The sequence below is a fragment of the Pongo pygmaeus genome, chromosome 18, assembly GCF_028885625.2.
Source record: "Pongo pygmaeus isolate AG05252 chromosome 18, NHGRI_mPonPyg2-v2.0_pri, whole genome shotgun sequence".
In the NCBI taxonomy this organism is placed as follows: domain Eukaryota; kingdom Metazoa; phylum Chordata; class Mammalia; order Primates; family Hominidae; genus Pongo; species Pongo pygmaeus.
The window spans coordinates 45,441,724-45,513,620 of NC_072391.2; the positions used below are offsets into that span (position 1 = coordinate 45,441,724).

A 71,897-nucleotide genomic window follows, 5' to 3' on the forward strand; every position below is an offset into this window, starting at 1 on the left:
GCCGGAGGCCTCTAGAAAACTGAAAAGGCAAGGAAACAGATTCTTTCCCTGGAGTATCCACATGGGGTCAGCCCGGCTGACACCTTGATGTTAGCCCCATAAGACTAATTTTAGACTTCTGACCTCTGGAACTGTAATATAATACATCTATGTTGTATTAACCCACTAAGTTTGTGGTAATTTGTTACAGCAGCGATAGGAAACTAGTACAGACACAAAACAAAGTGTAAATCCTCAGTCAATGTAGAGTGAAAGAGAGGTGAGGGGCAGCTGTGGACAGCACCCTTCCAAATGTCACCGAATATCTGCAAACAAAGCCAAAATATCCCTGGGTAAATCAACAAAGTGGAGGCAGAAATCTGTCTAGATTGTTTGGTAAGTTGTATTAAGACAGAAGAGGCCATGGAAACTCACTGAACTTGGTATTTACATGTATACAATCTCAGTCTTTTCATCCCTTGATCCTGTTGAAAGAAAACAAATACCTGTCTGCTAGTTTTAGTGAAACTGTCCCTACACAGTTAAGCAACTGATTCTTAATAACTGTCTCCACTGATTGTGGTAATCAATAAGAAACAGTTTCTCCCAGTTCATTCATTTCTTTTTTTTTTTTTTTTTTTTTGAGATGGAGTCTCACTCTGTTGCCCAGGCTGGAGTGCAGTGGCCCAATCTTGGCTCACTGCGACCTTGGCCTCCCAGGTTCTAGTGATTCTCCTGCCTCAGCTTCCTGAGTAGCTGGGACTACAGGCACCCATCGCCACACCCAGCTAATTTTTGTGTCTTTAGTAGAGACAGGGTTTCGCCATGGTGGCCAGGCCAGTCAGTCTCCAACTCCTGACCTCAGGTGATCCACCTGCCTTGGCCTCCCAAAGTGTTGGGATTACAGGCGTGAGCCACTGCCCCCAGCCTTTCTTTTTTTTATTTAGAGACAAAGTCTCACTCTGTTGCTCAGGCTGGACTCAAACTCAGTGGCTCAAGTGATACTCCTGCCTCAGCCTCCCTAAATGCTGGGATTATAGGCATGAGCCACCACACCCAGCCTCCAGTTCATTTCTTAATCAAGAGACATACTGATTAACCCAACTGACTTTCCAGCATGTATACTGTATATCTGTATTCATAGACACATTTCTCTTTTCTTCCTCTTAATAAAAATGTAGCTCTCAAAGATATCCTGAAAATAGTGCTCAGGCTTGCAACATTACAGCTTTAATGAGCCAAGAACTCTATTTTTTCCCTATTACACAGAACAATAATTCTCAACAGCTTAAATTTTCAAAGCACTTCACAGGCATTTAATTAATCCTCTCCATTGCCAGAGAGAAGGAAACTGATATTCATAGCATCTCATCCTGACATCCTTTAATTTGGCAAGACTTCTGCTGGCTTTGAAAAACAGCGTCTGAACCACTGAGGTTATTTGGGCCACCGTTGCTTAATCGGGCCTTCTTACCTAACGAAACCTGGTCATCAAAGCAGTTTAAATTGCCATCTCATCAGCGCTTTACACGGGGCAGGGGGAGCTGCTTTGAGCCTGGAAGAGAAATGACAGTGATTCCCTCAGAGAAATGACAAAGCTCGTCTGTGCGGAGCCTGTGAGATGAAGCTTGTGATTAAGGCCTATTGCCAATTGCATCAGAGCCTGATTCACTCGGTGTAACTGGGGCACGATGTGTATCGCAAGGCCCTTCTCAAAACCCTGCTCTCCTGAGGCCCGGAGAGAATCAGCAGTTGAATTTCACTGTGTTCTTTGCTGAGCCTCTCCTGTGTGTGGGAAGCTCTAAGAAGCCCTACTTTTCTCTCTTTTCAGACCTGCTTCCTGTGGAAGGCATAACTAAGACAGACTAGTCATGCCACCTCAATCACCAAACAGGATTCTCCTCCAGCTGTGCCCCAGAGGCACAGCCTTTCCCTTCACTGCCTCCCAACACCCCCATCCAGACCTACTCCATTTGTTTTTTATTTTGGTGGGGGGTGGGGGCAATACTTCATTCCGTTAACTAGAACGAGTAACGCGCCAGACCCATTCCATTTACTGCAATTTCAACTAGCCAATCTCTTCCCACTTCATTATGTCAGTTACACAGTGGCCGGAGTGACATCATACCCTGTGTTCAATTCCAAGAAACAACCTCGAGAGATGCTTCCTGAGTGCTTGCTATATGCCAGGCACTGAAGGATCCTGAGTGAAGGCCCCACACCTCAAGAAGCTTGGTTTTAAGTAAGATAAATAGCAAAAAATAACTAGAATATAAGTACAATGATGGAGGCACAAACAAGCTATTACTGAGAGAACAGGGCACAAGGAGAAGGGAGAGAGAAGGGAAAATACCATTTATGAGGGGTAGGGAAGAATCATTGAATATTTTTTTTCTTTTTTTTTTTTTTTTTTTTTTGAGACAAGCTCTTGCTCTGTTGCCCAGGCTGGAGTGCAATGGCATAATCTTGGCCCACTGCAACCTCCGCCTTCCGGGTTCAAGTGCTTCTCGTGACTCAGCTTCCCAAGTAGCTGGGATTACAGGCATGTGCCGTGACTCCTGGCCAATTTTTGTATTTTTTATAGAGATGGGGGTTTCGCTATGTTGGCTAGGCTGGTCTCGAACTCCTGACCTCAAGTGATCTGCCTGCATCGGTCTCCCAAAGTGCTGGGATTACAGGCATGAGCCACCGTGCCTGGCCTTAGAATTTTTAAGAGGTGGCATTTGATATGGCCCTTCGAGGATGTGGTTTGTTTCTTTTTATTATTTTTCAAATTTTAAATTCTTTTTTTGAGACAGGGTCTCGCTCTGACATCTAGGCTGGAGTGCAGTGGTACTGTCTCAGCCCATTGTAACCTCTGCCTCCCAGGCTTAAGAGACTCTCTCACCTCAGCCTCCGAGTAGCTGAGGTTACAGGCGCGCGCCACCACGCATGGCTAATTTTTTTGTTTTTGGTGGAGACAGGGTTTTGCCATGTTACCCAGGCTGGTCTAGAACTCCTGACCTCAAGCGATCCTCTTGCCTCAGCCTCCCAAAGTGCTGGATTACAGGAATGAGCCACTGTGCCCAGCCAGGATATGCTTTTAATGAGCACAACGGGAGGGTGTATTCTAGACAGAGGAACTAGGGAACGTGCAGGGTCTGTGTTTGGGGAAATGGAAGCCCGCTTTGACTGGGGCCTGGAGGAGACACAGCTGGACAGCTAGGTTGAACCAGACTGTAGGGTTTTATGCACAGTAAACGTTTGTGACTGCATTGCCCAACTTGGTTATTGTTGAGCCACTATTAGACTATTCTATTGGCCCACAAATCATTTGTACTCTCCTTTACTTCATATTATTCTTAACTGTTGTTCTGTTTAAATTAAAAGAACACTCTATAGAGCCCGGCCTTACATGTTTAAATGGTTGGAAAAAATCAAAAGAAGAATATTTCATGACACATGAAAATTACAGAGCTCGGCACCGCGGCTCATGCCTGTAATCCCAGCACTTTGGGAGGCTGAGGCGGGTGGATCACCTAAGGTCAGGAGTTCAAAACCAGCCTGGCCAACATGGTGAAACCCTGTCTCTACTAAAAATACAAAAATTAGCTGGGCATGATGGTGAGCGCCTGTAGTCCCAGCTACTTCAGAGGCTGAGGCAGGAGAATCGCTTGAACCTGGGAGGTGGAGGTTGCAGTGAGTCGAGATTCGGCCACTGCATTCCAGACTGGGTGACAGAGTGACATTCCATCTCAAAAAATAAATAAATAAATACAAAAGTAAAAAATTATCTGGCCGTAGTGGTGTGCTACTCGGGAGTCTGAGGCAGGAGGATTGCTTGAGCCCAGGAGGTCCAGGCTGCAGTGAGCCATGATTGTGCCACTGCACTCCAGCCTGAGCAACAGAGTGAGATACTATCTTGAAAGAAAAAGAAGAGGAAAGGGAAAGGGAAATGGAAGGGGACGGGGAAGAGAGAAAAAAATAAAAGAAAGAAAGAAAGGAGAGAACAAAAGAAAATTATATGAAATTCAAAGTTTAGCATTCATTAATAAAGTTTTTTTTTAACTCGCATTCCCTGAATTATCTAGTAACATTAATAAAGTTTTATTGAGACACAGCCATACCCCTTCAGTTACATTTTGTCTATGGTGGCTAACAGCAGAGTTGAAAAGTTACATCATAGTATGGCCTGCCTTAGTTGACATATTTATTATCTGGCCCTTTACAGAAAAAGTTTGCCAACCTGTGATATAGAGTAAATGTATTAGCATATGCATTTGGATGTCATGTCATCTTCCATAAATGAGAAGTAATGGCTGGGCGTGGTGGCTCAAGCCTGTAATCCCATCATTTTGGGAGGCCAAGGTGAATGGATCACTTGAGATCAGGAGTGCGAGACCAGCCTGGCCAACATGGAGAAACCCTGTCTCTACTGAAAATACAAAGTTAGCTGGGCGTGGTGGTGGGTTTCTGTAATCCCAGCTACTCAGGAGGCTGAGGCAGGAGGATCGCTTGAACCTGGGAGGTGTAGGTTGCAGTGAGCCAAGATCACGTCACTGCACTCCAGCCTGGGGCCTGGGAGACAGATCAAGACTCTGTCTCAAAAAATAAATAAAACGTAATGGGAAAAAACAGTTTTGAAATACAAGTAACACCAGAGATACAGACTCAAGTAACATCTTGGGAAAGCACTGATTGCTTGAGTACCTTAGTGGCAGGCACTTTTTGCTAAGCACCTTTATATGAGCTAATAATGATAGCAGCTACAATATAGTCATGGCTTAATGTGAACAAGGATAAATATTTTGTATGCATTATCTAATTCCATCCTCAAGACACTTGATTGGAGAATTCTCCCTGACAGAGGTTCACAGAGTTGGCACAACTTGCCCAGAGTTACACGAGACAGGAGGATCACTTGAGGCCCAGAGTTTGAAACCAACCTGGGCACATCCAGGATTTTGTCTCAGGTCTTGGGATTTCAAGCCTCTTGCGGGTTAAATATTAAACTACCGTAATCTCACATGCTGTGAGATCTGGAGTGCCAAGATGGAAAAGTTCATTCCTCTGTTCCCAGGAAGAGCCACTGAAAGTTTTTGAAGAGGAAGGGTAACATACTCAGAGCCCCGGCTGTACTGGATTAATCAGGTATGCAAAGCAGGAAGAACTGGACTGGGAACTCTGAGAGGCTCTTTTTTTTTTTGTTTGAGACAGAGTCTCGCGCCATCACCCAGGCTGGAGTACAGTGGTGTGATTATGGCTCACTGCACCCTCAACCTCTTGGGATCAAGTGATCCTCCCACCTCAGCCTCCCAAGCAGCTGAGACTACAGACATGTGCCACCATGCCCGGCTAATTTTTAAAATTTTTTGTAGACACAGGGAGGATCTCACTCTATTTTCTGGGCTGTTCTCAAACTTCTGAGCTCAAGTGATCCTCGTGCTTCAGCCTCCTAAAGTGCTGGAATTATAAGCATGAGCCACCGTGCCTGGCCTGTAGGACACACTTGGATTAGTGAAGCTGTGGTGGTAGTAAAATCCAGAGGGCTTGTTGGTGGAATGGTTGTCTGAGGTGAGGAAGAGGGAAGGGTCAGAGCGCCCATGGTTCTGAATCTCAGAAATGGTAGGAAATGGTGGGTGGATTGGGGAGGGGGTTAAGTTTAGACACGGAATGCTGAGTGGTCTCTGGGATATCTAGATGGAGAAGTGCAGCAGACAAGATAAAATTTGGAAATGAAATTTGAGAAAATACTGTGCTTTGGGGTATCATGTTCCTACAGGGGATGGTTAAAATCACAGGAGCCAACGAGATTCTCAAGGACAAGGCTGTGTAGTGAAAGGAAAGGGAAGGGCAGGGTTGGGCACAGTGGTTCACTCTTGTAATCCCAGCACTTTGGGAGGCTGAGATGGGAGGATTGCTTGAGGCCAGAAGTTCGAGACCAGCCTGAGCAACGTAGCAAGACCCCATCTCTATTAAAAAATATGAAAATTAGCTCAGTGTGATGGCTCACGCCTGTAGTCCCAGATACTTGGGAGGCTGAGGTGGGAGGATCACTTGAGCCTGAGAGGTCAAGGCTGCCATGAGCTGAGATCATGTCACTGCACTCCAACCTGGACAACAGAGCAAGATCCTGTCTCTAAAAAAAGAGAGAAAAATATATTCTATTCTCCTTCATATACCCTCACAAACACCTGGGAGATCTGGCTTGAATTTAAAATCCACAGACTGGCCAGGTGATCCCAACCTTTTGGGAGGCCAAGGCAGGAGGATCACGTGAGCCCAGGAGTTCTAGACCAACCTGGGCAACATAGTGAGACCCCATCTCTATTTTCAAAAATAAATTATAAATTAATTTTTTAAAAAATAAAATCCACAGCCTTCCCAGAGTTCCACCCGGCAGCCCAGAGAGGGTCAGAGGCCGACCCTGAGCCCCGCTCCTGAGCTACTTTTCTTGCCAGCACTCCTCTGCCTTGCTGTGTCTCATATATCAAAGGGACTCGCATGTGCCCTTGTGAACACTGAAGCCCAGTGTCCCCAGCTCAGGCCTCACCTGTTCCCGCACAGACACCCATTGATGTGTTTCCCCTCAGGCCTGGGAGTGCTCATCTGAGGCCTGTTCACCCACTGGAGGACAGAACGAGAGAGGAGGTACATGTGGGCCATGATCGCAGGGCCAGGGCCATGGAGCAGCTCACTGATGTTAGAAGGGGCCTCCATGGGGGCACCTCTCCTTGGGTCCTTAGACTCCTCACTCCTTAGGGGCCCCACCAGGGTGGGCCTAGAGCCAGTCTAGGGTGGAGTATTAGTTTCCCATTGCTGCCGAAAAAAATGACCACAAATTTTTATTTATTTAGAGATGGGGTCTCACTCTGCCACCCAGGCTGGAGTGCAGTGGCGTGATCTCAGCTCACTGCAGCCTCGACCTCCTAGGCTCAAATGATCCTCCCACCTCAGCCTCCCAAGTGTTTGGGACTATAAACGTGAGCCACCACACCTAGCTAAGTTTTGTATTTTTGTTTTGAGATGGAGTTTCACTCTTGTTGCCCAGGCTGCAGTTCAGTGGCGTGATCTCAGCTCGTTGCAACCTCTGCCTCCTGGGTTCAAGTGATTCTCCTGCCTCAGCCTCCCAAGTAGCTGGGATTATAGGCGCATGCCACCACACCTGGCTAATTTTTTTTTTTTTTTTTTTTTTTGAGACGGAGTTTCGCTCTTGTTGCCTAGGCTGGAGTTCAATGGCATGATATCGGCTCACTGCAAGCTCTGCCTCCCGGGTTTAAACAATTCTCCTGCCTCAGCCTCCTGAGTAGCTGGGATTACAGGCATGCGCCACCACGCCCAGCTAATTTTTTATTTTTAGTAGAGATGGGGTTTCTCCATGTTGGTCAGGCTAGTCTCGAACTCCTGATCTCAGGTGATCCGCCCACCTTGACCTCCCAAAGTGCTGGGATTACAGGCATGAGCCACCACACCTGGCCCTAATTTTTGTATTTGTTTGTAGAGATGGGGTCCTGCTGTGTTGCCCAGGCTGGTCTTGAACTCCTGGCCTCAAGCTATTCTCCCACCTCAGCCTCCCAAAGCGCTGGGATTACAGACGTGAGCCGCCACACCCGGCCCAAATGACCACAGATTTAGTGGCTTTAAACAACACAAATGTATTGTCTTACAGCTGTGTAGGTCAGAAGTCTGGTGTGGGTCTCATGGGACTAAGATCAAGGTGTTAGCAGACCATGCTCCTTTCTGGAGGTTCTCAAGGAGAATCTATTTCTGTGCTCATTCAAGTTTTTGGCAAAATTCAGTTTTTTGCAGTTGTAGGACTGAGGCCCAGTTTGCCTGCTGGCTGTCCATGGAGGGCCTGTTCTCACCTCCTAGAGGCCACTGCACTTGGTTGGCGGAGCCTGCCTGTCTCCATCTTCAAAGCCAACCATGGAGGGTGATTCCCCCTCACACTTCTTGGGTTTTTTTTGAGACAGAGTCCCACTCTGTCACCCAGGCTAGAGTACAGTGGTGCAATCTCTGCTCACTGCAACCTCCGCCTCCCGAGTTCAAGTGATCAAGTGATTCTCTCGCCTCAGCCTCCTGAGTATCTGGGACTACCGGCGCCCACCACCACGCCTGGCTTATTTTTGTATTTTTAGTAGAGACGGGGTTTTACCATGTTGGTCAAGCTGGTCTCGAACTCCTGACCTCAGGTGACCTGACCACCTAGGCCTCCCAAAGTGTTGGGATTAAAGGCGTGAGTTACTGCACCTGGCCCGCCTCACACTTCTAATCTTTCTCCTTTTTCATCTCTCTCATCTCTATAGCTCATCTACTTCTCTATCTACTTCTTTTTCCCTTTTAAGGACTCATAAGATTAGATGGGCTACTCCAGAAAATTCAGGAGAACTTTCCCATTTCAGGGTCAGCTCAGCAGCAATTTGATGTCATCTGCAACCTTAATACCCCTTTGGCAGGTAAGGTAACAGGTTCCAGGGATTCAGATGTGTATGTTTTTGGCAGGGGTTGGGGGGGCATTCTGCCTTCCACAGGTGGCAATCCTAAGGAACAGCCTCTCCGAGAAGATGATTGATAGCTGAACATTGCAAAGGAGCAAACCATGAGCCATGCCGCCCATTAGGTGCCACTAGCCCCCGTGACTATTTAAATAAATTAGACTTGGCCTGGCAAGGTGGCTCATGCCTGTAATCCCAGCACTTTGGGAGGCCAAGGCAGGCAGATCACCTGAGGTCGGGAGTTTGAGACCAGCCTGATCAACATGGAGAAACACCGTCTCTACTAAAAATACAAAATTAGCCGAGTGTGGTGGCGCATGCCTGTAATCCCAGGCAGGAGAATCACTTGAACCTGGGAGGCAGAGGTTGCGGTGAGCTGAGATCTCGCTATTGCACTCCAGCCTGGGCAACAAGAGTGAAACTCCATTTCAAAAATAAATAAATAAATAAATGAGACTTAAATACAGTGGGTTGCAGTGGCTTGTGCCTATAATCCCAGCACTTTGGGAGGTTGAGGCAGGAAGATCGCTTGAGCCCAGGAGTTCTAGACTAGCCTGGGCAACATAACAAGACCCTGTCTCAAAACAACAAGAACAACAGCAAAAAACTCAAAAGCAAAAATGAATAAATAAATACAATTAAAAATTCATTCCATTCCTCAGTCACACTAGCCGCATTTCAAAGGTTCAATCCCCACATTTAACTAGTGGTTACTGTACTGGACAATGCAGGTTAATAGAACATTTCTATCATCCCAGAAGGTTCTACTGAACAGAGTTTGATTCAGAGGAGATGAGTTCCAGGCAGAGGAAGGGGCACACGCAAAGGTTCGATCCCATTGACACTGTCCCACTAGGGTGCGGAAGGACATAACACACACAAGGAGCACAAGCCTGGCAGATCTGTATTCCAACCCCATCACAGAATCATAAGTTAACCATCGACTATAAGTATCAGAAAATGACCTCGCAGACCCTGGGCCACTCCATGCCCTAGATGCAGACCCCAATTCAAGATAGCTCAGATGCACCCCAAGCTCTCCTAACTCTCCATACATTATTCCTTCCTTTATACCCTGCTGCTTTCCCTACTAGGAAGGCCGTCCTTCCCCCAGTCTACCTCCTCATTGCTTTCTTCTTCTTCTTTTTTTTTTTAGACAGAGTTTCACTCTTGTTGCCCAGGCTGGAGTGCAATGGTGCGATCTTGGCTCACTGCAACCTCTGGCTCCGGGTTCAAGTGATTCTCACTGCCTCAGCCTCCCGAGTAGCTGGGATTGCAGGCGCATGCCACCAAACCTGGCTAATTTTGTGTTTTTATTAGAGACGTGGTTTTTTCCTGTTGGTCAGGCTGGTCTCGAACTCCTGACCTCAGGTGATCCGCCCGCCTTGGCCTCCCAAAGTGCTGGTATTACAGGCGTGAGCCACCGTGCCCAGCCACTTTCTTGTTTATTTATTTATTTTTGAGATGGAGTCTCACTCTGTCACCCAGGCTGAAGTGCAGTGGCACAATCTTGGCTCACTGCAATCTCTGCCCCCCAGGTTCAAGTGATTCTCCTGCCTCAGCCTTCTGAGTAGCAAGACTACTGCCACCAAGCTCAGCTACTTTTTTTGTATTTTTAGTAGAGACAGGGTTTCGTTGTGTTGGCCAGGCTAGTCTCGAACTCCTGACCTTAAGTGATCTGCCTATCTCAGCTTCCCAAAGTGTTGGGATTACAGGCGTGAGCCACCATGGCCAGCCCTCATTTCTTTCAAGAGCCAATCTAAAGAGTACACTTTCAGAAAATCTCAGGTTTTTTTTTTTTTTTTGCAAGAGACCTTATGCTAATTTCCCCTTTACTTTTATTTTCTTATTTTCTTTTTGTTTCAATCCACTCATCTACACACTGATCCCCTTTATTTTTAGATATGCACAAGGGATACAGTTGGGCCAGCATCCCCTCATTTTTATTCTTTGTTAGAGGTCTCCCTGTCTTGTCTCCATAACTAAATTGCACAGCAACTGTGACTTCTCTGTGTTTGGTTTCCCCACAGCAGATGGCAAAGGTTATTGAGAAGTTTTTACTGAAGAAAGGTAGAAAGTAGGTATGGTGGAGAATAGAAGGAGATAGGACAATTCCAAAGTCATAAAGGTCATTCCAGACTGATTGGTGATGTGCAAAATGTCTCTGTTTTGTTTGTGATGTGGCTGGGATGAAAGAGGTTTTTTTTTGTGACCAGGGCTGGGCAGGGACAACTTCCTCTATAGCACCTTCACACATACCTTCAGAGACCATTTCCTCCATCTTCCTTTTGTCTTGGGGAGCTCCCTTAGAATATGTGTCCACTTCTTGTCACTTTGAGTTGATGCTTTATAGACTCCTTGAAGGAAAGTTATAGGATGAAAATAGAAATAGAGCATCAGGGATCATTGTGTTGGGGATATCTTTAAGAGATTCTAGAGTTTTAAAAGGTTCCATTTTGTAGATACCTCTTTGATCCTTTTTTTTTTTTTTTTTTTTGCAACAGAGTCTCGCTGTGTCACCAGGCTGGGGTGCAATGGCACAATATTGGCTCATAACAACTTCCACCTCCCGGGTTCAAGCAATTCTCCTCCCTCGGCCTCCCGAGTAGCTGGGACTACAGGCACAGGCTATCATGCCTAGCTAATTTTTGTATTTTTAGTAGAGACGGGGTTTCACCATGTTGGCCAGGATGGTCTCGATCTCTTGACCTTGTGATCTGCCCTCCTCGGCCACCCAAAGTGCTGGGATTACGGGTGTGAGCCACTGCGCCTGATGATCCTCTCTTTCTTGCTGGCTGAATATGCCAACCAAGGTGATTTTCTAAATGCAAAGAGAAAAAATGCTGGGTTCCCCTGCCCAGGTTACCTGTTTCTTTCTCTAGTTATTAATGGTGCAAGCTTCTGTTCATCCTCACCTGATAGAATACAATGTAGTGGAAAAGCACAGGATATTTACATGAAAATAGATTTGTGGTGTTCAGTCCCCTGCAAGATGCTTGGTCCAAGAGAATGAGTTATTCACGTAGTAAACAACTAAGCCAGGCCAGGCACAGTGGCTCATACCTGTAATCTCAGCACTTTGGGAGGCTGAGGCAGGTGGATCACCTGAGTTCAGGAGTTTGAGACCAGCCTGGCCAACGTAGCGAAACCCCATCTCTACTAAAAATACAAAAATTAGCCAGGCGTGGTGGCACACGCCTGTAATCCCAGCTACTTGGGAGGCTGAGGCAGAGGATCACTCGAGCCTGGGAGGCGGAGGTTGCAGTGAGCCGAGATAGTGCCACTGCACTCTAGACTGGGCAACAGAGTGAGACTACGTCTCAAAAAAACAAAACCAAACAAAATGAAAACTAAGCCCTTGCCACTAATCCTGAACACTGGGTACTGAGGGGAGTCAGGGTGTGAGGAGGATCTGACAGATTTCTAGAATTCCTTTGGGAGCTTGAGCTTGACAAGTGTTGCAAGACCCAAAAGCCATGACTGAGAGTGCCCAGAGCTGAGACATGAAGCAAAACCCGGGGTAAGTAGGCATCTCATTAGGCAAATCTAATTTAGCATCTTTCACATAATTTTTTGTGTGATTTTTTTAAAAACTATGTTAGAGAATTACAGTGCTGCTGCTGCTGCTGTTGTTTTTCTTGGAAGGAGTATAAGATGTTGCCTTGGTTGAATTTGGAGGAAAAGGCAGAAAAAAATATGAGTGCAGGATCTGAGTGGTCACATTTTTTTTCCTCTGGGTATTAAGAAACAAGGCAGGGCAGGGTGTGGTGGCTCGTGCCTGTAATCCCAGCACTTTAGGAAGCCAAGATAGGCAGATACCTTGAGCCCAGGGATTTGAGACCAGCCTGAGCAACATGGTGAGACCCTACCTCTACAAAAAAATACAAAAATTAGGCAGGTGTGGAGGTACATGCCTGCAGTCCCAGCTCCTTAGGAGGCTGAGGTGGGAGGATCATTTGAACCCAGCAGCTGGAGACTGCAGTGAGTCATGATTGCACCCTTGCCCTTTAGCCTGGGTGACAGAGTGAGACTCTGCCTAAAAAAAAAAGAGATAGAGAAAGACACAAGGCAGGACATTATGCACCTGGCATCCTTCAAAACCTTGTTGCGGCAACAGCGGTGGGCAAGCGTAGATGTCCTGACACTGAGGGCCTCAAAGTCAACATAAGGGTGCGCATTTGGGAAGCCCAGGTAGTGAAAGGAAAAGGCAAATAAATCCTGTCCCCTCCTGCTCCCTTGGCCAGGTCCACACAAAAGAGTCCATTAAACTAATTGGTGACAAAACTCCCAGCAGGGTTAGGTTTCTCCAACTTTCCCTAGAGGAGGATCTCAGATGGCCTCCTTCTGGCTCAGGGGAGCCAGGTCACAGTGGCCCCTGGGGATGGGGGCCAGACCACGGCCTGGGAGCTGGAAAACAGCTCAGGCAAGTCATGCACCTTCTTTCTGAGTTTCCCCATCTGGGAACTGAAGGTCTTGGCCTAGAAACTCCTTTCAGCTCTAATTCTGTGTGTTTACACAAACTTTACAAAACAAAACAAAAAAATGAAAGCTCGCTCTAGGAAAACTGTTAGCATTTATTAGATATCTACTACCATGTGCCAGCCACTTTACACTAACTCATTGAATCCTCACAACCTAGGTATACTGGTATACAGGTATACTGTTTGCCCATTTTATAAATGAGGAAATAAGGTTCAGGAAATGCAACCAAAGTCATTACAAATAGGCAGTCATGTAGTTGGCCTTCACACTGAGGTCTGTCTGGGTCCGAAGTTCATTTCTTTCCACCACTCGGCCTCCCTATCTCCTTTATTTCTTTACCACTTTCAATTACAAGTCACTGACTCTGTCAAACATGCTAGGAAGGACAGTTGAAGCCATGCTGTGCTCCCCTCAGCCTTCAGTCTCTGCTCTCCAACCTTTTTTTTCTTTTTTCTCGCTATCTCCCCCAGGCTGGAGTGCAGTGGTGTGATCTCAACTCACTGTAACCTCTGCCTCCTGGGTTCAAGTGGTTCTCCTGCCTCAGCCTCCGGAGTTGCTGTGACTATAGGCGTGAGCCACCACACCTGGCTAATTTTTGTATTTTTAGTAGAGATGGGGTTTCACCATGTTGGCCAGGCTGGTCTTGAACTCCTGACCTCAGGTGATCCACCTGCCTCGGCCTCCCAAAGTGCTGGGATTACAGGTGTCCAAACAACCTTGTTCTCTGGGCCATGCTGTATTTTGACTGCAAACATGGGTTGAACCCTTGCTTTGGGCCAGATGCTGTGCTGAGCAACTCCATGGTCCTGCAGCATCATTACCACCCTATGGGATAGTCACCATGGTCAGCCCCACTGCACAGAGAATAGAACAGATCCAGCGAGGTCAGAAGCTGCACAAGTCAGATGGATTTCTTAGGCTCAGGGAACTTCCATCTGGGAAGTGAAGGTCTTGCCATATGTACTCATAGTGGGTAGTACCTTTTGTACGCTAATGTAGACCGATATCCCCCCTAATCCATGTCTCTGGGCAGCATCATGGAGTTTCTCTTTCATAATCCTGAAAGAGCAACCTGGAGTGGGGGAGTTTTGTTCCCACACAACACGCTTGTGTATTGTTATAATTTATTAAATAATTTGTTGTATGACTTTATAATAAAAAGTTATTTATTTACTTGAGACAGGGTCTTGCTCTGTTGCTAAGGCTGCAGTGCAGTGCTGTGATCTTAGCTCACTGTAGTCTCAAACTCCTGGACTCAAACAATCTTCCCTCCTCAGCATCCCAAGTAACTAGGACAACAGGCGTGCACCACCACACCCAGCTAATTTTTAAATTTTTTGTACAGATGGGGGTCTCACTATGTTGCCCAGGCTGGTCTAGAACTCCTGGGCTCAAGCCATCCACCCACCTCATTCCCCCAGAGTGCTGGGATTACAGGTGTCAGCACCACGCCTGGCCTATAATGAGAAGGTTTTATTTTTATTTTTATTTTATTTTTGAGACGGAGTCTCACTGTGTCACCAAGACTGGAGTGCAATGGCACCATCTCGGCTCACTGCAACCTCTGCCTCCCGGGTTCAAGTGATTCTCCTGCCTCAGCCTCCTGAGTAGCTGGGATTACAGGTACCTGCCATCATGCCCAGCTAATTTTTGTATTTTTGTAGAGACGGGGTTTCACCATGTTGGCCAGGCTGGTCTTAAACTCCTGACTTCAGGTGATCTGCCCGCCTTAGCCTCCCAAGTGCTGGGATTACAGGCGTGAGTCACAGAGCCCAGCTGAGAAGATTTTTTAATACTAAAAATAGATATAATTTACTATAAAGACAAAGATAAGTTCTCATATCAAATAAAAGCAGAGAAAATTTCAGGGCCAGGTAAACATTTCAGATATTAGTCCCTCCTCTTCCTCCTGTGTTATAAAAAAATAGTTTGTTTTGTGAGAGGGGGAAAATCAGTAACTGGACCAAATAAAAAGTTTTTACAAATTCATTCACCCATTAAAAAAAATATATTGTTTTCCTTCCTGTACTAAGTTCAGTGGAGAACAGAAAAATGCATGAGCTTTCATCCCCACCCTCAAGGAATCTACCATCTCACCAGGGAGGTGACTAGAACACGATCATTTGAATAAATGTAGAAGTAAGGCTAGGCACAGTGGCTCACCCCTGTAATCCCAGCAGTTTGGGAGGCTGAGGCTGGAGAATGGTTTGAGTTTAAGAGTTCAAGACCAGCCTGAGCAACATAGTGAGACCACTGTCTCTCCAAAAAAAAAAAAAAAAAAAAAAATTAGCTGGACTTGGTGGTGCACACCTAGAGTCCCAGCTACTCGGGAGGCTGAGGTGGGAGGATCATCTGAGCCCAGGAGGTTGAGACTGCAGTGAGCTGTGATAACACCACTGTGAGATTCTGTCTCAAAAAAAAAAAAAAGCATGCATGGAAAAATTGAGACTCGGTGTAGGGGCACATCAGAAAGAGAAGGCAGTGCTTCAACTGGATGCCGGAGATGGGAGGAGAAGGGGAGTATGGAGAGGGGAGGAGAGGGGGCATGCATGCTAAAGGGGCACAGGGAAATGGAGGCTGGATAAGGGGATTGTGCTGAAGAGGTAAATCTAGACACATCAACTGGAGTCAGATTGGGTCTTTTTTTTTGAGACAGAGTCTCGCTCTGTCACCCAGGCCGGAGAGCAATGGCACCATCTTGGCTCACTGCAACCTTGGCTTCCCAGGTTCAAACAATTCACCTGCCTCAGCCTCCTGAGTAACTGGAATTACAGGCATGTGCCACCATGCCTGGATAATTTTTTCATTTTTAGTAGAGATGGGGTTTCACCATATTGGCCAGACTGGTCTCAAACTCCTAGCCTAAGGTGATCCGCCCACCTCAGCCTTCCAAAGTGCTGGGATTACAGGCATGAGCCACCATGCCCAGCCCAGATTGGGTCTTGAATGCCTAAGAAATGTGGACTAAACTGATGGCTGCTGTGTGTTTGTGGGTGTGTGGAGTCATGGTGCTAAGCAGCTAAGGAAGGCCACACAAGGGAGACAACAGGAAGAGTGCAGAAGTGTTGGATGGCTGCCAGTCCCACTGCAGGGAAAGGCAACTGTAGAGGAAGAAAGAGAACAGGGTGAGGGGAGGCTGGGTGCCTGTGAAATGACTCCACTTCACTCCTCCTCAGGAAGCCTGCTCTCCTTTCCCTCGTCGCAGAGAGGCAGCTGCAAGATGTGGGTATTTACTGGAGAGATGAACAGAAATGCTTTACCTGTCCTGTAAAGCTATTTCAGGACATGGATTCAGCAAAGATACAGCTTCTATCTTTTCATTTTAGTGAATTTCAAAGTCATATTTCATTCTACTTTACTGGACATATTGGAGTGATATAAATCTGAGATTCATAGAATTTTAAAATGTTAGAGCTGGAGAAACTTTTATGTTTATAGGATATCTCTACAAACCCTTATTTCTTTTTTATTTTTTTTTTTGAGACAGAGTCTTACTCTGTCACCCAGGCTGGAGTGCAGCGGTGTGATCTTGGCTCACTGCAACCTCCACCTCCCGGATTCAAGTGATTCTCCTGCCTCAGCCTCCTGAGTAGCTGAGACTTCAGGTGTGCGCCACCATGTCTGGCTAATTTTTGTATTTTTAGTAGTGATAGAGTTTCACCATGTTGGCCAGGCTGGTCTCAAACTCCTGACCTCAGGGATCTGCCCACCTTGGTCTCCCAAAGTGCTGAAATTATAGGCGTGAGCCACCAAGCCCAGCCTACAAACCCTTATTTAACATCTGACTTTCAACATTTGAATTCGAAGTCCTTTAAAATTGGGTAATGTTTCTTATAATCCTGGGAGGGAAAAGTAAGAGCTTTCTTTTCTCTTTGTTTTCTTCCTCCTTTTAATAAAAACAAATAGACAAAACTGTTTGTTAGATGGAACTTAAGAGAACTTTGTCAAGAGAGGACTTCAAGACAACCTGGAATATCCTTTTTTTTTTTAAGACAGTATCTCCTTCTGTTGCCCAGGCTGGAGTGCAGTGGCTTGATCTTAGCTCACTGCAAACTGCAACCTTCTCCTCCGGGGCTCAAGCGATCCTCCCACCTCAGCCTCCCAAGTAGCTGGGACTACAGACACGAGCCACCACACCAAGCTATTTTTTTTGTAAAGAAGGGGTTTCTCCATGTTGCCTCGGCTGGTCTTGAACTTCTGAGCTCAACCCATCCACCCGCCTCGGCCTCCCTAAATGCTGGGATTATAGGCATGGGTCAACCATGCCTGGCTAGCCTGGAATATTCTACGTTGACCTCACACACCACCCTTCCCAAAGTGGACTCAAATGCTAGAATCTGCCCTTACTGCAAAGAGAGAGAGGGCTTATCAGTCACTTTCATGAGTCACCCAGGCTGCTGCACATACTAACTATCCAACACGCAGCAACAACTCAGAAGTAGGCCGAGGTTCATGGCATACACACTTGAGCAATCCTCAGAGAGAGGCTGCCAGAAGCCACATGCATTCTATCCCCTCAGCGTTCCTCTCATCCGCCCTTCCTCATCAGCGAGGTGGCTTCCTTGGGGTCTTTCAGAGCTCAAGCGTGGGTGACATCCAGGAAGTGGGCCCTGCCCTTGAGCTCCCAGTGCAGGCCAGGAGCCTCCCTTCTCTAGTCCTGTCCCTTCCTTGGCACTCACACAAGGATTTTGTGACCTCCCTCTGCACCTCCTGAACACTAATTACAGGTGTGTGTCTACACACATGACTACCCCAGAAGCTACAGGACAGCCTCTGTGCACGGAATTCCTTAGGTAAGGGCGAGGGCACAATTGCACAAGCCTTGCCTCGGCCAAGTTTTCCACTAAAAACAAATTGTTACTTGGCAGCCAAAGCAGTTAGGCCCAGTTCAGGAAATTATCTACTCCCGAATAGAGCACCAAAACAGTCTGGGACCACCAGCCTTCCCCACTGTTTTCACATGTGGTTCAATAGAACTGAGCAACGCATGTATTTGTTCACAACAATTTATGCAAGAGTTGGATTCAGGAATAAGCAGCTCAAAAATGTATTTATGGCTAACAAAATTAGATGGTTAGAGAAAGATGGGTGGTAGATGTGATGTTCTCAGAGTTAGTTAATTAGCATTACTAGTTTTCGAGCCCTACACTCTTCTTTTTTTTTTTTTTTTTGAGACGGAAGTCTCCCTCTGCCACCCAGGCTGGAGTGCAGTGGCACGATCTTGGCTCACTGCAACCTCTGCCTCCTGGGTTGAAGCGATTCTTATGCCTCAGCCTACCAAGTAGCTGGGACTACAGGCATGCACCACTACACCTGGCTAATTTTTGTATTTTTAGTAGAGATGGGGTTTCACCATGTTAGCCAGGCTGGTCTTGAACTCTTGACTTCAAGTGACTCACCAGCCTCAGCCTCCCAAAGTGCTGGATTATAGGCATGCACCACCACACCCAGCCTTCTTCTTATTATTATTTATAAGAATCCCCACCTTTACTAAGAGTACAAAAATTAGCTGGGCATGGTGGTGCACACCTGTAATCCCAGCTACAGGGAGGTTGAATCCGGGAGGCAGAGGCTGCAGTGAGCCAAGATTGTACCACTATACTCCAGCCTGGGCAACAGAGTGAGACTCTGTGTAAAAACAACAACAACAACAAAAATTCTGAGAGAAGGTGAGGGGACAAAAAGGGAGATGAAATTCAGATCCCAGAAGTACAAGCACATGCAGATGTGGAAGCGTGACAGTGCCGATATGAATCCCTGTGGAGAGTGCCCATGGATGCATATGGGGAATAATAAGAGGTGAGTTCAGGGACAGTCCTGCAGACCATGCTACAGAGCTCCTGTTTTATCTTATGGGTGGGGAGCCATCCAAGAGTGTAAGCAGACAAGCAGGTTTGTGTCTGGGCAAGAGCATTCTGGATGCTAAATCCACAAGGGGTTGGAGAGGGGCACCATCAGCGTCAGGGAGACCAGACAGGCTGTAGCAGTGACCTGGTGAGGGATGATTCGGGCTTTGGTTGTAGCTTGGGTGTAGACAGAAGAAGATAACCTAGAGATACACTGTGGGGATAAAATCCATAGGACTAGCTATGGACTGGATATAGGAGGTGAGCAAAAAGGAAGAATTAAAATACTTAAGTGGGCCAGGTGCAGTGGCTTACACCTGTAATCCTAGCACTTTGGGAGGCCGAGTTGGGTGGATTGCTTGAGGTCAGGAGTTTGAGACCAGCCTGGCCAACATGGCGAAACCCCATCTCTATTAAAAATACAAAAATTAGCTGGGTGCGTTGGCGCATGCCTGTAACCCCACCCTTTTGGGAGGCTGAGGCAGGAGAACTGCTTGAACCCGGAAGGCAGAAGTTGCAGTGAGCCGAGATCATGCCACTGCACTTCAGCCTGGGTGACAGAGCACGGCTCCATCTCAAAAACAAATAAAAAAACCAAAAAAACCCAAAAAAACCACTGAAGTGTCTTGCTTGGGCACTAGGTAGATGCCATTTATGGAGATGGTGCAGTGGACTTCATGTTTGCATCCACCCCCCAAAATTCCCAATATGATGGTAATAGGAGGTGGGGCCTTTGAGAGGTAATTAGGTCATGAGGGTGGAGCCCCCACGAGTGAGATTAGTGTCATAAAAGAGACTCCAGAGAGCTCCCTTCAGCCCTCTTCCCACCTTGTGAGGACACGATGAGAAGCCGGCAGTCTGCAACCTGGATGAAAGCCTTCACCAGAATCCTATGTGCTTGGACCCTGATCTCAGACTTCTAGCCCCTAGAACTGTGAGAAATACATTGCTGCTGTTTATAAGCCACCCAGTCTAAGGTACTTAGCCATAATAGCCCAAACTAAGACAGATATAAAGACTGGGGAGAGAAGGGTGGAGGGTGTGCTCAGGATGAATTAGGAAAAATCCATTGTTAAGCCCGGAATGCTTACAGGAAACTTAAAATATGCCTAGGGGAAAGCCTAGAGAACAATTTAGGAACACTCATGCTTGCCCAGGACCAGACACTGTATTATCCACCTCAAAACTCTGTGTCCTGCGTTTTCCTTTTAGATAGAAAACAAAACCAAAACCCCCCAAAATCCTTTGTGGTTCCCTTTTGCCTAAGCATGGGTTTTAACCTGGATGTGCCCCTGAATCACATTTGAGCTCTCTGGATGCATATCACTTCTTATCTTTTTTTTTTTTTATACAAGGTCTTGCTCTGCCACCCAGGCTGGAGTGCTGAGGCGCTATCATGGGCAGGCTAGAGTGCAGTGGCGCGATCTCGGCTCACTGCAACCTCTGCCTCCTGGGTTCAAGTGATTCTTCTGCCTCAGCCCCCCGAGTAGCTGGGATTACAGCCGTGCACCGGTATGTCCAGCTAATTTTTGTATTTTTAGTACAGGCAGGGTTTTACCATGTTGGCCAGGCTGGTCTCGAACTCCTGCTTTCAAGTGGTCTGCCTGCTTCAGTCTCCCAAAGTGCTGGGATTACAGGCAAGAGCCACTGCACCTGGCCAATTAAAAAATTTTTGTTTCCTAGAGATGGGGTCCCTATGTTGCCCATGCTGGTCTTTTAACTCCTGGGCTCAAGTAATCCTCCTTCCTCGGCCTCCAAAGTACTGGGATTATAGATGCGGGACACTGTGTCTGGCCACACCTTTTATCTAAAGGGCTGGGCCCTCTTCTACATGTAGGACACAGAATCGGCCCTGGGTAGGCTGGTTGCACCTGGCAGTTTTTCAAGTACTGTTTATATATTTAAAATTTTCTGTTTGCAAAAGCAATGTATACACATTGTAAAAATTCAAATCATGTGGAAATGTAAACACACACACACACTCCAAAAAACAAAGAACAACAAAACAGAAACCAGGAGTCCCTCCTAAGCCCCACTCGCCTGCCCCCACACCTCCCATCAAGATTTGTTCTTCTTTTTTTTTTTTTTTTTCAGTTGAGACCGTCTCACTCTGTTGCCCAGGCTGGAGTGCAGTGGCATGATCTCAGCTCACTGCAACCTCTGCTTCCCAGGTTCAAGCAATTATCCTGCCTCAGACTCCCCAGTAGCTGGGATTATAGGCATGCACCACCACGCCCAGCTAATTTTCGTATTTTTATTAGAGACGGAGTTTTGTCATGTTGGCCAGGCTGGTCTCGAACCCCTGACCTCAGGTGATCTGCCTGCCTCGGATTCCCAAAGTGCTGGGATTACAGGCATGAGCCACCGCGCCCGGCCTAAGATTTGTTCTTAATATGATGGTGTAATTGGCCAGATCTGGGATCTGAAATTGTTGCATCCTTCCCGAATCATACTTGTGGGTTGCCAGCAAACAGCCTTGCATGGGAAACTCCCCTTCCTGAGTCACTTGGGGGAAAGCTGAGATGGCCTGAAATTCTAAGAAGGTGTAGGAACTGCAGTGTCGGGAGGGTAAGACTGCAAGCCTGCCAACTCGCTGAAATGTGCACAGGGCCAGCCGCCAGGACAATCCCCTCAGTACGCCGAGCCAGTTAGGAAGTCTGCAACTACGCTACTTTTCATTTTTAAAAATCAACACTTCAATTATTTTTATATATGTAAAATTTTTTTTTAGACACAGAGTCTTGCTCTGTTGTCCAGGTGAATGCAGTGGTGTGATCATAGTTTACTGAAGCCTCAAACTCTTGGGCTCAAGCAAGCCTCCTGTCTGAGCCTCCTGAGTAGCTGGAATTACATTCATATGCCGCCATGCCCAGCTAATTTTTTAAACTTTTGTAGAGATGGAGTCTGGCTATGTTGCCCAGGCTAGTCTCAAACTCTTGGGCTCAAGTGATCCTCCTGCCTTGGCCTTCCAAAGCTCTGGGATGACAGACATGAGTCAATGTGTCCAGTTGTCAATTATTTTAAAATATACAATGGCCGGGCGCGGTGGCTCACGCCTGTAAGCCCAGCACTTTGGGAGGCCAAGGTGGGTGGATCGCCTGAGGTTGGGAGTTCGAGACCAGCCTGACCAACATGGAGAAACCCCCATCTCTGCTAAAACTACAAAAAAAAAAAAAAAGAAAACTAGCTGGGCACAGTGGTGCAAGCCTGTAATCCCAGCTACTCGGGAGGCTGAAGCAGGAGAATCACTTGAACCTGGGAGGCGGAGGTTGCGGTGAGCCGAGATTGTGCCACTGCACTCCAGCCTGGGCAACAAGAGCGAAACTCCATCTAAAAAATATATATATATACACAAACAATACATGCTCATAGAGTATTGTATATTTTGGGCTCTGTCGCCCAGGCTGGAATGCATTGTCACGATCTTGGCTCACTGCAACCTCTGCCTCCTGGGTTCAAGCGATTTTCCCGCCTCAGCCTCCCCAGTAGCTGGGATTACAGGCACCCTCATCGTGCCCAGCTAATCTTCATATTTTTGTAGAGACAGGGTTTCACTATGTTGGCCAGGCTAGTCTTGAACTCCTGACCTCAGGTGATCTGCCCACCTCGGTCTCCCAAAGTGTTGGGATTACAGGCGTAAGCCAACGTGCCCAGCCTAGAGGTGCTATCTTAGCTGAAATCTGAACAATGAGTAGGGTTAATCAGGCAAGATGGAGAGTGTATTAGGAACAGGAAACTATAAAGTGCAAAGACTGGAAGGCAGATAGAGGATGGCCCACTGAAAAAATGGAAAGAAATAGTATTTGCAAGAGTTGAAGGACATATCAGCTAAGCCTTTATACTTTCTCAAGTCAGACTGCCTGGGTGCAAATTCTAACCCTGCTACTCACTGACTGTATGACCTCAGGCAAATTTCATAACCCCTCCGGGCTCAGCTCCCTCATCTATAAAATGGGCTGGGTTATTTAATCTCTTTCATAGAATATATATATATATATATATTTTTTCTTTTTCTTTTTTTTTTCTTTTTGAGACGGAGTCTCGCTCTGTCACCCAGGCTGGAGTGCAGTGGTGCAATCTTGGCTCACTGCAGCCTCCACCTCCTGGGTTCATGTGATTCTCCTGCTTCAGCATCTCAAGTAGCTGGGATTACAGGTGTGCGCTACCATGCCCAACTAATTTTTGTATTTTTAGTACAGACGGGGTTTCACCATGTTGACCAGACTGGTGTTGAACTCCTGACCTCAGGCAGTCCTCCCACCTCGGCCTCCCAAAGCGTTGGGATTACAGGAGTGAGCCACTGCACCTGGCTTTCATAGAATTTTAAATGAGACAGTGTAGGTGAAACTGCTTAGAATAGTGCCTGGCTCATGGTAAGCACAAAATAAGTCTTTGTTGTTTTTTCTTCAAGTTTTATTAAACTTGAACTGACGTGAAAGTCTAGGGTTGGGGGCATAAGGTGAAACTAGAAGGCAAAGCTGAAGAGGGAAGCACAGGGCAGTTCTTGAAGGGCCTTCTAATTCATGGTAAGAGGTTGGGACTTTTCTCCTGCAGGGGAATAAATCAATTTCAGGAAACCAAAGAGAAACTAGGAGTGAGGAAAGGCCCATGAAAGTCCTTGTTGAAAGAGCAAGCTCTTGGTGGTAAGTGTTCACCAAGTGCCTATGGTAGACAGACAGGTACAGGCTGGGAGACCTGAGCTTGAATAACTGCTCTGCCAAGGCAGGTGGGGACAAGTGGCGTCACTTCTCTGGGCCTGTGCCCTCAACTGAGATGGATTTTTTCGGGGACTGAAAGAGAGGAGGAAAGCCAGATGCCTCCTTTCTGCGGTACCCAGAGAAAGCATGGGTTTGATGTTGGCTGGTGCCTGTGCCCTCAGTCCACACATACATCTTGAGTGTAACAGCTTTAGAATTCTTATTCTACTGCCTTCTCAGCCCTCTTTTTTACTGATATCTGGTGATTATGCAGGATGAACCTCCCCACATTCACCTACCCTAGTTAGAACCATGTTCTGGAGACTGGACTCCCAACTGCAACTCCGTGCAGCCTGAGCTGTGCCTGGTCGGTGAGTGGTCTGTACATCTCCAGCATCTTACCCCAACCATAGTGATTCTAACTTGATTTACTGAAATATGCCAATTAGCACTTGTCTGGGAGAAAAGAGGTTCAAATCAAACAAGTTATGCTGGAGTGTGAGACCAGTCTGGGCAATGCTGCAAGACCCTGTCTCTACAAAAAAATAGAAAAACGTAGCAAGGTGTGGTGTTGCACAGCTGTACTCCCAGCTATTTGGGAGGCTTAGTTGAAAGGATCACTTGTGCTGCAGGAGTTAGAGGCTACAGTGAGCTAAAAAAGAATCTAGTTTGAGTCAGTTCAAGTGAGATCCCTGTCTCAAAAATAAATAAATAAAATAAAATAGGCCGGGTGTGGTGGCTCATGCCTGTAATCCCAGCACTTTGGGAGGCCGAGGTGGGTGGCTCACCTTAGGTCAGGATTTTGAGACCAGCCTGGCCAACATGCTGAAACCCTGTCTCTACTAAAATACAAAAATTAGCCAGGAGTGGTGCTGGGTACCTATAATCTCAGCTACTTGGGACGCTGAGGCAGGACAATTGCTTGAACCCGGGAGGCAAAGTTTGCAGTGAGCCGAGATCATACCACTTCACTCCAGCCTGGGCAAAAGAGCGAAACTCTGTCTCATAAAAAAATAAATAAATAAAAATAAAATAAAGTCAGAAACAATAGATCTATGATTTTTGCTAGTCATAGTACTGCCGTTTTTACTTATGAGTTAAGTAATCCTGAAATAGTAATCGTGTTTTATTATTAGTTCATCTTCAGTGTCTGGGAAATAGTTAATTGAGTGGAGTAACACAGACATTTATTGAGGTCCTTCTCTGTGCCAGACCTTGGTCTATCCACTGAGGATACAAAGATAAGCAGGACTCAGAGAGTCAGTCTCAGTTATTTGAGTACAAGGTCTGTAGGGGAAGAGGACAAATTATTGTATTATATACTAAATACTAGAGTAGAGGTTATGAACAGTTCCAGGAGAGCCTGCAGGCAAAGCTGCTGGTGTACATCTGTATAGGTTGTACACTGCACAACTCCAGGGTACCACTAACATAGACCAGGCTTTGGTAAACTTGTTTTGTAAATGGCCGGATAATATATATATATATATATTATATATATATATATAAAATATTATTTTATTTTATTTTTTTTTCCAGACGGAGTCTTGCTCTCTCGCCCAGGCTGGAGTGCAGTGGCACCATCTTGGCTCACTGCAACCTCTGCCTCCTGGGTTCAAGCAATTCTCCTGCCTCAGCCTCTGGAGTGGCTGGGATTACAGGCGTGCGCCATCATGCCTGGCTAATTTTTGTATTTTTAATAGATACAGGGTTTCACCACGTTGCCCAGGCTGGTCTCGAACCCCTGACCTCGAGATCCTCCTGCCTTGGCCTCCCAAAATGATGGGATTACAGGTGTGAGCTACTGCACCCAGCCAATAGTAAATATTTTATGCTTTGTGGGCCACCATCTCTGCTCTTGTAGCACGAAAGTAGCAATAGACAATATGTAAACAAATAAGCATGGCTGTATTCCACTTTTCATTTTACTTTTTAATTATTTACATCTGTTCAAAAATGAAAATCATTCTTAGTTCATGCAACACACAAAAACAGGTGGTGGGCTGGATTTGTGGATTTGGCCTATGGGCTGGACTTTGCTGATCCTGACATAGATGACCATGAGAATCACCTTCCCTGGAGTTGTACAGCAGAAGGGCCCTGTCTGGAGGTGATCTTAGACAGGCTTCACTCAGAAGTTTCTGTTTGAGCCAGGGTTCTTTTTTTTTTTTTTTTTAAGACAGAGTCTCACTCTGCTGCCCAGTCTAAAATGCAATGATACAATCACAGCTCACTGCAGCCTCAGCCTCCTGGGCTCAAGTGATCCTCCCACCTCAGCCTCCCAAGTAGCTGGGATTACAGGCACACAGCACCATGCCCGGCTAATTTTTGTATTTTTCATAGGGACAGGGTTTCACCATGTTGCCCAGGCTGGTCTCGAACTCCTGAACTCAAGCCATCTTCCCACATTGTCCTCCCAAAGTGCTGGAATTAAAGGCGTGAGCCACTGCACCCTGCCTGAGCTAGGTTTTAAAGGATAAGTAGGTACTGACTAGGGACACTTCAGGGAAGGGATTATAAGAGAGAACAGCATGGGCAAAGGCACAGGATGGCTGCACTGGAGGGGACAGAGGGAAATGGCACCCAGAAAGACAGGGTGGAGATTGACTGTGAAGGGTCTTGAATGCCATACTTCAAAGTTCAGGCTCTGTCCTGTGGGCATAGGAAGTCATTCAAGGTTTTAAACAGAAAGTGACATGGTCCAGGATTGCATCATAGGGAGTGAAATGGAAAATGGAAAGCCCAGTTAGGAGGCATGCAAATCAGTCAGAGAGGAGACGGTGAGTGCCAGGTGCAGTGAGTGCCAGGTGCAGTGGCTGGAGCCTGTAATTGCAACTACTCAGGAGGCTGAGGTGGGAGGATGGCTTGAGCCCAGGAGTTTGAGACCAGCCTGGCCAACATAGCAAGACCCTCTCTTTACAAAAAATAGTGCCATAGTGCCAGCTACTCAGGAGGTTGAAGGAGGAGGATGGCTTGAGTCCAGGAGTTTGAGGCTGCAGTGAGCTGTGATTGTGCCACTGCACTCCAGCCTGGGCCACAGAGCAAGACCTTGTCCCTTGAAAAAAAAAAAAAAAGAAAGAAAAGAGATGGCTAGGACCTAAATAAGCAGGCACAGGGGAGTTAGAGAGAATTCAAAAGTAAACTGGAAAAAAAGGTCAACATCCTTAGCCATTAGGAATTATAACCACATAAGATACCACTTGACATCCACTGCAATGGCTATACTGAAAAAGATAATGAAAAGTGTCGGCAAGGATGCGGAGAAATTGGAACCCTCACTACTGCTGGTGAGAATGTGAAGTGGTGCAGCTGCTTTGGGAAACAGTCTGACAGTTCCTCGAAGAAAGCTGCCATATGACCCAGCAATTCCACTCCTGAGCATATACCAAGAAAATTGAAAACACATGTTCACGTGAAAACTTGAGCACGAATATTCATGAAAGCATTCATACGGCTATTCATAATAGCCATGAAGTAGTAATGACCTAAATGTCCACCAAATGATGCATGGAGAAATAAAATGTGGTCTATTTATACAACGGAATATTACTCATCAACAAAAAAGAATAGCCGGGCGTGGTGGCTCATGCCTGTAATCCCAGCACTTTAGGAGGCTGAGGCAGGTGGATAACTTGAGGTCAGGAGTTCGAGACCAGCCTGGCCAACATGGTGAAACCCTGTCTCTACCAAACATACAAAAATTAGCCGGGTGTGGTGGTATGCGCCTGTAGTCCCAGCTACTAGGGAGGCTGAGGCAGGAGAATTACTTGAACCCTGGAGGCAGAGGTTGCAGTGAGCCGTGATCACGCCACTGCACTCCAGACTGGGTTACAGAGAGAGATTCCATTTCAAAAAAAAAAAAAAAAACCATAAAACAAAAAAACAAAAAATAAGAATATATCCTGCAACATAAATGAACCTTGAAAACATGATATGCCAGGTACAGTAGCTCACAGCTGTAATCTCAGCACTTTGGAGGGCATAGGTAGGAGGACTGAGACCAGCCTGAGCAACAGAGTGGGACTCTGTCTCTATAAAACAAAACAAACAAACAAAAAAAACCCATTATGCTAACGAAAGAAGCCAGTCACAAAAGACCAAAGATATGATTCCATTTGTGGGAAATGTCCAGAATAAACAAATCTATATAAAGATAAGTGGTTTCCCAGGGCTGGGGAAGTGGGTGGGGTAATAAAGGATGATTGCCAAAGGTTATACAGTTCCTTTTGGGGTTAAATAAAATGTCCTAAAATTGGTTGTGTTGATGGTTGCACACCTGTGGAAGAAATGAAAAATGATTGAATTGAATATTTTAACTGTGTGAAATGTATAATATGTGAATTATATCTCAATATTTAAAAGATTACATGAGGCTGGGCGTGGTGGCTCATGCCTGTAATCCCATCACTTTGGGAGGCCGAGGCAGGTGGATCACGAGGTCAGGAGTTCGAGACCAGCCTGACCAACATGGTGAAACCCCTTCTCTACTAAAAATACAAAAATTAGCCTGGTGTGGTGGCGTGCATCTGTAATTCCAGATACTCAGGAGGTTGAGGCAGGAGAATCACTTGAACCCGGGAGGTGGAGGTTACCATGAGCTGAGATCACGCCACTGTACTCCGGCCTAGGTGACAAAGCAAGACTCCATTTCAAAAAAAAAAATTACATGAATGCAACTCAAGAAGCGTAATTATCTCTCTGCGTCTCTAAATAAATGATCTGTCAAATGCAATTTAAACCACTTATCGTTGGTTTTAAAATACATGCAGGTTTTGTAATTTAGATTTCTGCATTTTGTTTAATTTAATGCAATGCATATGTGTTCATCTTAGCAATGATATTCCAAAAATCACAAAAACTAGAACATTGTAGCCCATAGGGAATTATGCACGTGGCAGATCAGATTCAGACTGTGTGGACCTTGCTCTGACTTAGTCCTCACATCTAGTCAGCCAGCCATGCAGACCTTTTCATTTTATTCTGTGTGTGGGGGTTTTGGGGGGAATGGGAATGGAGGGGGTATTCTACAATAACACCTTTATTGATATATAATTCACATACCATACAGTTCACTCTTTTTAAGTATAAAATTCAGGCTGGACACAGATGCTCATGGGTAATCCCAGCACTTTGGGAGGCCAAGGCAGGCAGCTTGCCTGAGCCCAGGAGTTCGAGACCAGCCTGGTAACGTGGTGAAACTCCACATCTACAAATAATACAAAAATTAGCCAGGCATAGTGGCATGTGCTTATAGTCACAGCTACTCGGGAGGCTGGGAGGTGGGGGGATTGCTTGAGCCTGGGGGATTGCGGCTGCAGTGAGCTGTGATCGTGCCACTGTACTCCAGCCTGAGTGACAGAGTCACTAACAATAATAAAGTATACAATTCAATTTTTTTAGTATATTCATAGAATTGTTCGATGGTCATCACAAATTATTTTTAAAACATTTCGTCATTAAAAAGAAACCCCATATCCATTAGCTATCACCCTTCAGTCCCTGATCCCCCAGCCCCCCACCCCTAGGCAACCATTAATCTACTTTCTGTCTGTATAGATTTATCCATTCTGGACATTTCAAATAAGTGGAGTCAATATAATAAATAGCCTTTCGTGACTGGCTTCTTTTACTTAACATGTTTTCTTTTCTTTTTCTTATTTATTTTTTATTTTTTTTTTTGAGATGGAGTCTTGCTCTGTTGCCCAGGCTGGAGTGCAATAGCATGATCTTGGCTCACCACAACCTCCACCTCCTGCCTCAGCCTCCCGAGTAGCTGAGATTACAGGCATGTACCACCGTGCTTGGCTAATTCTGTAGTTTTAGTAGAGACAGGGTCTTTCCATGTTGGTCAGGCTGGTCTCAAACCCACGAACTCAGGTGATCTGCCCACCTCAGCCTCCCAAAGTGCTGGGATTACAGGCATGAGCCACCGTGCCCAGCCTAATCTTTGTATTTTTAGTAGAGATAGGGTTTCACCATGTTGGCTACGCTGGTCTCAAACTCCTGACCTCAGGTGATCTGCCCACCTTGGCCTCCGAAAGTGCTGGAATGACAGGCATGGGCCACCGCATCTGGCCCTAACATAATGTTTTCAAAGTTCATAAATGTAGCATGTATTAGTTCTTCGTTCCTTTTTTTGGTGAATAATAATCCATTGTATGGTTATCTTGCATGTTATCTATCCATTTATTAGTTGATGGACATTTGGTTGTTTCTACTTTTTGGTTATTATGAATAAAGCTTCTATGAACATGTAAAAAATTTTTCTGTGGATGCACATTTTCATTTTTGGGGGGTACATAACCAGAATTGAAATTGCTGGATCAAACATAATTGTTTTATAACAGCATAGTAGTATTACTTTAGATATTTGACAGAAATAGATTTCAGAGTCTGTTGACTCCAGTTGTCATAGGGTGAATTTCTTTCGGTCCAGGGTACTCAGCCACGCAAATAACCACACTTTTAGATATGGATACACACATGGCGAAAGACTGCTTAACTACCATAATGCACGGATGCAGCTCTCATTTTTAACCAGAGATAAGCACCTAATAGCATTATGATGCCTCAAAGGGGAACCTTGCCATGCAGTCATCTCCCCATACCTTTTAATTACAACTCATGACAATTACAATGTGGTATTTCCCCTTCCAAATCAAGATGAGAGAGGGTACAGATAACCATGTCCCTTTTTCTTTCTTCTTACATGCCTGTTTATTTTTGTCAAACGAAACGAACAGAACTAATGATGTAGTAATTTCAGCAGGCCTGGCTCCCATGTTTGGGGAATTTGGTGCAGCCCTGCACCAGTAGCACTGAGAATTTTCACTCAGCATTCTCATTGTTTCTTTTCTCTTAATTATGGTAAAATATATGCAATATAAAATATGTGATTTTGACTCTTTTTAAGTGCACCATTTAGTGGCATTAATCACATTCACAATATTGCAGAGCCGTCACCACTATGTCTAAAATTTTTCCATTACCAAGAACAGAAACTCTGTACCCCTTAGGAAGAACCTCGGCTCAAGCGATCCTCCTGCCTTGGCCTTCTGAGTAGCTGGGATTACAGGCTTGCACCACCATGCCTTGCTACCCTGTATCTTTTTAACAAAAAGTTCTTACTTTCAAGTGTACCTGGGTTCATTTTGTACCAGTTTGAGACAGGGTCTCACCCTGTCACCCAAGCTGGAGTGACACCATCACAGTGGCTCACACCTGTAATCCCAGCACTTTGGGAAGCCAAGGCGGGTGGATCACTTGAGGTCAGGAGTTTGAGATCAGCCTGGCCAACATGATGAAACCTGGTCTCTACAAAAATACAAAAATTAGCTGGGTATGGTAGCACCTGTAATCCCAGCTACTGGGGAGGCTGAGGTAGGAGAATTGCTTGAATCTAGGAGGCAGAGGTTTCAGTGAGCCGAGATCATGCCACTGCACTCCAGCCTGGGTGACAGAGTAAGACCCTGTCTCAAAAAAAAAACAAAAATAAATAAAAATAAAAAATAAAAAATTAAAAAAAAGTAATTTTTAAAAAGCTTTACATTTTCACAAAGTCCAATTTATCTACGTTTTTGTTGCTTTTACTTTTGGTGTCAGATCTTAGAGTCCATGGTCACCTCATCACTCTTTTTTTCCTTTAACACCTACAAAGCTTCTGGACCTCATGACTCCTATGCAGGAGAGGCAGGACGTGTAAATGTCCTACAAAATAATTAACAGTGGTGGAAGTGGCAAGTCAACTATCTTTCTAATACAGAAAATATTTAGAAAGCCACATATTTACACTGAATATGGGCTAAAACAGCATTTGTATTTTCTTTGACAAAGCTCATATTTAATGAAGTATGTTTATATTGCTCTGAGAACCTAAGTTCATTTTCATCAATTATTTGTTTGGGTCTCTATCAAAGTGGACAATATGAAAGGTGTCTGCCTAGCCCGGAAACCATTGTTCCTCCTAAGGAAACTGCCCCCACAATGTCGTCTCCCACCTTGGTGGCTCCCTGGAAGCCACATTTGTACCACATGATCCCACTCCCTGGTCAGGACCCAGACTGGCCAACTGATTCTGTCCTGAGAATCTGTCTTTGAGACTGAGAAATGACGTGTTCATTACTGCAGGGGACTGTGGGACTGCCTCATCCTGCCATTTGATTTGAATTAAGTAGACTTCATTGCCTGCCTTGAGATCCATGTGAGAGATCCCTGTATTTATCTATTTTCTTGAAACAGGGTCTTGCTCTGTTGCCCAAGCTGGAGCACAGTGGTGCGATCTCGGCTCACTGCGACTTCTGCCTCCTGGGCACAAGTTATTCTCCTGCCTTGGCCTTCTGAGTAGCTGGGATTACAAGCATGCACCACCGTGCCTGGCTACCCTGTATTTTTTAGTAAAAAGTTCTTATTTTCAAGTGTATCTGGGTTCATTTTGTACCGGTATGTTTTTTTTTTTTTTTTTTTTGAGAACAGGGTCTCACTCTGTCACCCAGGCTGGAGTGCAGGTCTGTCACTGTAGCCTTGACCTCCCAGGCTCAAGCCATCCTCCCACCCAACCTCAGCCTCCTGAGCAGCTGGGACTACAGTCACATGCCACCACGCCTGGCTAACTTTTGTATTATTTATAGAGACGGGGTTTTATCATGTTGCCCAGGCTGATCTCAAACTCCTGAGCTCAAGTGCTCCTCCTTCCTTGGGCTCCCTAAGTGCTGGGATTACAAGTGTGAGCCACTGTGCCCAGCCTGATATTTTGAAATAATGCTTATGTTCCCACACTGGTGGGCTGGCTTCTCTCCCTGCAGCTACCCTATCTGCAACCAGAGTTGAGCTGTGAAACTGCAGTCAGAGAGGAGGGTGTGGCTTAGTGCAAATGTGGAAGTCTCAGTCATACAGAGGAAAACATGAAAAGCCTGTTCTTTCCTCCTCACAGGATTGTGAGAAGCAGGGATCTTGAGGTAGGTGAGATGGTTGGGCCCTTCATGTTCATTGCTCTTTGGGGCTCTGCCTAGGTGAGAAGGGGATTCAGGCTCACCCAGCTGGGAGCAATGAAGCCTGAAGACATGAAGGCTCATGATCTGCTTCCCTGGACACTGTCTGGGGGAGGCTGCCAGCCCTGGGAGGCCTATCCTGTGGTTTGGTAACATTTTTAACAAAAGACTGAAGAGATGGCGAGAACATGGTGTCAAACAAAGCTACAAAAATGAGTCTAGGGCAGAACCCCTTGGCTCTTCAAGGTGTGGCATTCAGGGACCTGGAGGTTTCCCCAGGTCCCAGCAAGGAGACGCAGAGAGCCTGAGAGAGCCCGTGGACCCTCAGAGGCCTGGCTGGGTGCTGAGGCCTCTACGGCCCAGAGCACGGATGGTGCCAGACGTACACTCACACTTCAGCATCGCCAGTCCCAGGGGCAGGGCAGAGGAGATGCTCAGCTTCAGAGACCAATGCACGTCCATAGGACCCTACCTAGATGGGAATGACCCTTCTGTCATCTCCAGGACTCAGTGACCCTCTGTACCAAGGCACCATCCTGGGGAAGAGAAGGGGTGGGCCTTAAAGGAGCTGAGAAATCATTGCCCTGGGCTCCTGTTTGCCAGACACAGACACAGCTGGAGCAGACGCAGCTCTCCTTTCTCACCCTCACCTCTCTGCAATGTAAAGAGCTCATTGGACACTGAAAAACTAAAGAAGCCATGTTCGCTTTGCATTCTGGGTGTTCTGTGAACTCCAATTTAGACCAGACTATACTAAAAGCTCCAGAATCCAAAATCAACAGACATTGTTCTCAGGGGCCAGAAAAGTTAATCCAAAAGATACTAATGACTCCCTTGTTTCTCCTGCCTATCCTGCCTCCCTCCACCTCTCCCTCTCTCCTGTCTTTCCCTCATTCCTCAGTAGGTCTCAAATGCCCTGTTGGAGGTCAGGCTCTGGAGATTCTAAGATGACCACACAATCCCTCCTGCGTGGAATTCACAGTCCTGAGACAAGACAGAGACCAAGCAGCTCCAAGCTGGGTAATTAACACCAACACTGAGGAGTCCACGGGGGCTCTGGGAGCAGAGAGGGGAGCCTCTTCTCTCTGCTTGGGCAGGTGTGGGGGTGAGCGTGTGAGTTTCACAGGAATGTGTGTACCTCTGGTATAGATGTGGGTGTCTGTGGTAGATGCAAACAGTTACCTACCCCTAAACGATTCTCTCCCTTCTTTTTTCCTCATGGAACCAGATTTTATTTGAGGCTGCCTGTGTGCCATCTTAAGGGGCTGATGCATGAATGATGAATGATTCTGTTTCCATTGCAGACTCTGTTTCCAGGCCCCCTTCCCTTGTAGCCATGGCTCATGATCCAGATTTTTTTGTTGTTTTTTTTTGAGATGGAGTCTCATTCTGTTGCCCAGGCTAGAGTGCAGTGGCGCCATCTCGGCTCACTGCAACCTCCACCCCCTGGGTTCAAGCAATTCTCCTGCCTCAGCCTCCCGAGTAGCTGGTATTACAGGGGCCTGTCACCATGCTCAACTAATTTTTTGTATTTTTAGTAGAGACAGGGTTTCACCATGTTGGCCAGCTGGTCTCAAACTCCTGACCTCAGGTGATCCACCCGCCTCAGCCTCCCAAAGTGCTGGGATTACAGGCGTGAGCCCCTGTGCCTGGCCAATTTTTGTATTTTTAGCAGAAATGGGGTTTCACCATGTTGGCCAGGCTGGTCTCGAACTCCTTGGCCTCAAGTGAACTGCCTGCCTCGGCCTCCCAAAATGCTGGGATTACAGGCATGAGCCACCGTGCTCAGCCTATTAAAAAGTTTTAGAGCAGGAATGAAAGGAAGTAAAGTACACTTGGAATAGGGCCAAGTGTGTGACTTGAGAGATCAAATACACTGTTTTGACCTTTGACTTGGGGTTTTATATATTGGCATGTTTCTGGGGGTGTTGGTTCCCTTCTCCCTGATTCTTCCCTTGGGGTGGGCTGTCCGCAAGTGCAGTGGCCTGCCAGCACTTGGGAAAGGAGTATGCACAGTGTGTTTCCTGGAGTTGTGCGCATGCTCACTTGAGGCTTCTTCCCTCTCCAGTTGAGTGTTCCTATAAGGAACCAGTTAAACTCTAATTTTGCCTCTTAGTGTGCCTGTGTGAGCCCACTCACCCAGCTTCTGAGATCTTATTAGGAAGCTAATCACCAGCTTCAGGGTTTTTCTATCTGTTGGGAGACTACCTTTGCCTGGTGCTGGCTGTGACCAATAATGATCTCAGAGAGAGTGTAACAACTGCCTGACCATCACCTGACAGATGCCTGACAGTCATGGTGGGAGATGGCCTCTTCTGCCTGCTCATGTCTAGCTACCTACTGTAACAGTTCTATTTATGAAACCAGTTCCATTTATGAAAATTCATCAATCTGTTCTCATGATATGTGCACTTTTCTTTATGTTGTACTATAAGTGTAGCTGAGAAAAGAAGTATGGGAAGTGGAGGAAAAAGTGTGGAGAAAATGCTAATGGGTTCTGTCTTACAAAGTGAGGAGTGAAGAGAGTATGTCAGGTTGATGGAGAAGATATAAAATCCTGAATATGTAAATGAACAATAGTAACCAATAGATGAAGTAAAAGTAATACTAGAAGTGTCAAACATGGAGGAAACTAGGGAGGTAAAGTGAGAGTTAAATTCTCATGTTTCATTGTATGAGTCAATAGATGTCTTCCAAGGTGGAATTAGCCACCTAAAGAATTCAAATCCAGGCCAGGCACAGTGGCTCACACCTGTAATCCCAGCACTTTGGGAGGCTGAGGCAGGAGGATCACCTGAGGTTAGGAGGTCAAGACCAGCCTGGCCAACATGGCAAAACCCTGTCTCTACTAAAAATACAAAAAGTAGCTGGGCATGGTGGCACACGCCTGTAATCCCAGCTACTTGGGAGGCTGAGGCAGGAAAATCGCTTGAACCTGGGAGGCAGAGGTTGCAGTGAGCCGAGATGGCGCCACTGCACTTCAGCCTGGGCAATAGAGTGAGACTCCATCTCAAAAAAAAAAAAAAAGAATTCAGATCCTAAGCTGGGTGCAGTGGCTCACGCCTGCAATCCCAGCACTTTGGGAGGCTGAGGCAGAAGGATCACTTGAGCCCAGGAGTTCAAGACCAGCCTGGGCAACATAGAGAGACCTCATCTCAAAAAAAAAAAAAAAAAAAAGACTCAGATTCTCAGATTTCTAGTGGTGAAAAGACGACTTCTGAGGTTGGGAGGCATGGGATGAAAGACTGTTGTCATCAGTAATGCTGAGCTATTTAATTTATTACCATGTAGGCCAGGTGCAGTGGCTCACACCTGTAATACTAGCACTTTGGGAGGCCAAGGTGGGCTGATTGCCTGAGCTCAGGAGTTTGAGACCAGGCTGGGCAACATGGCAAAACCCCGTCTCTACTAAAAATACAAAAGTGTAGCTGGACATGGTGGTGCACACCTGTAGTCGGGCGGCTGAGGCAGGAGAATCGCTTGAACCCGGGAGGCAGACAGAGGTTGCAGTGAGCCGAGATTGCACCACTGTACTCCATCCAGCCTGGGCACAGAGCAAGACTCTGTCTCAAAATAATAGTAATAATAATTTATTACCTTGTGCATCTATTATTTTAATAATACAGACCTTAAAAACAATGCAATTGACCAGGATGGAAGGAAACTAAAAAAAAAAAAAAAAATTAAAATAATACAAGACAATAAACAAGCGCTACATTGTATGATATAGTCAAGCAGTGCTGAGAAGGGCCTTCTGATGTTTTGAGGCCAGAGCACCTCTTTGCCCTGGCTACCAAACCATGTCACCAAGACCCACAGAATGTCTAAAAGACCTTTTGGCTTTGAAATGTTTCTAGGACACAGGCTATAACCCGCATTTTCCCTTTAACTATATTTCCTAAAGTAGGCAATGGTATTTCTAAATCTCAGTTTTTCAGTACCATGGGGGAAGCACCAACAACTTTCAATGGTGCTAGGAGAGTCTTAAAGATGTTCCAACAAAATTATTTTTAATATATTTTATGCTTTAAGCAGTTTATACTCATCAGCATTTGTAGACATTATGAGGCAAGGGGAATACAGAGGAGTATAGGAAACTGCATAAAATTTGATAAACAGTAGGATGTTGTAATCTAAAAATTATTGGGGTATGAAATAAGATTTTTAGGAGGCCATTGGTTTGGACCGAGCTCCTGCACCAGGCTCAACAGACCAAACCAGAATGGAGTCACTCATGTGAAGTTCCACACCACCAAACAGAAAGTAAGTTGTTTATCTGACCTTCCAAGAAATCAGGACAGAGAGAGAGTGATAATAGCCAAATCCCCAAACAGTCTGGTTTTAGCTGGCATGATAAAAAAAAGTCCCCTCTGCTTTAACTTTTACAAGCAAAGTGGCTTTGAAATGACCTATTCACTTTCTGTTTTCTCTTTCTGCTTCCCTCAAGCCCCTCTGTTTATAAAACCAAGTTCCGGGCCGGGTGCGGTGGCTCACGCCTGTAATCCCAGCACTTTGGGAGGCCAAGGTGGCCGGATTACCTGAGGTCAGATGTTCAAGATCATCTTGGACAATGTGGTGAAACCCCATCTCTACTAAAAATACAAAAATTAGCCGGGCGCAGTGGTGCATGCCTCTAATTCCAGCTACTCGTGAGTCTGAGGCAGGAGAATCACTTGAACCCGGGAAGTGGAGGTTGCAGTGAGCTGAGATGGTGCCACTACACTCCAGCCTAAGAGACAGATCGAGACTCCATCTCAAAAAAAAAAAATTAATTAATTAAAAAAATAAATAAAATAAAACCAAGCTCCTCTGCTCAGCTTACCAGAGCACTCATCTGTCTTATGAAATAAGTGTTGCCTGATTCTGGAATCACAAATAAAAGCCAATTAAGATCTTTAAACTAAATTTGTTGTAATTTTGTCTGTTGAAAGAGGTTTGCCATGGAATTAACAGAAGTCACCTTAAATTCAGGTCTTTTTCACACCTTGGACAAAACACACAGCTGAAGCAGGATGTCAGTTCACAAATGTTCATTTACTTCACTCCACAAAAATATACACTAGACTGAGTCCTGGAGATTCAGCGCACACCTTCAAGGACCCTTTAGGAGAGTAGACAGGTTTTGTGAATTAAAATGGCAATTAATAGGGCCTTCTCCCTATTAAATGTACTCATAACATTTTGCACCCAATTTAGGAGGCTCCTGGGCCACCCCTAAAGCGCATCCATGGAAGGATTCATGAACTTTTTGCTCTAAGAGTCTAAGAACTTAGGACCACCATGTTTCTTATCACTTCCATGGATCCTAGGGCAAGGGTGCTTCTTGGGAAGCCAGCAGCCAGGAGAATCCTCTTGCAAGAAGATCCTGGAACATCTCTTCTGGTCACAGAGATGTTCCAAGTGGAACCAAAGACAAGTCGAGCACCTTTGTTTATAGCTGAAGAAACTGGAAACCCAGAAAGGGGAAGTCTCACCCAAGGTCTACTTCCTCATCCACTTAGAGATCACAATAACAATAGTCACAATTGCTGCCTCAATGGAGTGCAGGGGAGTGGGAATCACTCAAAGATCCTTCCAACACTCTGGCCTGGGCTTGATCATCCCTGTTCTCCAGAGTCAGAGAGGACGAGTGGCTTGTCACGTCACATAGCAGGAAGTAGCCCAGCTTGGCACAGAACTCAGTTCTGTGGAACTTCAAAGCAGGAGGCCAACAGTTAAGAGGGCTATAAAGGTGGCAGAGACACTGTCTTTGCCCTCATGAAGCTGGTAATCTTATTGGCTCTGGGGATGGGGCATTAATATGTAAAGAAGTTAACATTTTGGCATGGGGCAGTGGCTGATCCCTGTAATCCCAGCGCTTTGAGAGGCCGAAACGGGAGGATTACTTGAGGCCAGGAGTTCAAGACCAGTCTGGGCAACATAGCGAGGCCCTGTTCCCTACAAAAATAAACAAACAAAATAAAGAGTAAATAAAAAGTTAACATATTTATTGAATGCTTACACCTGGCCTGGAGAGATGCGCCCTGGGATAGAGCCCTGAGTCCTGAATCCATGCTGCCGGATTTTGCATTCTCTTTGGCTCAGATGATAGTTGTTTTTGTTTTTTTGAGACGGAGTCTCACTCTGTTGCCCAGGCTGGAGTGCAGTGGCGCCATCTCAGCTCACTGCAACCTCCACCTCCCAGGTTCAAGTGCTTCTCATGCCTCAGACTCCCGAGTAGCAGGGATTACAGGCATGTGCCACCATGCCCGACTAATTTTTGCAGTTTTAGTAGAGACAGGGTTTTGCCATGTTGCCCAGGCTGGTCTCGAACTCCTGGCCTCAAGTGATCCACCCACCTCGGCCTCCCAAAGTGGTGGCATGCGCCACCGTGCAAGGCCTGAAATCACAGTTTTAATGCTGTGCACACTCAGGCTGCAGTTTGCAGAGTTCTGTCAGGCAGAGAGCAGGTGTCCTAGTTTCCTCAATTTTGCACCAACCAAGGGCCTCTGTGACTCCCACCTGGAGCCCTGCTCTTCTCCTCCAGCCTGCACATAAGAGGCAGCTGTGCTGAGTCTTTCTGCCTTGGTGGGGAGGTGAGAACTGCACAGGGGGACAGGGAGCCTCTTCGGGGGTGGGAGGTCCTCTAATCAGCCTGCCATCAGTTATTGATCAGACCCCCGGGTCAGAACTTCTCCCTGGCCACGAGGCCTGGTTGACCTCTCCAGCCCGATCTGTTTCTCCAGGGTCCTCCTTACCCCACTACCAATCCATATTTGCACCTGCCTGAACACACACGCAGTTGCCTCCTTCCTTGCGTCGTCCACACAGCTCCCCTGCCTGGAAGGCCCTGGCTGTCCTGATCGCTGGGCAGTGAGTTCCTATCCTTCCTTCACAGGCTGCTCATGCTCCAGTTCTGCGAGGCCCTCCCTGACCTCCAGCCTGACTTTGAGCCCTGCTGTTTTCAATGCCTCTGTTTCTGTCATTTCACTTGTCTTTCTCCTTCTCAGGGAGCCATATTCTTTCCTATGTCCCTGTCCTTTGCATGAGGCATAGTGTCCAGGACACACTCAAAAATACCAAATAATGAAGGCACGCTCCTTCCCTTCTCTCCCTCTACACCCGGGCCTCATTTAATTATGCACAGACTCTGGGAGTTGGTGAGTATTCACTTCAATTCCTCACTTTACAGATGAGGAAACCAAGACCCAGAGAGAGGAAGTGACTTCCCCAAGGTCACAGGCTGTTGACAGAATCCAGACTGAACCCAGGTTTCTTTCCTCCCTGTCTTGTGCCCTGTTCCCTTCCCCATGCTTCTCGGAGTAGCCTTTCTCTTGGGGAAATGATAATTTTATTTAGCCACAAGGACGCTGTGGTTGGATTAGGTTGTCCTCAAGACAACAGAGGGGACCTCCAAGAAAGACCTCTTTAATGGTTGAGGAGGAAGGAAGTGTAGAGTAAGAATTGCTACAAACTTTGGTTTCCTCCTGTGTAAAATTGGGAGCCTGACCCCTGTCCTGCAGCAGTGTTCTGAGGATAGGTGTTGATGTAAGAGCCGAGGTTCTCATTCATGAAGAGCTTATATCACGTTTCTCTTGCTGGGGGAATATCGCCTCTTCAGTCAAGAGCTTTTATAATCTGTCCCAAATTACCTTTCCAGACTCATCTTATCCTATTCTAGCCCAACAGCTCACATTCCAGCCACATCTGGCTCCTCCCCTGTCCTAACCATTTCCTACCCTTTCCTTCTCTGTACCTATTTCCTCAGCCTGGACTAGCCTTTCCTCTCAATCCAACCATTGCATCCCCGGTCCATTTCTGGGTCCAGCTCAAAGACCACCTCCTCTGAAAAGTCTTCCCTGATAGCCCTCCTTTCTGTGTCTCTGACAGTTTGCTCACTCTTCTCCTTAGGCATGGCTTGGTCATTTCTATTTGGATAAATGTCCCTCTTCCTTTTACCCTATGGGTTTCTTGAGAGCAGAGTTCCTGTGCTGTCAATATCTGTGTTTCCTGCAGCCCTTAGGAAGCTCTAGTACAGAGCAGTTGCTCCATCCTGTCTGTGGTAAGCAAGAAATAAAGGCTTCCTGGGACAGAGTCAATGTGAAGAAAGATAACACCAGGCAGAGCCTTCAGGTGAAGCAGGAACACGGCTTCCAAGAACACCGATCATTGGTTTTGCAGAGCAAACCCCTAGCTGGCTCTTTTGTGTGCCTATTTTGGCCCAGCTTTCACGTCAGCACGTTTCCACCAGCCCCAAGCTGGAACTTCCCTCTGCCTCTCAGTGACTGACCCTTGCCTCACTAGATGTTTATTTTGCCTCCCAGGCTGAGGAGTTTAGACACTGCTCTTGCAATAGGGGCCCCAGGCAGCTGTGTGACCTTGGCATGTTACTTTACATCTCTGAGCCTTGGTGCACCTCCTCTGCAAAACGGCAATTTAAAATAGCTCCTGACTCCTGGGTTGCTGTGTTGATTAGATGAGCCAAGGCATGGGAGGTGCCTAGCCCAGTGCCTGACACGAAGTAAATACTCAATTAAAGATGGAAAAAACAAAAATAAACTCACTTAGTATGTGTTTCCCTCTGTGTTGCCAAAACCTGTTCCTGGACCCTTGCCACCCATCTTGCTGTTTGGCGAGTCTTGCTTGGGGCAATTTCCAGCTGCCCCCTGCCAGGAGCACCCCTGTTGGAAACCTGGGACCCAGGAAGGAGGAGGTGCTGGCACTACTGTGAATCCACGGTCACCAAGCTGCCCTTGCCCAGACTGTGGGTAAAACCTGCATAAGTAACAGATCTACAAAGTATTAATTTTTGTTTTTTGTTTTTTTGAGATGAAGTCTCACTCTGTCGCCCAGGCTGGAGTTCAGTTCGTGCGATCTCTGCTCACTGCAACCTCCACCTCCTGGGTTTAAGTGATTCTCCTGCTTCAGCCTCCTGAGTAGCTGAGATTACAGGCACACACCACCACGCCAGGCTAATTTTTGTATTTTTAGTAGAGACGCAGTTTCACTATGTTGGCCAGGCTGGTCTCAAACTCCTGACCTCAAGTGATCCACCTGCCTCGGCCCCCCAAAGTGCTGGGATTACAGGCACGAGCCACTGCGCCCGGCTTTTTTACTTTTTAAAGATCTAATGTCACAAATGGGAAGACTCCTGCGTTCTGGGAGGCCCTCATGTGTGCCTGGCCCGGGATCAGTCCCATCCAGCAAGGGCATTGATGAAAAGTCTCAGGACATCTAACACAAAGTGGTGCTCCCTGGCACTTGTGGCTGCACCAGTACAAGGCTGATCTGCTGCTTGGCTCACCTCCCCAGAGCAGCGCTCCTTTCCGGCCCTCTCTAATCATGGCCCATTTCCAAGGAGAAAATGACAACAAGTCCTAGGCAAAGCACTAGAGTCCTGGCCTTGGCCTTAGCCTCCTGGGACTGATTGCATCCCTCTCTGGTTCCCCCACCTGGAGGGCAATTCCCACCTGCAGTGGAAAGCAGTAGCTGTGTGCAAGTCTTAAAATTCTCAGTGGCACACTTAGAAATAAAAGAGGGAATTAGGTTTCACAAAACCATCTGTTTAAGTGGCTCCAAATTAAGCCCCATTGTGATCTGTCTATCTCTCTCTCTCTGGTTCCTTATATCCTGATTGTTCATGAGAGGCCCCACAGGACATGTGAGAACACTCCCCTTTTTTTTTGAGACAGAGTCTCACTCTGTCACCCAGGCTGGAGGGCAATGGCACAATCTCGGCTCACTGCAACCTCCACCTTCCAGGTTCAAGCAATTCTCATGCCTCAGCCTCCGGAGTAGCTGGGATTATAGGCGTGTGCCACCACACCCAGCTAATTTTTTGTATTAGAAACTTTTTTTTCTGATAAACCAGCAGAAAGGCATTAGTCCTGGTAACTAATCAAGTCAGGAATTGCCAAGAGAGGGAGAAGGGGAGGTGCAGGGCCAAGGCTGGGACTATTACACATCTGGATTTTTGGAGGAATAGTTTATTACTCCTCCTCCTCCAACTCCTTCTATATTCAAGGATTTTCAAGTGGGAAAAATTGAGGTCTTGGCCTTGGGTGACTTTCATAGCCAAATGACCTTAGCAATGGATTGGTTGATGCAGAACTTCTCATTGATGACTTTGTAAATCCTTGGTTAGCTCACTGCTGTCTTGCTGCTTCTCTGTGTCAGAATTAAGAAACTACTCTAGGTCTTTCAACAGAGGGAGTTTAACACAGAGAATTGCTTACATAGATAATGGAAGGATGAAAAGCTGAACAGGGGATAGTGAGGAACACAGCTTAGCACCAGCAGGAAGCTTCTTATTCCAAGGTTGAGGAGGTGAAGCCCAGAAGCCAGTGTTGGTGGCAGCAGCTAGAACCTTGGCAGGGCTGCCCGTGAGAGCTCGCCCCATGGAGGTGAGGGTTGTCTGGCAGGAGTCAGAGCTACAGAAGGGCTTGGAACCATAGATGATACACAGCCACTGTGGAAGGTGCAGAGCAAGAGGGGGGAAATGGTTGATACCCACATCTCACCCCACCGTACTCTGGTCTTGTACCATTTTCTCCCAACACACAAAGCTATGTGAAAGCCACTTGGCAAGGGAGCCTGGGAAACACAGCTTCCTGCAATATAGAGCAGAACAATGGAAAGGCAGGGAATAAGCTGGGAGCAAACAGTGGGCCATCTGTGTAACATGAGGCTGCTGGATGAAATGGCTGGGAAGTAAGAAAGCACTGCAGAGAGGCGCTGAGGGGGCCATGGCAGGCTGGATCCCATTGAAAGCCTTACAGCAGTGTTTCCCAAAGTGTGGGATGCACTGGGCCACCTGAGCTGGCAAAAAGACCAGGCAGAGCATGAAGGAACAGTGTATCAGTAAGAAAGCTAGTCCATTTTCAATTCTCTTTCCCATCATCTGATGACATTAAGGAGAAAGTCTCCATTTGGTGCTAACCTGTCTTTAACATCACTCTAACATTTTCTAATTTCTTTTTTCTTTCTTTGTTTTTTTGAGACAGAGCTCTGTTGCCCAGGCTGGAGTGCAGTGGTGTGATGTAGGCTCACTGTAATCTGCAACCTCCATCTCCTGGGTTCAAGCAATTCTCCTGCCTCAGCCTCCTAAGTAGCTGGGACTACAGGCATGCACCACCACTCCCAGCTAATTTTTGTATTTCTAGTAGAGACGGGGCTTCGCCATGTTAGCCAGGCTGGTCTCAAACTCCTGACCTCAAGTGATCCACCAGCCTCGGCCTCCCAAAGTGCTGGGATTACAGGCGTGAGCCACCGTGCCTGGCCACGTTTTCTCATTTCTTTTTAACTCCAAAAGATAGCAAACCAGACAGGTGTGGTGGTTCACGCCTGTAATCTCAGCACTTTGGGAGGCCTATGCGGGAGGATTGCTTGAGTCCAGGAGTTCAAGACCAGCCTGAGCATCATAGTGATGATCCCCATCTCTACAAAGAATAAAAAATTAGCTGGGCATAGTGGTGTGTGCTTGTAGTCTTAGCTACTTGGGAGGCTGAGGCAGGAGGATCCCTTGAGCCTGGGAGGTTGAGGTTGCAGTGAGCCATGACTGTACCACTGCACATTCCAGCCTGGATGACAGAGTGACACCGTGTCTAAAGAAAAAAGAGAGGAAAGCTTAGGTTAAAGCCTTTGGCTGGTACTGGTATAATAGATGCTGCTTGTCCTGCCTAATCCCCTTCGCCTAGTTGATACATTCACCTCCCAGCTGCTGTGAATGTTGGCAGCTAGCAGTTTACAGCCACACCCTTCTTTTGGAAATTGCCTCACTGGAAATAGGTGGGAGATTATACCATCATCCCGAGGGGAAGTATGCGGCAATGACTGATTGATGCAAGGCACAAAAGCCCAGCCCTCACGCCTTGAGGTGGTTCAACTCTGGTCCCATTCCTGTTCCAGAGCTTCAGCTGGCCCCATGCCTTTGCTTAGCCTCTTTCTGTTTCCCTCCCTCCTTCACCAGGAGTCCCCCCTGTAAATCACTTGCACAAGAATCCCCACCTTATACTCAAGCCCTGGCTTGACTTCTAGAGAATCTAAGATAGCAGGCAACAGGAGCTAGCTGGAATTGTGTAACTTTAAAAATTATCCTTTTTAATATTTTTGCCTGTGTTGATTTATGATAAGGTATAAAGGTTTTCCATTTATAGTAGTGCTACTAAGTTTTGTGTAAGTGTAATATTATTTTTAATTTATATATATATATAATTAAATTATAAAGACCATGGGCAACATAGTGAGACCCATCTCTACAAAAATTAGCAGGGTATAGTGGCATGTGCCTGTAGTCCTAGCTACTTGGGAGGCTAAGGCAGGAGGATCCCTTGAGCCTGGGAGGTCAAGGCTGCAGTGAGCTAGGACTACACCACTGCACTCCAGCCTAGGCAACAAAGTAAGACCCTGTCTCAAAAAAAAAAAAAAAAAAGGCAGGGGTTGGTAGAAAAAAGAAAAATAAAAAATAATTACCTGGGCATGGTGGCATATGCCTATACTACACTACTCAGGAGGCTGAGCTGCGAGGATCCCTTGAGTCTCAGGAATTCGAGGCTGAAATGAGCTATGATTGCACCACTACACTCCAGCCTGGGAAACAGAGCAAGTCCCTTTCTCTAATAATATATATGTTATTTTTATCTTTATATTTTAATTTATATATAAATATATATAGGTTGAGCTCTATGGCTCATGCCTGTAATCCCAGCATTTTGGGAGGCTGAGGCGGGCAGATCACCTAGGTTAGGAGTTTGAGACCAACCTGGCCAACATGGGGAAACCCTGTCTCTACTAAAAATTCAAAAATTAGCTGGGCGTAGTGGTGCATGCCTGTAATCCCAGCTACTCAGGAGGCTGAGGCAGGAGAATTGCTTGAACCTGGGAGGCGGAGGTTGCAGTGAGCCGAGATCTCGCCACTGCACTCCAGCCTGGGTGATAGAGTGAGACTCCAGCTAAAAAAAATATATATATATATAAAATATTTTTATAATCTTTATACTACTTATTTTATATATTTTATAATAGTTATTTTTATTCTATTTTTATAATAGTTATTTATACTATGTATTTTTATAATATTTAATATATACATATATATAATTTTATATATGTAATAAAATAAAATGAAAATAAATAACTTTTTTTTTTAGATGGAATCTCGCTCTGTTGCCCAGGCTGGAGTGCAATGTCGCGATCTCTCTGCAGCCTCTGCCTCCCGATGTTGCTCACTGCAACCTCTGCCTCCTAAGTTCAAGTGATTCTTGTGCCTCAGCCTTCTGAGTAGCTGGGATTACAGGCATACGCCACATCTGGCTAATTTTTGTATTTTTAGTAGAGACGGGGTTTCACCATGTTGGCCAAGCTGGTCTCAAACTCCTAGCTTCAAGTGATCCACCCGTCTTGGTCTCCCAAAGTGCCGGGATTACAGGAGAGTGCACCCAGCAGAAATGGACTATTAATACATTCAAAAATTTGGATGGACCTCAAAAGCATCACACTAAGAAACCCACAAAACTAGGTGCTGTGTGATTCTTCTTCTATGAAACGTTAAAAAGGCAAAATTACAAGGACAGAAGGAAGATCAGCATTCCCAGGGGCTGGGAGGGGAGGGGAGTGACTGCCAAAGGGCATGGAGGACCTTTTTGGGTAACGGAAATATTCTATATATTGTAGTTGTAGTGGAGGCTATAGACTACATATATTTATCAAAATGTATCAAACTATACACTTGAAATGGTAAATTTTAATGTACATAAATTATACCTTATAAAGCTGATTTTTTTTTTTGAGATGGAGTCTTGCTCTGTTGCCCAAGCTGGAGTGCAGTGGCATAATCTCAGCTCACTGCAACCTCTGCCTCCCGGGTTCAAGTGATTCTCCTGCCTCAGCCTCTTGAGTAGCTGGGACTACAGGCGCACGCCACCACGCCCAGCTAATTTTTGTATTTTTAGTAGAAATGGGGATTCACTACGTTGGCCAGGCTGGTCTGGAACTCCTGACCTCATGATCCACCCGCCTTGGTCTCCCATAGTGCTGGGATTACAGGCATGAGCCACCGCACCCGGCCATAAAGCTGGTTTTTTAAAAATAGAGGCAGAGCATGGTGGCTCACACCTGTAGCCCCTGCTACTTAGAAGACTGAGGTTGGAGGATCACTTGAGCCCAGGAATTTGAGGCTGCTGTGAGCCATTGTCGTGCCACTGCACTCCAGCCTGGGTGACGGAGGGAGACCCTATCTTCAAAAAAAAAAAAAAAAAAGAAATAAAATGAAATAATAATACGGTTGCATGTGGGTATAGGAGAAATTGCGATGATGGTAGGGGGAAGAGCCCAAGTGGGAAGAATATTTCAGAGGGAGGTGCCAAGCCTTTACCGAGTAGGTAAAGTGGACTCCTGGAGTCCGCTCTAGGAATTGGGCAAGTTTGATGGCTCTGGGCCGGTTGGGGTGAGTGGGGAGGAAGTGAAATGTGGCTCCTTGACACAGCCTCAGGCCTGATGCTTACAACAGATGCAGCCCTCTAGGGAGAGTGGTGGGCAGAAGCCCAGCATCCCTCTCTCTCCTTCCCCCAGGGACCGGTTGAGGAGAAAGCAAGGACCCCCTGCCTCTGCACAGCAACACATTTCCTGGTCTTTGGGTCCTTTTTTTTTTTTTTTTTTAAAGAGACAGGGGCTCCCTCTCTCACCCAGGCTGGAGTGCAGTGGTACACTCATAGCTCACTGTAGCCTCAACCTCCTGGGCTCAAGTGATCTTCCTGCCTTGGCCTCCCAAAGCGCTGGGATTACAAGCACGAGGAGCCACCACACCTAGCCAAGTTTCTTTCTTTCTTTCTTTTCTTTTCTTTTCTTTTTTTTTTTTTTTAAGCAAATATCCCTAGAAAAGAGGAAGAATGAAGAAAAAAGAGGGTATCGAGGAAGCTGGCAAAGAAACGAGCTTTCCCCAGCCTCCTTTTGAGGCAAGGTGGGGAGAAAGAAGAGTGCTTGGTGACAGAGGTGAGCTCCAAGAGACCACTTCAGAGGACAGAATGGGCCCTGGAAGCCCCCGAGGGTACTCGGCCAGGAGCCTTTCCTCTCAGCCTTGGTCTTTCGGCTTCCGGGTCTCTCTCAGTCTCCCATCTTTGTCTCTGACTCTTTCTGAAGGAGGATCACGCTGAGCCAAGGTGGGATGCTGACATAAATTCTGCATGAGAGCCAGCTCTGACAGTCCCCTCAATGTTGACTTAGTATGAAGTCAGCTTGTCCAAACATCACCATGGACAGTACTTCATTAGATTAAATGGCTTCTTTTTGCAAAGAAGAACATGTACTAATAATATTTGCTTTGCATCTTGTAAAATCATATGGAAATAGGATAATTATGTTGAAAATAGAAAAAGGAGTGAATTCCCAGAGAGAGTGTGACTGAGATAGCTGTACTTTTCCAAGCAGCCCCTCCTCCCCCGTCTGCAGCCTCTCACTCTGAGCAGCCCCAGCCTCAGCCAAAGGTGACTGTCAGGCTCTGGAGTTTATTCAGATGCTCACATGGAGAGTTTTTTAAATTTAGACTCAAACCACCTTTCCCTTGGTGGATCAGGGGTCTGTTGTTTTTGTTGTTGTTTAAACATTTGCTAAGAAGTTCAAGAAAAGGGAGTAAACAGTTGTATGGTTGTAAAAAAATCTATCACCAGTAAATATTAATGAAAACAATTCTTTTTTCTTTTTCTGTTTTCTTTTCTTCTTCTCTGCTTTTATTTTTTTTATTATTTTTTTTAATTTTTTTTAGAGACAGGGTCTTGCTCTGGTTGCCCAGGCTGGAGTACAGTGGTGGGTATCATAGCTCACGGTAACCCTCAAACTCCTGGGCTCAAGCGATCCTTTAACTTCAGCCTCCCAAGTGGCTGAGACTACATGCAGGTACCACCATGCCCAGCTAATTTTTTAAATTTTTCATAGAAATGGGAGCCTCACTATACTGCCCAGGCTGGTCTGGAACTCCTGATCTCAAGCAATCCTCCTGCCTTGGCTTCCCAAAGTCCTAAGATTACAGGTGTGAGCCACTGTGCCTGGCTTTTTTTGATCATTTCCTTAGTGAAATGCATATTGTTAATAATGTGATTCACTAATGTGTCAAACATTTGCAGAGTCCTATGCACTGCATTCCCTGCACTATGACAGACACCAGGGTTGTGCTAATTCATGTTTGCATCCATTTGTTTTTCAACAAGTATTGAGTTCTTTCTGTGAGCGAAGCACTGAGTGAGTCTTCGAAGGACAGGAAGGAATGTGAAATAGCTTAAGTTCCCTTACAATTTTGCCTTACAGGAGGCAATGAAGGATTCATCTATTCAATTGCTCCTTCCTGTATTAATTGACTCCACGTTTACTCCTGAACATCCACTACTGGGCACTAAGATGCGGGGTGAGTGTAGCCCTGTCCTTTCAGAGTTCAAGGCTGGACACACCCTAGAATCCCTTCCCAACTCTGTCGCCATTAAGTCACTCAACCAGACATCCACTGGACAGAATGAGGGGCACACATAAACGTGAAACAATGGCCAGCTGACCAGTGAGGTGTCAGTGGCTGGCCCGGGCTCTGGCCCAGGGGACCTCGGGGAAGGCCAGCACCCTTCTTGGTGGCAACCAGTACTTCCCCTTTGCTCACCTTCATTGTATTTGCAATGTTATTTAGCAGCAGTGGCAGTGTGTCTTGTTCAGATCAGTGTCTGGCACATAGTAGGTGCCCAGAAATATTTGTGGCCTGACTTCAGCCAGCTTCCCAGAGCAACCGAGTTTCTGGAGGAGGAGGACTTTGGGGCAGGATTTTGGGGGAAGTCTGGGGGGCCTTGGTGTGCTGGCATGCAGAGGCACCAATATTTAGAAAAGTGTCACCCACATAGGCTTGACGCCATGGCGTATGCCTGTAATCCCAGCACTTTAGGAGGCTGAGGTGGGAGGATCGCTTGAGGCCAGGAGTTCAAGACCAGTCAGGGTAACATAGTGAGATCCTGTCTCTACAAAAAATTTACCAAAAATAGGGCCGGGCACAGTGGCTCACACCTATAATCCCAGCACTTTGGGAGGCCCAGGAGGGCGGATCACTTGAGATCAGGAGTTCAAGACCAGCCTGGCTAACATAGCAAAACCCCGTCTCTACTAAAAATACAAAAATTAGCCAGGCGTGGTGGCGGGGACCTGTAATCCCAGCTACTCAGGAGGCTGAGGCAGGAAGAATAGACTGAACCTGGGAGGCGGAGGTTGCAGTGAGCCAAGATCACACCATTGCACTCCAGCCTGGGTGACAGAGTGAGACTCCATCTCAAAAAACAAACAAACAAACAAACAAAAAACAATTACAAAAAAGAATTAGCCAAATGTGGTGGTGTGCACCTGTAGTTCCAGCTACTCAGGAGGCTGAGGTGGGAGGATCGTTTGGGCCCAGGAGGTGAAGGCTGGGTCTTGTATAGTATCTTGCATAGTACTCTGTAAATGTTTGACAAATTAGTGAATCACATTATTAACAACATGCATTTCACTAAGGAAATGATCAAAAAAAGCCAGGCACAGTGGCTCACGAAAACAAGGCAAAATGATAACATTTCAACTATAAATAGCAGAGAAAGCAATTCCTCTGTCATCCTGCAAAACAATGAGGTTGCAGTGATCCCAGATCGTGCCACTGGACTCCAGCCTGGGCCACAGAGTAAGACCCTGGCTCAATCAATTTAATTTAATTTAAACAAAAAATAAAATCTTGAACCCTGTGATGCCAGGACTCCCAAGAGTCACAGTCACCTAATAATTCCAGCCAACATCTACTGAAGGCTGACTGTGTGCCGGGCACGGGTCTAAGCACTTTACATGGATTCATGCAATCCTCACAGTGGCTCACGCCTGTAATCCCAGGACTTTGGGAGGCCAAAGCAGGAGCTATGATTGTGCCTCTGCACTCCAGTCTGCAGGACAGAGCAAGATCCTGTCTCTTTAAAAAAAAAAAAAAAAAAAAGTGCCACAATGTAATAAATGCTCCAAAGAAACATTAGAGGTGACGTTGTTGATGGCGAGGTGATTAGTCATGAGTGACCAAGAAGCCAAAGGCAGAGGCTGGAGCCAGTTCCTGCGGATGCGTCCAACTCTGGAATCCTTGGAGATGTTTCTTTTTTCTTTCCTTTTTTCTTTTTTTGAGAGAGGGTCACCCAGGCTGGAGTGCAGTGGCACAATCACAGCTCATTGCAGCCTCAAGCTCCCTGAGGGATGTTTTTGAAATCCATGGATAAAGATGTTTCTCTGCCTTTCCCTTGTTAGAGAAGCCTGGGGCCCAGCAGCTGGCAGGTCCCTATATCCCCTCCTGGAAGTTCACACTGCAGGCTTGTCCAGGAGCTTGCCTGGGTAGGACTTCGCCGGGCTGGGCACAGCAGGCCTCCCAGTCAGACTCCAAGGGGGCCAGAGCTGAAGAATCAGCCCCCACCAGCACACTCCCAGTTCCTCCTCTGCTGTTGGACACGGCTCTCAAGTTACTTCCCTGTGTGTGTGCTGGGGGAGTGAAGGGGACTCTATTTATCCTTCAAGCGACATGAAGGAAGAGGCTCATTGTTTTGCAGGATGACAGAGGAATTTCTTGCTCTGCTATTTATAGTTGAAATGTTATCATTTTGCCTTGTTTTCGTGGCCTGAAGTCCCCAGCGCTTCCTGTCTAGCAGTCCTCATTCTCTCCCTTTGCACAGTCTGCCTTTAGTTTAAAACCATGGGGCTGGGCGCGGTGGCTCACTCCTGTACTCCCAGCACTTTGGGAGGCAGAGGCGGGTGGATTGCTTGAGCTCAGGAGTTTGAGACCAGCCTGGGCAAAATGGTGAAACCCCGTCTCTACTAAAAATACAAAAATTAGCTGGGTATGGTGGGAGCCGGGCCAGCTGTTTGGGAGGATGAGGTGGGAGGATGGCTTGAGCCTGGAAGGCGGAGGTTGCAGTGATCCCAGATCGTGCCACTGGACTCCAGCCTGGGCCACAGAGCAAGACCCTGGCTCAAAAAATTTAATTTAATTTAAACAAAAAATAAAATCTTGAACCCTGTGATGCCAGGACTCTCATAAGTTCCCAAGAGCCACAGTCACCTAATAATTCCAGCCAACATCTATTGAAGGCTGACTGTGTGCCAAGCACGGGTCTAAGCACTTTACATGGATTCATCCAACCCTCACAGCAATGCTTTGAGGCAGATGCACTATCATCCCCACTTTACAGAGGAGAAAACTGAGGCACGGGGTTTGTAAATTACCTCTCCAAAGTTGTCAGGTGGTAAGCGGGAAAAACAGACCCCAATCTCTTAACCGCGAACACCTATATCTCGAAGAAAGGCAGCTCCTGTTTCTGGAACTTGGATTGGAAGAAAAGTAAAGACCAGTCCGGCACCGTGGCACGTGCCTGTAATCCCAACACTTTGGGAGGCCAAGACGGGAGGATTGCTTGAACATAGGGGTTCAAGACCAGCCTGGGCAACATAGGGAGACCCCGTCTCTACAAAACATAGAATTAAATTAGCCAGGCATGGTGGTGTGTGCCTGGGGTCCCAGCTACTTGGGAGGCTGAGGTAGGAGGATCACTTGAGTCTGGGAGGTCAAGGCTGCAGTGAGCAGTTGATCGCACCACTGCACTCCAGCCTGGGCGACAGAGTAAGACCCTGTCTCAAAAAAAAACCAACCAAACAAACAAACAACAAAAAAACTAGACCTTAAACACTGCTTCAATTTTAGCTCCAGTTACAAGCAAGACAGTTTTTTCTGTTTGAATCTTCCATCATCCCAGGGTACAGAAGCCAGATAGTGGCCAAAGAAATGCAGTCTCTGAGCCCTGCGGTGACAGCTGAAGGAATAGTGACTGACAGCAACTGACCCGTGACCATTTCCTGATTTCCAGCTTCCCCAACCCATTGGTCAGCTTTCCATCCCATGGAGGAGCAGCTTGGGGCAAAAAAGGCCACCTGCAGAGAGCACCAACGCCTTGTGCCAGAGACCACGCTAGGGAGGGGCTGCAGCACAGGATTAGAGGTGCTTTGGTTTGCTTGCTTGTTTTATTTTGGTTTAATAATTAGCAAGGTATCCAGACCCAACCATGGTTCTTTTTACCCCATTTAGGCAGTGAAGCCCAGAGTCGCTTGATGCCTCAAAGGAGGTGATTAAAGTGGAAGAGAAAATATTCTTTTCCTGGCTTTTGAGTTTCAAGTGCCTATGCCTTTAGGCAAATAGAAAGGACTAATCTAGGCTGGGCATGGTGGCTCACACTTTTAATCCCAGCATTTTGGCAGGCCAAGGTGGGAGGATCACTTGAAGCCAGGAGGATCCCTTGAGACCAACCTGGGCATAGTGAGACCCAGTGTCTACAAGAAATTTAAAAATTTGCTGGGTGTGGTGGCCCGTGCCTGTAGTCCCAGCTACTTGGGAGGCCAGGATGGGAGGATCACTTGAGCCTAGGAGGTTGAGGCTGCAGTGAGCTATGATTGTTCCACTGCACTCCAGCCTGGATGAGAGAGGGAGACCCTGTCTCAATAATAATAATAATAATAATAATAATAATAATAATGAAATTAAAAAGGACTAATGAACTCACCTAAAGATGGGGGGTGCATAATGAAGAAAACCAGCATCCTTCCCCAGGTGGGGGAATACAGATGTTGATGGGTCCCGAGAAGGGATCCTTGACCCTCGTGCCTTGTCTAAGCTTCAGATTGGAGGCAAAACATCCATCCAGACTGTGGAGCCGATGACCAGAGAGCACCCAGTACCATTTAATGGGAAAGGCCCTGGGCAGGCACCAGACACAGAGAAAGAGGAACGAGCTGGAGCCAAGGAGGCCTCCCCAGTGAAACGCTGCCAGGCGCCAGACACCAGCAGAGACTCTAGACCTGGGGCACAGAAGAGTAGGTGTCCCAGCAGCAAGCTGTGAGGACAGGTGGGACCCCAGCCCTCGATCGCAAGCCCTCGATGACTTCCTCGATAGTAAGCCCTGAGGAAAGGGGCAGGCCCCCCACATTGTCTGAGATGACATTTCTGTCACCTAGCATAACAGGGGCTCAGAATAAAATTGAGTTATATAAAAAAAAAGTAAGTCCCATTTTACTCTAGTGAGGCATCCTTTAAAGACCCCAAGTGTGCAGCCTGGAGCTTGGCTTGCTGTGTCGTGTGGAAACAGTATACACCGCTCTCCTTATGGGGCACGGGCAGCACCACTCAGCAAACCTGTTGCTTTTGTGCCTTCAGGAGTGGTCTACACAGCAGGTCTCTCGTCACTCTGGGGAGCCCAGTGGCTCAGAAGCCCCTTGTAGTCTGGAGAGGTCCTGCTAAAGTACATCCAGCACAAACAAGCTTCCAACTCACCCACCTCCCTGTGTTCAGCTTGGAATAGCAAATACCAAAAAGTAAACATTTGAAACTAATGGCCTCAATGTATAGTCTGGAGTTCATGGGTCTAAGTTTCCCACTGGCGTTCCCCTCAAGGTCTGCCATTACCTGGGCTCCACTGCCTGCTAGGCTTCATGACCCCTCTCCAGGGAGGCAGCATCCCAAACACGGCTGGGTGGGCATGTCCTTCCTTCCTCTGGCCCCATCCTTCACCATCCCACTCCACGCCATCCACACTGCCCGGTAAGCAGCCCTGGGGACCTCAAGACTTCACTCAAACACCACCTCCTTTGTGAAGTTTTCCCAGGTAGTGCTAACCACATCCTTCCTCTGTGACCTCACCGTGACAGGTACAGATGGCTACTGGTGCCCTGGCACTGCCTTGGGAATGAGTCTGTTTTTATGTCTTTGTCTTCCACTGCAAGACTTTTGGGGTTCAGGATAAGAGAGAGAGAACAGGGGGCATCAAAGAGGGTTGCTAACTACTTTGCTGTGTAAAAGGATGTTTGTGAAACAATACCCCAGCTCCTCTACCTACCATCACCATTATTTCATAAAAGCATGGTCATATTAATACAAAAAATAATAGGAAAATCATGGCCTCAGAATGAAGGATGCTCCTTCACAGAAAGAAGTCTTTACAGCTTCCACATTTATACACACACGCATTGGCCCAGGTTTCTCATTTGCCCTCAAGTCACAGAGTGGTCCTAGAATATAAGCTCTGCGGGGTGCCTGGGGGCCTGTGAGATCACAGCTCTGGCCATTGGGGATCCCTGGCAACCAGAACCTGAGGGATGCCCCTCCGATGCTGCCTGAGGCGCTCTCCATCTGGTCTCAGTTTGGGATGGTGAGTGAGACTGGAGGCCATGGGTGCCGATGATGTCGCCGGGAAACTCCCAATTTGTGTGTTGATTTAAGCTTAACAAGGGTGGTTCTCAGCTGGTGAATCCTATTTGGTTGAGAAGCCTCAGCCTAAAGAGGTTCATAGGCGGGGCTTACTGGATTTGACACAACTTCTGCAGCCCAACACAAGGTCTGTGTAAGAGGAACTTTCCTGAACCCCACTCCACAACCAGGCAGGAGCCGGCTGGGTGGCATGTACCTGTAACCCTAGCAACTCCCGAGGCTGGGGCAAGAGGATCTCTTGAGCCCAGGAGTTCCAAACCAGCCTGGGAAACACAGTAAGGACTCATCTCTACAAAAAAATTAATAAAATTAGCCAGGCCTGGTGGTGTGTGCCTGTAAACCCAGCAACTTGGGAGGCTGAGAGGGAGGATTGCTTAAGCTTAGGAGGTCAAGGCTGCAGTGAGCTATGGTCACACCACTGCACTCCAGCCTGGGCAGCAGAGCAAGACCATATCTCTAAAAAAGAAAGAAAGAAAACTAGTATGTGACAATCAGGCAAGGTGCTCAACCCACAATCCCAACACCATCCTACCTTTTTAGCCCCTCCCACAATTTTATGTCATTGTCAATGTTCCCTTTTTATAACAATTACTTTAAAACCTCCCTTACTGTTACTGTATGCATAATATAACTGACCTACATATATTATGTATATGGAAGAAAAGCAATTTATAAAAACATAACTTAGGCCAGGCCCAGTGAGTGGCTCATGTGTGTAGTCCTGTCACTTTAGGAGGCCGAGGCACTTGAGGTCAGGAGTTCGAGACCAGCTACCATGGCCAACATGGTGAAACCCTGTCTCTATTAAAAATGCAAACATTAGCTGAGCATGGTAGCACACACCTGTAGTCTCAGCTACTCGGGAGGCTGAGGCACGAGAATCACTTGAACCTGGGAGTTGGAGGTTGCAGTGAGCCAAGATCATGCCACTGCACTCCAGCCTGGGCGACACAGTAAGACTCCGTCTCAATAACAATAATAATAATAATAACATAACTTAAAATAATATGCTTTTAAAAGATTACATATTGGGTACAGTGTACACCGCTTAGGTGGATGGGTGCACCAAAATCTCAGAAATCACCACTAAAGAACTTATCTATGTAACCAAAAACCACCTGTACCTCAGAAACTATTGAAATAAAAGTTTAAAAATAGATATGTATGCTTTTAAATATGTAAATATGTAAATGCCCTGGCCCAAATATACTAGTAGAATTAATAAAATAGGTGCTTGCAGTTCTATATAGAATCATCATAAACATGTGTGTTATTTAGTAATGTGATGTTTTAGTTTTTCATTTTTTAGTTGACAATTATATATATTGATTGTGTACACGTTGTTTTGAAATAGGTATACATTACATATTTCAAACATAATCACTAATCAAGCGAATTAACATATTAACCTCACATGCTTTTCATTTTTGTTTTAGTGATGTTTTGGTGAGTCAAATACCATGAGCTATGTTGCCACTAGTGGTTTGATATTCTGAAATCTCTTGGTAAAGTACTGAGCCAAACAGAACATATCTTTTCTTGATTTACATAGGAATCACAATACTAGAAAATGCAGTATAGGTTAAAACTGCAAAAATACTTGGTGTTTATATGTACACATATATACTGTATGTAAAATGGATTATTAAAGAGATAATTATTCATGGGTTTAAACTACAAGGCTGTTTGGAGAAGCAGTAGAAAGCCTGGCCATGACAAACCAAAATCGGCCCCTCCCCCAAACAAACCTCCCAATGAGAACCACTGATGTGGTTCTCAGGTGCAGAAAGAAAGTGATCCACCCAAGGCCACGCAACTTGTCAGCTCCCATGCCTGGCCTAGGCCTGTGACTTCTGACCCCAACTCAGTGCTCCCACCTGCACCAGGACATTTCAGACACTGCTGTTTGGAGTTCAAGGCTCCCTGGAGGTCCCTTTAGGGCGACCGCAGAAGCCCAGGGAAGCATCATACCCTTTTAACCAGAGCCATTCCATGTTTATATATTTGGTTAAAAAAAATGTGTAAAATAATTGCTAATAATTTGGGGGCATTTGCCATGTGCCAGACACCTCTGGAGATATTACATTGAGTTTCCGTAACCACCCTGTGGAGCAAGCTTTAGGAGCCCTTTTTACAGATAAGGAAATGGAGGCTGAGGGACCTAAGGCCATATAGCCCCAAGTCTCTCTGATCTGAGTCTGAGCCCCTTCCATTCTGCAGGCTGTCTCCCCACACCCTGTTTAGAGGTTGGGCTTCCTTGTCAGTTTTATTTGGAAAAAAAAAAAAGCTATTGGAATGGGAAAAGATGTTTGTGACTGGATGTGGTGGCTCACGCCTATAATTTCAGCACTTTGGGAGGCGGAGGCAGAAGGATCGCTTGACCTCAGAAGTTTGAGACCAGTCTGGGGAATATGGTGAAACCCCATCTCTGCAACAGCAACAAAAAAACTGTGTGTGGTGACATGTGCCTATAGTCCCAGCTACTTGAGAGGCTGAGATGGAGGATTACTTGAGCCCAAGGTGGAGGTTGCAGTGAGCTGAGACCATACCACTGCACTCCAGCCTGGGCGACAGACCTGTCTCAAAAAACAAAACAAAACAAAAAAAAAGGTTTTGCTGTGAAACAGCAGCCCCATGGAGGCGACTTCAGCAGGCCCTGGGTCATTCGGTTGGGGGTGTTTGGACACACTTGGTCTTCCCAATCTCCTAGGAGAGGCCAGTGTTGAAGTAGCCGCCTCTATAGAGCTGCAGACCAGAACCCACTTTGTTTATAAAAAGCACGCAACCAATCAGTCGTTGCAGAAAAGATAGCAAAAAGAATGAGATCAGGCCGGGTGCAGTGGCTCACGCCTGAAATCCCAGCACTTTGGGAGGCCGAAGCTGGTGGATCACTTGAGGTCAGGAGTTTGAGGCCAGCCTGGCCAACATGGTGAAACCCCGTCTCTACTAAAATTACAAAAATTAGCCAGGCATCGTGGCACGTGCCTGTAATCCCAGCTACTCGGGAGGCTGAGGCAGGAGAATCACTTGAACCCGGGAGGGGGAGGTTGCAGTGAGCCCAGATTTTGCCATTGCACTCCAGCCTGGGTGACAGAGCAAGACTCTGTCTCAAAAAAAAAAGAAAAGAATGAGATCAAAACCACCCATAATCTGCCCTCTTGATGAGGTGGCTATTAACAGACAGTGATTAACTTTCCAGACTATATATGAACAATGAATTTATTCATATAGTTCATTTATCTATTTATGGAGATTACATTTAATAAAATGTATATCATGGAAAACGTTCTATTTTATAATTTTATGTAACTTGATAATGTATATTTACATATTGCTAACAGGATGGGATAAGAGCACACTCTAGACACAATCTGATGAACCTTATTTGGCCAAGTGGAGGATGGGTGTGTCTCCTCCTTTCCCAGGTGCCAAAACCCCAGTTCTTTTATTTATAATGACAATGACTGACTTTGAACTCCACCTAACAACTCACTAAGTCCTCTCCAGCTATTCTCTCTTTTATTTTTTTTGAGATGGAGTCTTGCTCTGTTGCCCAGATTGGAGTGCAGTAGCACAATCTCGGCTCACTACAACCTGTGCCTCCCGGGTTCAAGTGATTCTCCTGACTCAGCCTCCTGAGTAGCTGGGATTACAGGCACCTGCCACTATGCCCGGCTAATTATTGTATTTTTAATGGAGACAGGATTTCGCCATGTTGGCCAGACAGGTCTCAAACTCCTAACCTCAGGTGAGCCACTTGCCTCGGCCTCCCAGCTGGGATTACAGGCGTGAACCACTGTGCCAGCCCCATTCTCTCTTTTAATCCTAGCACTCACTCTGGGAGGTCAGTCTATGTTGCCTAATTATCCTCATTTTATTGAGAAGGAAATTCAAGTTCAAAGAGGCTCCTTGACTTGCCAGCTTGATCCTGTGTCCTCCCAACCAGCCATCGCCTCCTCTTTGTAGTTTGTCGGGTACAGCCTGCATGCTCCAGGCAAGTGACTTCTCAGCACAGCCGCGGGCCTCTGGCTGACACCTCTGGCCTCTGTGCAGGGCCAGGGATGTGGGCAGAGCCGCAGGCAGCTGCCAGGAGCCAGACTCTGCCCAGCGCCCTGGGGATCCCCTCTTGCCAGCACCTGAAATGCCTGCTTCGTCACTTAGCAACTGCTGGTGGCGTCAACAGTAAAGGGCTGTGAACCTGTTTCAGAGCCTCTGAGGTCTTCCAAAGGTTTTTGCTCTTTCTAATGCCAATTAGATACTCCTGAGGCCAATATCAACCTTGTAGGGCACAGGCAGGGGCTGGACCACTCAGCACCCTCCCTACTCCCCTGGCCTTGGTGGGCCCTGACTTTGCAGCTGGCCCTGAGCTCAGGGAACCCAGAGGGTAGTCTGCTCCTCCCAGGCCTCCTCCCAGGGTGTCAGGGTGTGAGGAGTCAGATCTGGGGCACTCCTAACATTCTAATCCACCCAGGATTCTGGCAGGTGCCAAGTCTCTGGTATCAGGGGAAATGACCTCAGAGCTTTGGATGTGGCTGGCAGGCCACTGTCCAGACTTAAAGGTCTCCCAGCAGGCACCTGTCACCTGAGCTGGGAGGTCTCTTGTCCCTCCCCTGCCTCAGACCTTCCAGAAGACAGCTGAGGCTCCTGGGAGAGAAGGTAGACTTCTAGCACAAGATGAGACCTTGGAATTTCAAAGCCCCTTTTATGAATTCTTGGTTCTCTAAAGTCCAGGCCGGGCACGGTGGCTCATGCCTATAATCCTAGCACTTTGGGAGGCCAAGGTGGGCAGATCACTTGAGGTCAGGAGTTTGAGACTAGCCCGGCCAACATGGTGAAACGCTGTCTCCACAAAAAACACAAAAATTACCCAGGCATGGTGGTGGGCGCCTGTAATCCCAGCTACTCAGGAGAGTGAGGCAGGAGAATCGCTTGAACCTGTGAGGTGGAGGCTGCAGTGAGCTGAGATCACGTCACTTCACTCTAGCTTGGGCAACAGAGTGAGACCCTGTCTCAAAAAATAGATATCTATATGTCTACATATAGATGTATATAATAAAGGCTGAAAACCAGCTTTCCTCTTGGGCCAGTGGAGGAGAAGTGAACCTGCCGTGTACTGCATGGGCTTGGGGGCCCTGAGGAAGACCTTCTCTTGCTCCCAGGTATTTATCACTACACCGCACAGTGGATGGAAAGTGAAATTAGGACCACTCTTCACGCTGCCACTAGCCGTGGCCTTCACCTCCTTCCCTTCCCTCAAACCTGTGAGGAGTGCGGAACTGCTCCATCACGTCCATTTTCACACATGAGGAATCCCAGGTTCGGAAAGGTTATTTGTGATTCATCCCAAGCCAGCGACCAAAATTGGTCAGGGCAGAGCTCAATCCCAAAGGCAGGTTTTCCGTTTCCACCATAACCCAAAGCATTCAGCCATTCTCCAGCCATGCTCCTTTCATAAAGGAGTCACACGCACGTAAGTGTGTTCATTTGGAAATTCTTTGGTGGAGCTATTTATGTGCCCATTCATCACCAATATTTTTTTTTAAATTAATTACTATTTTTTTTTTTTTTGAGACAGAGTCTTGCTGCGATGCCCAGGCTGGAATGCTGTGGCGCGATCTTGGCGCACTGCAACCTCCACCTCCCTGATTCGTGATTCTCTTACCTCAGCCTCCTGAGTAGCTGGGATTACAGGCACCCGCCACCATGTCTGGCTAATTTTTGTATTTTTTAGTAGAGACGGGGTTTCACCATATTGGCCAGGCTGGTCTGGAACTCCTGACCTCAAGTGATCCACCTGCCTTGGCCTCCCAAAGTGCTGGGATTACAGGCATGAGCCACCAGGCCTAGCCCATCACCAGTATTTATTAAGCACTTTCTTTTTTTATTTTTATATTTTGACCTCTACAAAATGATGTGGGGTGGGTGTGTGTGTGTGTGTGTGTGTGTGTTTTAAGAGACAGGATCTTGCTTTCTTGCGCAGGTGGAAGTTTAGTGGTGTGGTCACAGCTCACTGCAGTCTTGACTTCCTGGGCTCAAGCGATCCTCCCGTTATAGTTCTCAGTCTCCCAAAGTAGCTGGGACCACAGATGCACACAACCATGTACAGCTAATTTTATTTTGTAAATTTTTTATAGAGACAGGGTATCACTATGTTGCCCAGGCTGTTGCTGAACTCCTGGGCTCAAGCAATCCTCTGCCTCAGCATCCCAAAGTGCTGGGATTACAGGCGTGAGCCACTGTGCCCAGTTTATTTAGCACATTCTGTGAGCCCAGCTCTTGGCTGGAGACTGTGGGGAACTCCAAGGTGAAAACGGTCTAGTTCCTGCTTGAGAAGGAGAAGGAGGTGTGGATTAAGGAGAAAAGGAAGACAGGTCGTGAAGACAGACCTACAGGGAAAACGATGGGCTGGAGGAGGGGACGGCCAGCACATCCCAGGGGCACTGTCTGTGGGCTGGGGCTCCTGGGGGCTTCCTGGAGGAGGACTGGGGAAAAGGGGCTCTGTTTGGAAGCTGTGATGACCCTTGAGAGTCTTGATGGACGCAACAGCCAAGATCCCCCAGCTCCCAGTTGGCAGAGGTGCAGGCTGGGGCTGAGGCTGTGCTCAGAGTCCCCTCATGCCTAGAAGGTGTGTGGAGACAGAGCCTGGAGGAAGCTGCAGTGCACACATCCCCTGCTTGGTGGAGTGGAGAACCCATCCTGGGCATCCCTGGCTCAGCTCTGAAGATCAGAGCACAGTTGGTCCCCCGTTCAGGGCCCCAGCCAAGCCCCCCGGGGAGGGACAGCCCTTCAGAAGCCCTTTCCTTCCCTGCAGGCACATGTGGGTGCTTTTCCCAAAAGCCGGGGTAGAACCACCTCTCTCTTTGGAGAAAGTTCTTCCATGGTAACTGCTAACACAGCAGGGCTCAGGGATCAGCGGACCCTCGACAAAAGTGAAGTAAGGTCACAGAGTGCAGCAGGGTTAAGCCCCCTGTGGACCAGGCTGGCCCTGCCACTTACCAGCTTTGGGGATTTTGGGCAAATCACTTAATGCTCTGAATTTCAGTTTCTCCTCTGTAAAATACAGTTGTGTCTGCCTTATAGGGTGGTTGTGAGTTTTTCTTTTTCAAATCTTTCTTTTTTTAATTTTTTTGAGACAGGGTCTTGCTCCATCACTCAGGCTGGAGGGCAGTGGTGCCGTTATGGCTCACTGTACCCTCAAATTCCTGGGCTCAAGCAATCCTCCTCTCTTAGTCTCCCAAAGGGTTGGGATTACAGGTGTGCACCACCACACCTGGCTAATTTTTAAAAATCTTTTGTAGATATAGGGTCTTGCTATATTGCCCGGGTTGCCCTCAAACTGCTAGCCTCAAGTGATCTTCCTGCCTCAGCCTCCAAAAGGTTTGGGATTACAGGTGTGAACCACCACACCCAACCAGCGAATTTTTCATGAGATGATGTCTATTAAGTGACCAGCACACAGTAGGCCCTCACAAGGCAGCAGTTACCTAGCCACGTAGATCACACATATCCAGCACTCTGGTAATGTCTTAAGAATGAGTCAAACACTTTTCCTTTTTCTTTTTGTCTGCCAATATTTATTCTTTACCTAGAAAGCTAGTAGAGATCAGAAAGCTACAATGCTTGGAAACAAGCCACCCTGGGCTGGAAGGTGGGGGCGTGACTGCTGTGTCCTTTGTGGGGTTGATCTGTCGGAGCTGAGTGTGAAGCCTGGACAGTGAGCGGCTCACCTGGAACCCCCAGGACAGCTCTCCAGGGGGACTGAGTTAATGGGCTTTTCAGTTACTTGCCCTTTCTAATTCCAGTACATTCTCATTTAAAAATACCTTAAAAGTAACAAATGATCATTAAAACAAGGGCTTATATTGAGCTTATGATATAACAAGTGCTGTTCTAATATGTCTCTTTCTCTTTTTTAAGACATAGTCTTGCTCTATAAAAGAAGACCTTCAAAAATGAAAGAATATACTATGTTGAGGATTGAAATACTCAGTATTGTTTTTGTTTTTGTTTGTTTTTTGAGCCAAAGTCTCACTCCATCAACCAGGCTGGAGGGCAGTGGTGTGATCTGGCCTCACTGCAACCTCCACCTCTTGGGTCCAAGCGATTCTCTTGCCTCAGCCTCCCACAAAGCTTGAATTACAGGCGTGTGCCACCATACCCTGCTAATTTTTGTATTTTTTAGTAGAGACAGGATTTCACCATGTTGACCAGGCTGCTCTCAAACTCCTGGCCTCAAGTGATCTGCCTGCCTCATCCTCCCAAAGTGCTGGCAGGTATGAGCCACCACGCCCAACCTAATATGTCTGAATTTGTTCATCTGCATGATAGTTTTACAACATAGGTACTATTATTTTCCACCTTTTATGGATAAGTAAACTGAGGCACAGAGAGTTTAAATAACTTGCCCAGAGTCAACCAGCTAAGAAGTAATACAGTGGGGACATGAGCACCGGCAATCTGGCTCTAGAATCCCACTCTTAATCACTAGATGATCACATCTTATTGTCTGTATATGTCTTTTTTTTAATGACTCCAGAGTGAGGTTCTCACTCTGTTGCCTTGGCTGGAGTGCAGTGGTATGATCATGGGTCACTGAAGTCTCGACCTCCTGGGATCAGGTGATCCTCCCACCTCAGCCTCGCAAATAGCTGGGACCACAGACACGTGCCACCATGCCTGGCTTCCTTTCTTTTTTTAAAAAAAATTTTGGAGACCGGGTCTCACTCTGTTGCCCAGACTGGAGTACAGTGGCACAGCCACAGCTCACTGCAGCTTCAACCTCCCAAGCTCAGGTGACTGCCCACCTCAGTTTCCCGAGTAGGTGGGACTACAGGTGTGTACAGTCATGCTCGTCTACTTTTTAAATTTTTTTTTTTTTTTTTTTTTGCAGAGATGGGGTTTCACCATGTTGCCCAGGCTGGTCTCAGACTCCCTGCCTCGGCCTCCCAAAGTGCTGGGATTACAGGTGGGAGCCACCATGCCTGGCCTTATATATTTCTTATGGTACATATATGTAAAAATACAGGAAAGTAAAAATAAGTTAAAGATAACCTATATTCTTAATATCCAAAGATAATTGTTGTTGCTAACAGTGCAATGAAAAGTTACACACATAACATTTGAAGCAAGACAAACTCATGTTTGAATTCTGGCTTCACTGTTTTTGGGCAGTGTGACCTTGGTGTAGAAAACAGATAAAAATACTTTCATAATCTTGGAGGAGGGAAGATCTTTCTTGACAATGATACCGAAGACAGACAACAGTGAGAAAAAAATGGACGGATGTTACATATGAAATTAAGAACTTCTAGATGTTATGACAGAGAACAAAACGAAATGTAAAGTCAAATGGCAAACAGAAAAAATACTTGCTTTATATGTAATAGAAACACATATATGAAGGACTATTTAAAAATCAATAAGAAGTAGACCTCACTAAAAATGACAGTTTCTGCCAAAGAACTACAAATAGCCAATAAACGTATATTCAAATTTATGAATAACCAAAAGAATAATTAAAATGATGAGATGTGATTTTCATACATCAGATTTGGCAGGGATTAAAATGACTGACAATAGCTGGGAGTGATGGTGTGCACCTGTAGTCCCAGTTGCTGGGGAGGCCAAGGTGGTCATGTCGAGGTCAGCCTGAGCAACAGAGTGAAACACCATCTCAAAACCAAAACCAAAACCAAACCAAAACAAAAGGCTGACAATAACCAGTGTTGGCAAGAATGTAGACGCTCTCCTAGACTGTGGGTGGTAGGGGGTGGGGTGGGTGTGATAAATACAGCTTTTCAGGAGACACGTTGGTAACATGTATCTAAATCCTTTTCCATGTGCCCACCACTTGGCCTAATATTTCAACTTCAAATAACTTGTTTTTTTTTTTCAGTGGAGTCTCCCTCTGTTGCCCAGGCTAGAGTGCAGTGGTTCAATCTGGGCACACTGTAGCCTCTGTCTCCCGGGTTCAAGTGATTCTTCTGCCTCAGCCTCCTGTGTAGCTGGGACCACAGGCGCCCGCCACTATGCTCAGCTAATTTTTGTATTTTTAGTAGAGATGGGGTTTCACCATGTTGGTCAGGCTGGTCTCGAACTCCTGACCTCAGGTGATGATTGCCTGCATCGCCCTCCCAAAGTGCTGGGATTACAGGTGTGAGCCATTGCGCCTGGCCACAGATAACTTATTCGAATGAAAGGATAAATCATCAAATGAGAATGATGTATATGCTTGAATAGTCACTGGAACATTTTTATAAAAGCAAAAAGCTGGAAACAACCTAAATGTCCTTTAAAAGGGGATTGTTAAGTAAAATACTGTAAAGTTATAAAATAGATTATTACATAGCTGTTAAAGGAGATACGGTGGATTTAAACATGCTGATGATAAAGGGAAAAGTCCACGAAAAAATTCAAAAAACAAGTTGGGGTATGTGATCTTATTTTTGAGTAACAGAGTTTTCTGACTGAGCCCTAACTTGGATTTTGATTTTGACTCTATACAACTGGTTTTCTGGAATTTGTAGGAGTTGAAATGTTTGACAGACTATTTTGTAAATATGCATGAGGTTTCTCTTGAAAACTCTAGCACAGTGTTGAGAAGATGGTGGAGATTTGTAAGCAGGGCTAGGACTCCAGCCTGTGTAAGAAAGGGACAAAGGTAAGATTTTTTTTGGTTATTTGTGCATCTATAAGTGTATTTGTAGATTTACCAAAGACTGATGTGTATAAGCTACATTCGTTAAAAAAAAAAGCTTATTTAGGCCGGGTGCAGTGGCTCACACCTGTAATCCCAGCACTTTGGAAGGCCAAGATGAGAGGATTGCTTGAGTCCAGGGGTTCAAAAGCAGCCTGGGCAACTTAATGAGACCCCATCTGTACAAAAAAAACAAAAACAAAAACAAGCAACAAAAAACCCCACACTTATTTATTGAACATAAACATAGAGAAGGTATAACTTGATGAGTTTTCTCAAAGCGAGCACCCTCATGTGACCGCCAGTCAAATGTACAAATTTATGGGAACCCGGAAGCTGGTCTCTTGCACCCTCAGCCACTTTTCTTCTCGGGGGACCACTCTTCTGACTTTTGACACCAGAAATGAGTTTGATTGTGTTTGAACTTTACATCGGTGGAACCATAAAGCATGGCCTCTTTTATGTTTAGGTTCTTTCACTCAACATTATGAAATGCAGCTGGGTGTACTAGCTGTCACTCATATTCCTTTCTGCATAGTATTTTATTGTATGAATATACACACATTGTTGATCTATTTTTCTGTTTATGACTATTTGGATTGTTTTCATCTTTGTCTATAAAAAACGATGTCACTGTAGATATTCTCACACATGACTTTTCGTGTGTAAATGTGCCAGTTTTATTAGGTATATACCTAGCTGGTGAAAGGATTTATTTACATTTAGCCTTTTTTTTTTTTCTTTTTTGAGACAGAATCTCACTCTGTTGCCCAGGCTGGAGTGCAGTGGCACAATCCTGGCTCATTGCAACCTCTGCCTCCTGGATTCAAGTGATTCTCCTGCCTCAGCCTGCAGAGTAGCTGGGACTACAGGCACCCGCCACCACGCCCAGCTAATTTTTGTATTTTTAGTAGGACAGGATTTCACCATGTTGGCCAGGCTGGTCTCAAACTCCTGACCTCAAGTGATCCACCCATCTTGGCCTCCCAAAGTGCTAGGATTACAGGCGTGAGCCACTGTGCCTGGCCACTTACATTTGGCTTTGATAGTGCCAAACCATTTTCCAAAGTTGTACCAGATTACATTTCTACCAATGGTGTTTGGGAGTTTCAGTTCCACCACATATTTGCCAGCAAGTGACGTGTCATGTCAATTTTGAGTATACTGGTGGGTGGATATCTCACTGTGGTTTTAACTTGTGATTCACTGATGACTAATGAGGATTAACACTTTTTTAAACAAGTTTCTTGGCCATTTGTCTGGAACATCCTTTGTGTTCTAGACATTTGCTTTTTTTCTGTTGAGTTGTTAATCTTTTTCTTATGAATTTGCAGTTCTTTATGTGTTTTGGATATTAGATCTTTGTCAGTTATGTGTATTGCAAAAATATTTTAAAAAATATTTATTTATCTATTTGTAGAGAAAGGGTCTTGCTATGTTGTCCAGGCTGGTCTTAAACTCCTGGGCTCAAGCGATCCCTCTGCCTTGGCCTCTGAAAGTGTTGGGATGATAGGCATGAGCCACCATACCCAGATGCAAGAAATCTTTTCCCATTCCAATAGCTTTCCTTTTAACTCTCTTGATAGTTTGTTTGATAAACAGATACTCTTTAATATAGTACAATTTATCTACTTTTCTTTTATGATTTGTGCTTCTTTGTGTCCTGCTTAATACATTTTGCCTAAAATAAGGACATAAATATATTTTTCTACACCAGTTTCTAAAAGCTTTATTGTTTCACCTTTCACATTCAGAGCCTATCTGGATTTGATTTTTGTGTATGGTATGAGATAAGAGTCAAGATTCACTCTTTTTCCTATATGGTTATTCAGCTGACCCAGCACCACAAATTGAAAAGACCCATCTCTTAACCGCTGTGCTAACGTGTTATTTTTTGTCTTGTCTGTATATGTGTGGGCTGTTTCTGCACACTCTGTTATTTCACATTGGCCTGTTTGCCTGTGTTTGTATTAATACTGGGCTATTTTAGTTATTGTACAGTAGTACCCCCTTGTCTGCAGTTTCTCTTTCCATGGTTTATGTTACTCAAGGTACAGAACAATGATATATTTTGAGAAGGAGAGACCACATTTGCATAACTTTCATTCCAATATATTGTTATAATTGTTCTATTTTATTATTAGTTTTTGTTGTTAATCTCTTAATGGAACTAATTTGTAAGTCAAATTTTATTATAGGTATGTAATAGAAAAAAAACCCATAATATATATAGGTTTTGCTATTATCTGTGATTTCAGGCATCCACCAGGGGTCTTGACACATATCCCTCACAGATAAGAAGAAACTACTATGGTCCAAATCCTTCAACTTTGTTTTTATTTTTCAAGACTTTCCTAATTATTCTTGGCCCTTTGTATTTTCATATAAATTCTAGAATTGGTTTGTCCATTTCAACCTCCCTCATTCCCTTTCCCCCATACCCCTGCCACCACAAAAATCCGCTGGAATTTTAATTGTGATTGCTTTCAATCTATAGATCAAGTTAGGGAGAAGTGATATCTTAACAATACTATTTCTTTTCTTTCTTTTTTTCTTTTTTCTGAAACAGGGTCTCATTCTGTTGCCCAGGCTGGAGTGCAGTGGTACAACCCTGTCTCACTGCAACCTCCACCTGCTAGGTTCAAGCGATTCTCCTGCCTCAGCCTCCTGAGTAGCTGCGATTGCAGGTGCCCGCCACTACGCCCGACTAATTTTTGTATTTTTGGTAGAGATGGGGTTTCACCATGTTGGCCAGGCTAGTATTAAACTCCTGGCCTCAAGTGATCTACCTGCCTCAGCTTCCCAAACTGCTGGGATTACAGGTGTGAGCCACTGCCTCTAGCCAATACTGAGTATTTCGATCCTGAACATATCCTGAAATGATATCCTTTCATTTTTTAGGGTCTTCTTTTATAATCCTCCATAAGTTGTACAATTTTTTGTGTAGAGGCTCTGTACAGTTTTGTTTCATTCATCCCTGTATATTTATGTCCTTGATGCTACTGTATATGATATTTAATTTTTTTCAATTTCTAATTAGGCAGAAATGCAATGAATTTTTAAAAATTTTGACCTTGTATCTAGTGACTTGTTAAATTCATTTATTAATGGTAGCAGGTTTTTTTTTTTGGAGGCAGGGTCTCACTCTGTCACCGAGGCTGGAGTGCAGTGGTACGATCTCTGCTCACTGCAACCTCTGCCTCCTGGGTTCAAGCCATTCTCGTGTCTCAGCCTCCCGAGTACCTGGGATTACAGGCACACACCACCATGCCTGGATAATTTTTGTATTTTTAGTAGAGACGGGGTTTCACCATGTTGGCCAGGCTGGTCTTGAACTCCTGACCTCAAATGATTCGCCCACCTCAGCCTCCTAAAGTGCTGGGATTACAGGCATGGGCCACTGTACCCGGCCATGGTAGCAGTTTATCTGTAGATTTGTTTAGATTTTCTAGGTCTATAATAATGTCATCTGTGTATTATAGCAATTTTAATTTCTTCCTTACTGATTCTTTTTAAAAATTTTTATTTTCATTTATTTAGTTATTTAGTTATTTGTTTATTATTTTATTTATTTAAAATATTTTTGAGGCAGAGTCTCACTTTGTCACCCAGGCTGGAGTGTAGTGGCGCCATCTTGGCTCACTGCAGCCTTGACCTCCCGGGTTCAAGAGATCCTCCTGTCTCAGCTCCCTAAGTCTCAGCTACTTAGGGAGCTGAGACTACAGAGGCATGCCGTCACACCTGGCTAACTTACTGATTCTCAGACGTTTTATTTATCCTCTCCCTCCCCCTGTACATCTTCTCTTTTTCCTCCTCCTCATTTCTTTTTCTTCCTCTTTTTCTTGTTTGTAATTGTTTCACTGGCTAAGACCTCTACTACCATGTTAAAAAGAAGTGGTGACAATGGTCATCATTGTTCTAAACTCAGTGGAATGCTTTCAATATTTCATCATTAAGTATGATGTTTGCTGTAGAATTTTAAAATTTGAAGTGAAATTCACCTAACGTAACATTTAGGGCACTTGGTTATTCACAACACTGTGCAGTCACTACCTCTGTCTGGTCCAAATCATTTCTGTCATTCCAAAATAAACTCTGTTCCTATTCAGCAATTACACCCCATTCCCCCAAACCTCCCACCTCTGGCCACCACCAATCTGCATTCTGTTTCTATGGATTTATGTGTTCTGGATATTTCATATAAGTAAAATCATACATCTCTGGTCTTTTGTGTCTGACTTCTCTTACTTAGCACACTGTTTTCAAGATTCACTCACGTTGTAGCGCAAATCAGTACTTCATTCCTTTTTATGGCAGAATAATATTCCACCGTGTGTATGTACCACATTTGTTTATCCATTTAGATGTTGCTGGACATTGGATTGGTTTTGTCTTTTGGCACTGCAAATAGTGTTGCTATGAACACTCATGTACAGCAGTTTCTCCCTCCTGCCATCTATGGTTTTGTTTTCCATTGTTTCAATCACCCACTGTCCAAAAATATTAAATGAAAAATTCCAGCAATAAACAATTCATAAGTTGTTTTTTTTTTGAGAGAGAGAGTCTTACTTTGTCATCCAGGCTGGAGTGCAGTGGCATGATAGCTGACTGCAACCTCCGCCTTCCAGGTTTGAGTGATTCTTGTGCCTCAGCCTCCAGAGTAGCTAGGATTACAGGCGTCTGCCACCATGCCCAGCTAATTTCTTTTTATATTTTTCGTAGAGACGGGGTTTTACCATGTTGGTCAGGCTGGTCTCGAACTCTCGACCTCAGGGCATCTGCCCGCCTCAGCCTCCCAACGTGCTGGGATTACAGGCATGAGCCACTAGGCTCAGCCAACAATTCATAATTTTTAAATTGTGTCCTGTTCTGAGTAGGATAATGAAATCTTGTGCTGTCTGGCTCTGTCCCATCTGGGATATGAATCATTCCTTTGTTCAGTTTATCCACGCTGTATTTACTACCTGCCCATTAGTTATCAACATCATCTTGTTTGCTCCTGACATCCAACCATCAACATCATCACAGCTTGATTATCCAGGATCGCCCAAAGCATATGATCCTCCTCACACATAATCAGAAGGTCTACAGCAGCCTAATGATACATCACAATGCCTGTCATTCACCTCTCCTCATCTCCTCACATAGGCATTTTAGCCTTTCACATCATAACAAGTAGAAGGGTAAGCACAACACAGTAAGATATTATGGGAGTGGAGGGAGAAGTAAAAAAAAAACCTGTAGTGTATATGGGATTTGGTACAATCTGAGGTTTGAGGCATCCACCCGAAACCTTGGAAAGTATCCCCTGCAGATAAGGGCGGACTACTGTATGAGGATTTTTTTTTTTTTTGAGCCTGTTTTAAATTCTTTTAGGTGTGTATCTAGAGGTGGACTTGCTGGGTCATATGATAATTCTATGTTTAACTTTTTGAAGAACCACCAAACTGTTAAACAACAACCTGAACCATTTTACATTCCTACCAGAAATATATGAGGGTTTGAATTTCTCCACATTGTCACCAACACTTGTTATCTTCCACTTTAAAAAATTTTAGCCATCCTCTTGAATAGATTCTTTATCAAATTAAGAAAGTTTTCTTCTGGGACAGCATTACTTTGTAATATTCTTGACAAAACTGCATAATCTCAATCTAGCTATGGGAAAACATCAGAGAAATTTGCACTGAGAGACATTTCACAAAACAAAGTACTCTTCAAAAAGTGTTAAGGTCATAAAGACAAAGAAAGACTGAGGAACTGTTCCAGATTGGAGGAAAGTAAGTAGACATGGCAATTAAATGCTAGATGGGATCTTGGACTGGATCCTGGGTCAGAAAGGAACATTAATGGAAAATCTAGCAAACTTTTAAGAAGGTGGCCGGGCACGGTGACTCATGCCTGTAATCCCAGAACTTTGGGAGGCTGAGCCAGGCAGATCACCTGAGGTCTGGAGTTTGAGACCAGCCTGGCCAACATAGTGAAGCCCGTCTCTACCAAAATACAAAAATTAGCTGGGCGTGGTGGCACATGCCTGTAGTCCCAGCTACTTGTGAAGCTGAGGCAGGAGAATCGCTTGAACCCAAAAGGCAGAGGTTGCAGTGAGCTGAGATTGTGTCACTGCACTCCATCCTGGATGACAGAGTGAGACTCTGTCTCAAAAAAAAAATATATATATAAAATATTTATATATATAATATATTTTAATATATTTATATATTATATATTTATTATATATTATATAAATTTATAAATATATTTATAATTTTAAAATTATATATAATATTTATATTATATATAATTATATATATAATAAAATTATAAATATATTTATAAATTTACAAATATACAAATATATAAATATAGTATATAAGTATAGTATATATATAATTATATATAATTATAATATAGATATATATTTATAGATAAGTAGATATATAGATATATTTATATATGTAAAATATATAAATATATATTTTTTATA

At 45.7% G+C, this 71,897-nt stretch overlaps 2 long non-coding RNA genes across 5 annotated transcripts; one reads left to right on the forward strand and one right to left on the reverse strand.

Moving 5' to 3' along the window:
- Window positions 1-365: 365 nt before the first annotated feature.
- On the reverse strand, window positions 366-54,102 carry LOC134738589 (uncharacterized). 3 transcript variants are annotated; one of them, XR_010124425.1, is made up of 5 exons: window positions 53,917-54,100; window positions 53,018-53,210; window positions 10,713-10,810; window positions 1,454-1,534; window positions 366-464 (listed from the first exon to the last, which is right to left on the reverse strand). It is a non-coding gene; the product is annotated as an uncharacterized LOC134738589 (long non-coding RNA). The 3 variants fall into 3 exon arrangements; XR_010124424.1 differs by lacking the exon at window positions 366-464 and adding an exon at window positions 10,920-11,274 and having other exon boundaries at window positions 1,453-1,534; XR_010124426.1 differs by lacking the exon at window positions 366-464 and having other exon boundaries at window positions 1,270-1,534; window positions 53,917-54,102.
- LOC129014995 (uncharacterized) lies at window positions 32,119-37,367 on the forward strand. 2 transcript variants are annotated; one of them, XR_008494487.2, is made up of 3 exons: window positions 32,119-32,432; window positions 33,367-33,485; window positions 36,913-37,367. It is a non-coding gene; the product is annotated as an uncharacterized LOC129014995 (long non-coding RNA). The 2 variants fall into 2 exon arrangements; XR_008494488.2 differs by having other exon boundaries at window positions 33,370-33,485.
- Window positions 54,103-71,897: the final 17,795 nt, after the last annotated feature.